The 54,854-nt window shown below is 32.2% G+C and overlaps 4 protein-coding genes and 1 long non-coding RNA gene across 9 annotated transcripts; 2 read left to right on the forward strand and 3 right to left on the reverse strand.

The window, feature by feature from the left end:
* The first annotated feature begins 4,661 nt into the window (after nt 1-4,661).
* Nucleotides 4,662-25,497, forward strand: LOC140439596 (uncharacterized). Of its 3 annotated transcripts, XM_072529613.1 has the most exons (7): nt 4,662-4,964; nt 7,807-7,929; nt 7,990-8,112; nt 8,169-8,291; nt 8,348-8,470; nt 14,340-19,046; nt 23,594-25,497. In XM_072529613.1, exons 2-6 carry the CDS (start codon nt 7,809-7,811, stop codon nt 15,242-15,244), a joined length of 1,395 nt encoding a protein of 464 aa, XP_072385714.1. In that variant the 5' UTR covers nt 4,662-4,964; nt 7,807-7,808; the 3' UTR covers nt 15,245-19,046; nt 23,594-25,497. The 3 variants fall into 3 exon arrangements, with proteins under 3 accessions (XP_072385714.1, XP_072385712.1, XP_072385713.1); XM_072529611.1 differs by lacking the exon at nt 4,662-4,964 and having other exon boundaries at nt 7,732-7,929; XM_072529612.1 differs by lacking the exon at nt 4,662-4,964 and having other exon boundaries at nt 7,732-7,929; nt 14,340-15,337.
* On the reverse strand, nt 25,322-29,455 carry LOC140439598 (uncharacterized). Its single transcript, XR_011950659.1, has 2 exons — nt 28,636-29,455; nt 25,322-26,093 (listed from the first exon to the last, which is right to left on the reverse strand). It is a non-coding gene; the product is annotated as an uncharacterized lncRNA (long non-coding RNA).
* A 7,856-nt stretch (nt 29,456-37,311) lies between these two features.
* On the reverse strand, nt 37,312-42,822 carry LOC140439599 (uncharacterized). 3 transcript variants are annotated; one of them, XM_072529616.1, is made up of 4 exons: nt 42,209-42,822; nt 42,033-42,110; nt 41,857-41,976; nt 37,312-40,780 (listed from the first exon to the last, which is right to left on the reverse strand). In XM_072529616.1, exons 1-4 carry the CDS (start codon nt 42,321-42,323, stop codon nt 39,447-39,449), a joined length of 1,647 nt encoding a protein of 548 aa, XP_072385717.1. In that variant the 5' UTR covers nt 42,324-42,822; the 3' UTR covers nt 37,312-39,446. The 3 variants fall into 3 exon arrangements, with proteins under 3 accessions (XP_072385717.1, XP_072385716.1, XP_072385715.1); XM_072529615.1 differs by having other exon boundaries at nt 41,857-41,970; nt 42,033-42,152; XM_072529614.1 differs by having other exon boundaries at nt 42,033-42,152.
* Nucleotides 42,823-44,407: 1,585 nt separating this feature from the next.
* LOC140439600 (uncharacterized) lies at nt 44,408-48,078 on the reverse strand. Its single transcript, XM_072529617.1, has 5 exons — nt 47,501-48,078; nt 47,015-47,443; nt 46,308-46,544; nt 45,923-46,241; nt 44,408-45,863 (listed from the first exon to the last, which is right to left on the reverse strand). Exons 1-5 carry the CDS (start codon nt 47,595-47,597, stop codon nt 44,993-44,995), a joined length of 1,953 nt encoding a protein of 650 aa, XP_072385718.1. The 5' UTR covers nt 47,598-48,078; the 3' UTR covers nt 44,408-44,992.
* A 126-nt stretch (nt 48,079-48,204) lies between these two features.
* LOC140439601 (uncharacterized) lies at nt 48,205-54,496 on the forward strand. Its single transcript, XM_072529618.1, has 3 exons — nt 48,205-48,344; nt 48,405-48,578; nt 48,773-54,496. The coding sequence occupies exons 1-3, from the start codon at nt 48,301-48,303 to the stop codon at nt 50,163-50,165; spliced, it is 1,611 nt and encodes a 536-aa protein (XP_072385719.1). The 5' UTR covers nt 48,205-48,300; the 3' UTR covers nt 50,166-54,496.
* Nucleotides 54,497-54,854: the final 358 nt, after the last annotated feature.

Below are 54,854 nucleotides of genomic sequence, written 5' to 3' on the forward strand. Positions count from 1 at the left end.
TACTTCGAAATACAGTACATACTGTGCAAAAGAAACGGGTACACTACTATATTTTACAAACAAAATGGTTTATCAAAAGCGTGTCTAAATTCATCGAATTTTTAACTAAGAGTGAACATAAGACATAATAACCCATCTATAAACATAACCATAGGAACAATATTATAACAGAAACTTTACAACGATTTGCCTAAATTCTTGTAAAGTATTTACGTGTGAAATCCCAAATAACTGAAGTCCGAAAGCCGCCAGCCGCTTTGAATTAAAAAGTATTCCCAAAACTGCTTTATGACTGTACCTGCAAAAAGCCGGCAGTTCATACAATAAATAATATTTTCTGACATTTTTTTTAGATTGGGATGAAAAAAGAAGTATACATGATAAATGAAACGCATTTGAGTATTATCACGTACTGAATAATTATTATTGTTTGGAATATTAGAGTTCACAGAATTATCTGAATCATTACTATTTAATTATTTGAATTTATTTTCGTTTTAAAAAAGTATTATCATCAGTGGACTGCTTTTGGCCGCCCCTATTGTTGACCGCCCTTGTGCGATGCACACTTGGCACACATGGTAGCGGCGGCCCTGTACGTATCTTCAGTACGTACTATAATAGGTATGTAATGTAAACTCGGTTCGCTATTCCCAGTCCAAACTGTCTAGTGAATTTAGTAATTATTTTCTTGCGAAGTTAGTTACTTTTGACAGACTAAAAGTAGCTGGAAATTACTATACAACCAAGCACACGTACTCATAGCCAATATTAATAGTAAACAAACTCAATAGTAAATAAAATAGAACTTTGAGAATTACCGACAATAAATATTTATTTATCTGCACCATATAATAAATATTTATGTTAAATTATAACAACTAAAATATATTTTTTAAATATATACTACCCAAAATTTTATGTGTTTAGTATACACTTCCACTATTTAGAATAATTCTTCTTTTTTTTTTAAGAAAGAAGTCTGCAATAGTAGGATACTTGAGCTATTAATACTGAGAAGTAGGAATTGTTGTGTTGTAGGTTTCCGACAATGAATCTGTCAAAATATGCCCGAGCTAAGCGAATGGAGTTTACCATAAATTGGAAAATGTACGTCTTATGTACGTATTAAGTACGTACTTCGTACAGCAAAGTACATACATTGTACATACTTTATGACCCATCAGTACGTACTTAGTTTGTCTTATGTACGTACTTGTGCTTACTTTGCAGTACTTCCTGATCAACACGATCAAACAGCTCCTTGAAAATTTACAATTACAGCGATGCTGATGCTTTTCCTCCCCTCTTTCAAATGTATTTAAATCATAGTTTAATGATATGTAATGAATATTGTTCTGTGTTTCCTTCTAAAACATGGCGATCGCGTGCTGAAAAACTTCAAAGGCGGCATCTGAGAGTGGCATCGAGTCTAACTCGATGGAGAGTGGGCATTCTGATTGTTTATTATTCTGTGATTAGGGGATAGATTTGGCAAACGTCAAATCAGCAGTTGCCAGATTACAACAGGTGTTTGCAATTAATCTCGAAAGAGACAAATATTTACTCATTATTGCTTCATATAAATTAAAAATTGCAGAATTCATAAAAGAGTATAATCAAAATGTACTTTTTAAAATCGTTATCTCTATATTTTTGAAGCATACAACATATGCATTATAAAAACATGCCAACAGTGCCAAACCGAAATATTTTGACATTTGTAGCTATATTCAGCTTGTACTTTCGTACCTTTAATAAACTCTAGTATTAACAAAGAATATACAGCATTTTTCATATAAAAATGCTTGCACGTCATTCAAGATTTACGACGTCAGAACCCCACAGCATTGCCAAAGCATCAGAATAGTTAGTAAGTGAGGAATTTTTAAAATGTCAACTATTTGTCAAACTATTATATTAACAGTAAATACACTTAGTTTTAAGACTACTGCAACACACTAAAATCCATTAGAAAACATTTTAATACAAAATTATATAGTCTAAATTTTAAACTTACCTCTTTTAGGGCTGTAATAGTAAAAACGTCCCGTCATGATTTCTTGTTCAAAATAATATATCTTATATGAAAGCTTATCATCTTTCTACAGACTATTTATTTGTTTTGGCATAGCACAATCACAATACACAACAATCATTAGTTTTTAAAGCTATTAATCTAAATTTAATATGTATTTATAAATACAATTTATTAATATATATTATATCATAATCAAATTGTGCAAGAAATCAAAACATAAACAAAATTCTTACTTTAAAAAAGCGGCAACACTGTATACACTTTTGCCACACGCTGAACTGTCAATAAAATTTGAAGGATTCCTGTATCAGTTACGTAAAATTGTCTAATCTATTTAATTAAAATTATTATTTTGTGGAATATTAGACTTAAAGATTTATTTCATAAAATTTATATTATTAATAATAACAAATGTTTTTGGTTATTTAATCAATATAATTCTAAAATTTCCAATATAACGATGATTTTATTTTTCTGATTATTACACTATGTTGACGCCTATGAAAGATCGAGCAGTTCCGAATGGGTTTCGTATTATTAGCTGTGTTAGAAAAATTTGAACTCTAAGGTTGACTTTCTGGAAATTTTAAATATAAGTGACGTCACTTAATATAAATTGTGACGTGACGCTTTTTTATATGAAAAATACTATATAGTTCGTCCCAAACCCTTCTTTCAGTGCGTCATAGTTGATCGAATTCTCTCTAACACATTAAGCTAGACGTGACAGAAAAAAACGTAAGTCTGTGATTATTATGCATAGAACTTAGTTATCGTAAAGCTAATTCTACTTACGGATGTATTAATTGGTTAGAGTTTAGAATACGCTAAATAGATATCCAATCAATGACGCGCATAAATATAATTTGACGCAGATTGTCTAGATAGTGACAGTACTTTGACAATGTCAACTGATAAAATGATAATTGTCATTCCAGGTTAGTATTATCAGACATTTTACAGTAAAAATTTAATTTTGTACCTATTTATTGTCATAAAAATATTTTAAACTTGCCGAGATATATCGAGAAAGAACAAAGACTAATATTAAAATTATTAAATTATTTTCAATTAGAAAAAGAGAGATTACGATTCTGCAACTGTCAAATTTAACTAAAATGTCATGCAATAATTCTCGACATTCTTAAAATCCTATATGACGTCAAAATTAGTGACGCACTGAAAGAAGGGTTTGGGACAGACTGTAGACGCATATGCGTCTACAGTCCATCTAATTTAGATAACGATTTACGTCATTATATACGTCAGAGATTGAAGTTGGCATAGTTGCCAAAGTATAAAAAAATCCTGAATCCATTTTAAATCAAATAGGTCACATATTTATTAATATACTCTTTACAACGACTATTTAAATTCTTACATGACATTTTTGAAATAAAACACACTAATTTTGTTCTAAAAAGAACAGATTTTATTAAATAGTTAAAAATATAAAACAAGAGGTATTCACTTTAAGATTTAAAATAATAAAGTACAAAGAGTGTCAACACCGCAACTGTCAAATAGGTGTTACCAATTTATGCCAAAATTTTACCTTCGTTCAATTACAGTTACAGTGTGTTCCGAACAAATGTTCTTGATAAAAACGCTTTATAATGCATTTATACAAATTAAATGAAACATATTATTGTGTATTTCTTTAAGTTAACATTAATAGAAACTTTTAAATATTAGTTCTACGCGTATATAATAAAATATGTCTAGTGGCTGTAATGCCAGCGTACTCGGTAAAGTGATTCTAAAAAAAAACACACCTACACCCTAAATATTTCGTGTTGGTATCATGTGACGTCACACGCTATGACGCCGATGACGTACATCGTTAACTAAATTAGATGAAGTGTATATTCTTTGGTGTTAATATGGGGATATTCGATTGTCAGACATTTTTCACATTTAGGCCCAGTGAAGATAGCCTCAAGTTACCAGTCAATTTAATTTCACAGAACAAAATATTGCGTTGTCAGTGTTGCCATGTCCTTATAATGTATGTTATATGCTTCAAATACAAAGAGATAAAGCTTTTAAAATGTACATTTTTATTATATGATTTTATGGATTCTGCAATTTTATACATGAAATAAAACATGAATAAATTAATATTAGTTTCGTTTGATTAATTGCAATTAATTATTAGAAAATTTTTTTGTCCTTTGATAGGTTAGCGGATAGATTTGGCAATAGAGTCATAACCCATAACCCTCAAACCACCAATTGCCAGGCAATAGATGTCTTTTTAAGTTTATTATTTATACTCGTGATTTATACTGATATTTTACTATTTACTTTTAAAAACTGGGGCAATACTTTTTTTACTAATTTACTTTTTCTTTTTTTGGTAATTGTTAAGTATTAGTTTTTAAATTCCTTATTGCTTTTGATTGCGTTTGTTTCATTTGTAAGGTAAATTAGTAAATTTCAACACTGCCAAACACCAACATTTCATTTTTCATTTTGTCAGACCAAAGAATATAGAATAGACGCTTCTAGCGTCTATATTCTTTGGTCAGACCACCGAACTTCAGACGGTCAGACGTCAGACTCAGACCCATTTGACGGCTTGACGCTATCTTCACTCAACTGGGCCTAAATGTGAAAAATGTCCCGATCGATTGTCTATCTATTCGAGCAAGTTGAGAATATCCCCTTAAATTAGCTGGTCAAATTATACCCTGGGATATTACCCAATAAAGGAAGAAGAAGAAAAATTTCTTTGTTTCACAACTCACAGTCACAACAAATAATTTGATTCTTAGCCCTAAACAAAAATGTACTCTTTTGTTATCAGCTATGAAAGTAAAAACTGACTGAAAGTTTGTGGCAGGTCACCTAAAATATATATAGTCAGTTATCCTTATCCACAAATCTTGAAAATTTTAAGAATGAACCGGAAAATAAACAGGTAGTACAAGAAGTAAGATTAATGCTAAACAATGTGATCTAATTTGGGGCATTTCGCATTTTAAGGCACTCTAACCTAGCCAAGCTTTTATATGACAGTTAAAATACTCTTAAATGGTGTCAGAGTTGCCAAGTCTCCAGTTTTTTCATACTCTCACATAATATTAAAGAAATGCATATAAAAATTAATAGGAAATGCATTGAAATTATATAAAAATTCATAGATTTTAGTTAAATTAAAGATAATCAAATGCATATACAATAAAATTGATTACAATGATATAAAAAATTAATAGTATTAATTAAATTACCGTGTATAATAGAAATGCATTGAAATTATATAAAAATTCATAGATTTTAGTTAAATTAAAAATAATCAAATGCATATACAATAAAATTGAGTACAATGATATAAAAAATTAATAGTATTAATTAAATTACCGTATATAATATTTGTTTTATACTTATTTAAAACTTGTAGCTTCTCATAACACAAATTATAATTTCGTAAAAGTAACTTATATTTTAAACCTTCGTATACATTTTACAAAAAAAATATGGCAAGTTTTATACTTATTTAAAATTTGTAGCTTCTCATAACACAAATTATTATTTCGTAAAAGTAACTTTATATTTGTAACATTCATATACATATTTTACTAAAATAAATACGGCAACACTGTGACGCGGTGCCTTGAGGAAATATATTTGGTTAGGTTAGAGCATGGTACAATGAATACACAAGGTATGATATTGCGCATGACATTTGACAGCTGACCCAGGAGTGTGACGTAGTTAAGATCGCCTGAACCACCTCGAACCCATTATTACAGCTTAACGTACACATTAATTTTGAAATTATGGTTAAAAAGTGATCTAATTTTTTTTTATGTTTTGTTTTGGTTATAACTGAATAAAAAATATATTTTCAGTAGCGTAAAACCTTTACTTTTCCTAGAGATTCAGGCAAAATATTTATTTTTGTTTTCATACATATACTAATAATATAAGTACTCTTTTTGTATGCAAATCCCTTGAAATTTAAAAAGTTTCTGCAGAGGAAATACTGTGAATAGGTAAATAGTAGTAGATTTGCTTATTCTGATTCACTGTCACTCACTTCCAAGCAGTTTTACTGAAATAAAAACAAAATAGAGTACAATAGAGAAAAATCTGTTTTACAATTCAATATGGTATTTTAGATGACTTATAATGAAATTTAGTAAAATAAAAAATATACACATTACTATAACCTACCGATTATTATATGCAAAATTTACTTATCAAACAATATAATAATATGAAAATAAGACACAAATTAGTTCAAACGCAAAACACAATAAATATCGACTTCAGACGACTTTACACCGGCAAGACAGAAAGCTTGTATAAAAATAAAAGTTCAACAATAATATCGGTTATCAATGGTGACTATTGCAAATTGCAACTTATGAGATAATAAATATATTTTAAAGTATCTCAATACTGACTGAGTCATCTATTTTATAATAGAAAAATAATTTAGATATATGCTTATATATGTGTCTTTATACAAATGGTGTTTAGTTACTATTTATTTATACTGTATAGTATTTTTTTGTAAAACTGAAAGTTTTTATTTGCCATTGTATATCTGGTTTTGTACCTTTTTCAAAGTACGCTGTGCAATTGCTTGTTGCAATAGTGACAATGAAGATAAAATCTTTAGGTTTCATACATTTCCTAAAGATAGCGTGACCAGAAAACTGTGGATTATATCTTGTAGTAGATAGGATAATTTTAATTGTAATACTGCAAGAATTTGTTATACACATTTTAAAACTGAAGATTACCAAAGAAATCTACAACAGGAACTTTTAAATTACGTTTCTAGAAAGGGTCTAAAACTCAAACCTGACGCAGTACCTAGTCTTTATTTGCCTAAATCAACATCGGCTACCCTTTTAACCAACCAAAAGAAACGCGTACAAGGAGGCGAACACAGAGAGTCCAAAAATTATGTTGAGCAGCTTCTTACTACTTCTAGGTCAACAACGTAAGTCTAAATCTTTATTTTTATTAATTATTAGTCATGAAACCTTAATGGTTTTTTCATATCGATTTGTTAAGTAAGAAATTAGCCTCAGCCTGCTATGAAATTGGCAATAAGAACTGTTTCGGAAGAAATCAATTTAGCATCTTCCAAAATAATATATTTTTCTTTGTTAAATCATGTTATCATTATTAAAATATACAATGTTATTATTATTATAAACAATACCAAGATAATTTTATGTGTGAATATGACAAAAATGTCATTTTAAATGTTGTGCAATATTGTGTGCCCTCACTACACTCATATTCGATGGCCAGCTAGCTCATTCGATATAAATAAAGTTGACTTTGTCATTATTTATTTTGATTTTGTGTTTAGTTCAGTAGGTATATATACGTACAAATTTTGTGTACCTCCATTACCACTTTTCTGTATCTTTTTAAACATCTGAAATATCGAACTCTGGAGTATAAGTTAATTAACCTGTACCTACGTGTAATAAAAGATAATTAAAACTTGTCTTATAAAGGATATCTATGTTTTATAAAGGATAAATATTATAATAACATAATTTTATCATCTCTTTATAATTACTATAATTAAATTAGCCAAATTATATAAAAAAACTTAAAATTAAAAGTCTTTCCTATACAACTACATTCAAATGTTGCGGGAATAAGCGATCTTGACTACGTCATGCGCGAAAGCGAACCGATTTTGGAACATTATGTATCATACCTTGTGTATTCATTGTACCATGGGTTAGAGTGCCTTAAAATGCGAAATGCCCCTAATTTGTATTTATTAGCTATGAAAATAGAAGCTGAAATTAAGGAAGGGTTTGTTGAAGGCTATTTAGGATATATAGAGAGCCAGCTATCCTCATCCACAAATCTTGGAGATTTGAAGATTGAACCAGGAGACAATTCAGGTAATAAAAGTCCTTAAATTAGTACTAAACAATGTGATCTAATTTGTATTTATTACTTAGCTATGGAAATAAAAGCTGAAAGTAAGGAATGGTTTGTTGAAGGCGATTTAAGATATATAGAGAGTCAGTTATCCTCATCCACACATCTTGAAGATTTGAAGAATGACCCAGAAGACAATTCAGGTAATACAAGTAATAAAATTAGTGCTAAACAATGTGATCTAATTTCTATTTATTAGCTATGGAAATAAAAGCTGAAAGTAAGGAATGGTTTGTTGAAGGCAATTTAAGATATATAGAGCGTCAGTTATCCTCATCCACAAATCTTGAAGATTTGAAGAATGACCCAGAAGACAATTCAGGTAATACAAGTAATAAAATTAGTGCTAAACAATGTGATCTAATTTGTATTTATTAGCTATGGAAATAAAAACTGAAAGTAAGGAACAATTTGTTGAAGATGATCCAAGATATATTAAGAGTCAGTTATCCACATCCACATATCTTGAGGATCTGAAGAATGAATCAGAAAATAACTCTGGTAAGACAAGGAATTATTCTGTTATATGTTTTGTTGTTATATCAATATTATCTGATTGGTTGATTACCAATGTTTTATCTGAAGAGGAGCATCATTTAAAATTTACTGGATGGTCAAAGCTGTCTTACTTAAACATATTGTCTCTTTTTTGTGAGCCAGTTTATTGAAGATAACAAGTACAAATGTTCTTATGTCTAAGGGTATGATGGCAATAACAGACTAAATATGTTTTATAAGAAACTTTATAAGTTTATTAGAAGTTTTATCAAACAGGTGTTTTGAAAATGTATTTCAGATATTATAATCACACCAATAAGTTGTGTTTTCTAAGTTTTGTCAGTAGTATAGGATTCAGCCTTAGTGGTTAATCTGTGAGCATAATATAGTCCAAATATGGCTTGTAAGAATGATTGTTTTCAAGTGTAGTATTTTTTCATTTTGCCTAATCGGTCATGTATTCAGTTACACTAAATATCTGCTAGATACAAGCTAGTGGGTGCAACTATGGTTATACTGTTTTTAATATAATCAAGTTTATCTATAGAGCGTTCCACGTTAAGAAAATAACATTATGCATATGCAGATCAGTGTTGCCAAAACTCTCAGGCAAGTGTTGCTATTAGATTAGATTGTCCATATATGATTCATTCTAATCAGAGCTCTATTCAGCACTGTGTAGTTGTAGTTAATAAATTTCACTAATAAAAGGATATGTATAGTTGAATACAAAATAATGCATTATAAATACTTGTTTCTTTAATTGAAGGATATAGGTATGTAATTATTATAGGACTAATAAAAATAGTTAAATTTTACTATTGTTTAACATTACATATTTATAAACGCTTTAGATAAGATGTAACTAAAAAACGCAAGTGCAGCTTTAATTTTATTTTCATGTAAGTAATAACAACAATTACATACATAAAAATTTTTCCTTGTATACAAGGTGAATCATCACTAACGGAACAGAAGATTACAGCGAAAGAGTAAAAAAATTTTAAAAATTTTAAATTATTAGTTTGTAAGTTGATAAAAGCTATATTTTAAAGTTATTTTGAATTATATGTATATATATATATATATATATATATATATATATATATATATATATATATGCATTATATGTATACATTATATGTATATATATATATATATACAGGGTGTTTCAAAAAAAGGTAACCGCGTCTCTAGGGTAGGTAAAAAACTGAAAAATAATTGGGGTTTGCTTAGTAAAAAATTTTTGTAAAGCCATCCGTTTTCAAGATAAAGGGCATTGAAGAAAAAAAAAATTTACGAATTTGTACGATTTTGCCGAAACTACTGGCAACATTGTAATGAAATTTTATACGAATATGTTTTGGAAGCTGATACATCCCATAAATTTGTTTTTATATCTGATTCTCATAGAGGGCGCTAGTTACACGGATCGTACTAAGTATTAGTCAATATAACTTTTTTAAGAGTATAATTATTAATCAAAATTTCAAGTAAACTTAAACATCATTCAATTTTACACGAAAAAGGTAGTCTTGGTAAAACTCGATACTGTCTACCGTTTTCGGAATATTTTGATTTGAAAATTATGAAGTAATAATTGATGGTGGTAGTAATGAAGTTCTAATAGGTATACCTCTATTTTCTCCAAGTGTGCCATGGAAATCTGACATTTATTGATTGTTATGACGATAAATCAACAATAATTAGAGTTTTGAAACCTTGTTATTTGTAAAATAAAATCAAAATGTGCTCAAATGTTGAATACACTGACATGTTATTAACCTTAGGCGAATGTTTAGGATGTTCTAGTGCAGCTGTGGCACGTTATGCAGAAAAGTTTCCTAGAAGAAACTTACCAAGTAAAAAAACATTTAGAGCCGTTGAACGATGTTCTCGAGAAACTGGGAATGTGAGACCAAATAAAATAAATTCTGGTAGACCAAGAACAACAAGAACAATTAATAAAGAAAATAATATTTTAAATTTACTTGATCAAGATCCAACAGTTAGCGTAAGGAATATAGCAAGACAAACAAATACTTCTTCTTCAAGTACTCGGTGGATACTGAAAGAACAGCAATTACATCCTTATCATTACAGACAAGTCCAAGAGCTCTTGCCAGATGATCTACCGGTTAGAGTGGATTTTTGTGAAACATTGCAACAAAGGACAGCCCACAATCCAAATTTTTTAAAATGCATTCTTTTTACGGACGAGACCACCTTTACGCGACAAGGTATGTTTAACTCCCATAATGCACACTACTGGTGTGATGAGAATCCACGAGTCAAAAGGGTATTACATTACCAACACCCATTTAAAGTTAATGTTTGGGCAGCAACTTGAGGTAACAAATTAATAGGTTATCATATTCTACCTGGAAATTTAAATGGTGATATGTATCTTGATTTTTTAAACAATTCCTTATTCGAGATATTAGAAGATTTAACGCTAAACGTGCGAAGATCTTTATTTTTTATGCACGATGGAGCTCCACCACACTTTGATAGAAGGTGTCGTAATTGGTTTAGTAATCATTTTCCGAATCGATGGATTGGTAGAGGTGCAGAAGCTCCGATTCATTGGCCTCCTCGGTCATGCGATTTTAACCCTTTGGACTACGCAGTTTGGTCGTATATTAAGGGAAAAGTCTATGCTACAGAGGTAAATTTACGCCAAGAATTGGAAGAAAGAATTCAACGTCAATTTAATGACATCATAGCTGATCCCCTACCGTTTAGAAGGCTAATGGAATCTTTAGATAAAAGAATAGACTTGTGTATTCGCGAAAACGGAGGGCATTTTGAACACTTACTGTAATTGAATTTTATTTTATGTTCTTAGTCATTAATTTAATTTTCTTCTTGTGAGTTTTGTTTAATTACTAACTATTTTATACCAGCATCAATTATTACTTCATAATTTTCAAATCAAAATATTCCGAAAACGGTACACAGTATCGAGTTTTACCAAGAGTACCTTTTTCGTGTAAAATTGAATAATGTGTAAGTTTACTTGAAATTTTGATTAATAATTATACTCTTAAAAAAATTATATTAACTAATACTTAGTGCGATCCGTGTAACTAGCGCCCTCTATGAGAATCAGATATAAAAACAAATTCATGGGATGTATCAGCTTCCAAAACATATTCGTATAAAATTTCATTACAATGTTGCCAGTAGTTTCGGCAAAATCGTAAAAAATGCGTAAAATTTTTTTTCTTCAACGCCCTGTATCTTGAAAACGGATGGCGTTACAAAAATTTTTTACTAAGCAAACCCCAATTATTTTTCAGTTTTTTACCTACCCTAGAGACGGGGTTACCTTTTTTTGAAACACCCTGTATATGTTCAATGTCAGAGTTATATTATATGAAATTCTTCTCACTATTACCTAATTTTCACGGACTATTATTTACAGACTTTTCGGATTTGGCACTTTGTGTCCGTCGATTTGCACACTATCACATAATTTACTCACTGCATATTAACATCATTCTCATCTTCTCTATCATCGCTATCACTTTCATTACTGTCACTGTCATCTGTCACATTTATTACCACAGGATCAATATCGGCCATCAACCCGTCAATAATCCAAAATGTTTGCTCTTCCTTAATAGAAAGTTTACAATAGTTTGCATTTCTTATTAATTGTTCCATAGCGGCGGTCTTAAACTCTATGTTGTGTGAGGCAATATGTATTTTTCTTTGTGTGTGTTTACAACTTCCATGAACTCTGATTTTAAATAATCTTTTTCAAAAAAGATATCTTTCTCTAGCAACCATGTCTTAATTTGATCTTTATTGAAGGCTTGTGTCGGAATCATTTTTTCTCTCCTCGCATGGTACGAAGCGTTGTCCATCACTACAACAGTTTTCTCTGGAAGATTAGGAAGCAGCTTTTCCTTAAACCATTGTTCAAATATATGACCATCCATCTCATCATGCTAGTGCGCTGAGTTTTTTTAGCTAAAAACCAAAAAGCAGCACCTTCTACAAAGCCCAATTCGCTACCCGCATGCACTATAACAAATCGGCATTGTGTCGGCTGTTTTAGGCTTGTTGACAACCCCTTAACAAACGCATCCCTGATTGAAGACACTGAGAGGTCCTTCCATTCTTTGGAAACACTATGTCCAACATGCACTCAAGTTTCGTCTAAATAAACAACGGTGTATCCTTGAGAACGAAATTTTTTTATCTCAAGCAAATACTGATGCCTCCATTTTAGAATATCGGCCGTTCAATCATGCTTGACTTTACTCCTCGTTTTCAAAAAACAAAGTTCATTTTATGGAGTATTCTCCACATTGTTGTGCGTGACATGTTTGCTAAATCTTATGTCTTTTTTAACCAGTGCAAAAACTTTGTTCAATCTCGGCGGTAAATTTTTAAAGAAAAAACTGCACGATGGCACGTAGCTGCGTACGAACTACTGCATCGGTGAACTGTCTGCTGTTCACTCTACTTTTGGTACGTTTTCTATGGGCCTTAGTCCTCCTTCCGCAGTTTCTTTGCGTATTTTAGAAATAGTACTAAAACTTAATCCCGTCACAGCACTTAATTTATCGGTTAAACTTCTAACACTTTCACCACTTCTTAAATTTAGATGATAATTAAATACATTTAAAACAATTTGTTTTGCATGGATGTTCAAGATATTCCCTTGGCTTAATTTTTGAATTTCCATTTTCAATTAACATTTAATTGTAAAGTCACAATAACTACTAAAGAACCGAAAATTCTATTATCATTATGTAGTCAGAGAACGACATAAAATAGCTGACATACGCACACTGTATTATTTTAAGTTGCAATTAGTAATTAGATATATGCAAAGCGGTCCGTTTAATTGCTTATCTTTCAATGCAAAATGCATGATTTAGCTAAGAAATATTTTCTACTGATTTCCATGATTAATGGCATATGGTATTCTCACCAAAAAATAAATAAACTGTCGTTACTATAATTAAAATAATATAAAATAAAATTATCTTTTGTAAATACTATTTATTTAATTAAAATCATTTTCACTACTTTTCATCTCTTTTTTCGAATGGGCATTTTTGGTTAATTACGTTAAAAAACATTAATTTTAATTCATGTCTCCGGAAACCAAAATACAAATAATACAACCCTGAATCGGGCTTGTGTTCATCCTGGCATCGCTGCGCTTCTATCATCCATAAGAAATACATGGTCCTATCTCCGCAATGTTATTTTCTTAACGTGGAACACTCTATATCTTCCATCTTGTTTATTGTGGTATTTATTTTTTTTTTTTCCTTTTTTTCTCTAGAAACTATCCATTCTGGTTAAGGTCTAGTGTTACGATTTTCAGATCACACAAAAGCTCCTAATGTGACTAAACAACCACAGTTGACTGCTTTACACACCTAACATGTTCTTAAATTATAAATTGAAAATTCTATGGTGTTAATGCAGGGCCTTCTAGCTTGGCAGGCCAGTATTATAGCCACTGAGCTATAGTCATCACTGTTAAACATAAACATTTTACCTGTAAAATTTCTATAATGATAGTAAAATCTTTCTAAATTGTTAAATATGCCTAAAATAATTTCCAACGAGTAATTCTTTAAGAATACATAGGAATATGTCTTAAGAAAAAAACCATTCACATGTAAAATGATTTCTCAAATTTTCATTTCAATTGATATTTTGGAAATCATTACATATAATGTGGTAAATAACATAAATTGTGTCTATTGGCACTATGTTGTTGTGCCAATATACATGGGTAATTACTATTTAAATGGGAATAACATGCCATAAGAAAATAGCTTCAGACATGGGTTTTTAAAATTTTCTTTTGTGTTCTATTAAATCTTTTCTTTTATTTTAGGCTCTCTCTGTGAAGAGAACACATTGGAAAAACACTTACAAGTGCATTCTGGAAAAAAGTTTTACAAGTGTGACATTTGTTTTAAGCAATTTAGACAAGCAGGAGATTTGAAAAGACACTTAAGAGTGCATTCTGGAGAAAAGCCTTACAAGTGTGAAATTTGTTTTAAGCAATTTAGTACTGCAAGCAGTTTGAAAAAACACTTAAGAGTGCACACTGGAGAAAAGCTTTACAAGTGTGAAATTTGTTTTACGCAATTTAGTGAAGCAGGCAGTTTGAAAACACACTTAAGAATGCACACTGGTGAAAAACCTTACAAGTGTGAAATGTGTTTTAAGCAATTTAGTGTAGCAGGCACTTTGAAAAATCACTTAAGAATGCACATTGGAGAAAAGCCTTACAAGTGTGAAATTTGTTTAAAGCAGTTTATTACTACAAGTTCTTTGAAAGTCCATTTGAGAGTGCACACTGGAGAAAAACCTTACAAGTGTGAAATTTGTTTTAAGGAATTTAGTGAAGCTGGCAATTTCAAAAGACACTTAAGAATACACAATGGAGAAAACCCTTATAAGTGTGAAATGTGTTTTAAGCAATTTGGACAAGTAGAAGATTTGGATAAACACTTAAGAATGCATTCTGGAGAAAAGCCTGACAAGTGTGAAATTTGTTTAAAGCAATTTATTACTACAAATTATTTGAAAGTCCATTTGAGAGTGCACACTGGAGAAAAACCTTACAAGTGTGAAATTTGTTTTAAGGAATTTAGTGAAGCTGGCAGTTTGAAAAGACACTTAAGAATACACAATGGAGAAAAGCCTTACAAGTGTGAAATTTGTTTTAAGCGATTTAGTATATCAGGCAATTTGAAACAACATTTACGAACGCACACTGCAAAAAAGCCTTAAAAGTGTGAAATTTGTTTTAAGCAATTTAGTGAAGCAAGCGATTTGATTGTTGTGAATTGACTTAAGAATCCACACTGGAGAAAAGCGATACAGGTGTGAAATTTGTTTTTAAACAGTTTTCTAAAATCTATAATTTAAAATGAATTTGAGATTGCACACTGGAGAAAAACCGTATAAGTGTGAAAGGACCTGTAATAACACTTTACTTAAATAAAAATCGTTTCAGTTAAATTGGCTGAAGTTTGCAGAGATTTAGCTTTGGTCATGCTGATCAAAAGTTATCATTGCGCCAAGATGCAGAAATCAATTGTTATTAGTGATAGAGCGTCAAAATGTCGGTTATTAGTGTATTTTTCAAAATAATGAATTTGGAACTGGAATTAGGTTGATAAAATGCGTTAGGCTTTCACGACCATCGTCTAACTTGTTAAACTGTTTGTTCGAGCTGTTAGGACCTTTAGTAATCCTTGTCCTAGTAATGTCCTAAATAACTTTCCTAACGTAATAAGATTAGTAAATCGAAAGGAAGGTTACTTAAGACATAAAGGGTATCGAAAACCTACACACACGGACAGATACCTAAACAGGAACTAAGAACATCCAGGCCAAAAACAAAGTGTCATCAAAAGTCTGGCGGAGAGGGCGAAGAGAATTTGTGAACCACATCATCTGCAAAGTGAACTTCTTAATATTGAAAAAGTGCTCACCTCTAATGGTTATACCAGAAGAGAAATATGTACATAAAGCGATTAACAACGTTTCTAGAAGAAAGGACGAAGAAACGGCATGTATAGGCAAAGCGTTCTAGCCCTATATATCGGGAGTAACAGACAGAATTGGTCGAATATTTAAAAAAGCCAATGTAAAGACCATTTTCAAGCCAACAAAGAAAATCAAGGACTGTTTAAGATCGGTGAAGGACAAACGCGACCCGTTAGCAACGGCCGGAGTATACCGAATACCAAGCACATGTGAAATGGTATATGTGGGAACCACAAAAAGATACGGGTAATTCCAGCAATAATCGACACAAGTCGGTGGGGGTCACCCTCTCCGATTTGGCTGAAATTTTACACACATGTTGTACTAGACAAAAAAACATGATTGTCAAATTTTCAGACCTTAATATTCAAAATGGCGGCCGTGGTGCGCTATTGAAGTTTCACGCTTTTTATCAATTTTTTTTTTCGTGTTTCGCCGATTTTTTTAGTACAGCGAGCTAAATATGCTTAAACAAATATCCACTATCTGTTTTCCAATGTAAAATTTCCCGCTGAATACGATCCCGGTGTCAGACTTGCCATACGACGTCATGTAAAGCCACAAAATGCGAAACAAAGCGCTTTTTTTGAAAAATTCATATCTCAAAAACTCCCTCTTTAATTTTTTTCAAATTTTCACAAAAGACGCCTTAATACAAGTACTTTCGAATAAAAGTTGTCTCAGAAATCCTTTTTGTATGTTTGAAGCCGGTGCGCCCTATATGAGTCCAAAAAACGCGATTTTCCCGCCTTTTTTAGCGCTTTTCCTTCGTTTTTCAGCTTCCAAATAACTTTTAGATGTTTTTCGACAACGAATTCGAATTTACGGAAAATTTTACACAAAAAATGACTATTTTGAATTTATTTACCACCGATTTTACCGTTTTATAGAGGGCGACACAATATTAAACGCAGAATTGCGCGCTGTAATCAATATATTTTTTGCGCTAGGATTTTATTATTATACATATTATAATATTTGTTCGTCTATATACACAAGGGTGTGTGTGTGTAATATACGTATATATACGAATTCGAATTCGTTGTCAGAAAACCTCTAAAAGTTATTTGGAAGCTGAAAAGCGCTAAAAAAGGCGGGAAAATCGCGTTTTTTTGGACTCTTATAGGACAGCATCTTCAAACATATAAAAAGGATTTTTGAGACAACTTTTATTCGAAAGTACTTGTATTAGGCGTCTTTTGTGAAAATTCGAAAAAAAATAAAGAGGGTGTTTTTGAGATATGATTTTTTCAAAAAAAGCGCTTTGTTTCGCATTTTGTGGCTTTACATGACGTCATATGGCAATTCTGACACCGGGATCGTATTCAGCGGGAAATTTTACATTGGAAAACATATAGTGTATATTTGTTTAAGCATATTTAGCTTGCTGTACTAAAAAAATCGGCGAAACACGAAAAAAAATTGATAAAAAGCGTGAAACTTCAATAGCGCACCACGGCCGCCATTTTGTATATTAAGGTCTGAAAATTTGACAATCATGAAATTTTGTCTAGTACAACATGTGTGTAAAATTTCAGCCAAATCGGAGAGGGTGACCCCACCGACTTGTGTCGATTATTGCTGGAATCACCCACACATAAACACAAGGATAGACGAACATAAAAGTCATTGTCGTTTAGGACATATCGACAAATCTGCCGTTGCCGAACGCGCCTTGGGAAGCGGAGAACATCGGATACTGTTTGAAGAAACGCAGATACTGGATAAAACATTACAGTACTACCCACAGTTATATCGGGCAGCGGTGGAAATGCATCCAAATAATTTTAATCGGATAGAAGAATGACTAAGAATTAACAAAACATGGATACCGATATTAAAATCCACAAACACCCTTCCCGCAAATTACGAAAAAAGAAAAGCTACAAACAACGACACGCCCCTTCACGCCGAAACCAGTGGAGGGGAGGCGAGTTGAAAATATAAATATGACATCCGTACTACAACGCGGCATCAGTTTCAGCTTACAACATTCTTCATAAGATGTTACTGAACCCCTAGTGTTGGCCAAACCTCGAGAACTAATCTCAGAAGACTACGGCCTAACAGACCGAACAAACAGTTTAACAAGTTGGAATTGGGTTATTCTACCCAGGACATCCCACTTTGTTTTTGACAGGGAAACATTAAGAAATGTCATTCCGATACCATATTGGTGTTTATTGAGATTCAGATGCTGTATATTGTATGTGTGGCTCGGTATATTTCCAAATTCATGATTTTGAAAAATGGACTAAAAACTGATATTTTGAAGCTCTAGAACTCAGAAACAATGGATTTCTGAGTATTGGAGCACATACATTTTTTTATCAGCATGACCAAAACTACCTTTCTGCAAAATTTCAGTCAATTTAACTAAAATACTTTTACATAAGTAAATAAGAAAACAACAGGAATATTTGCATGAATATGAAAACCACAGTCCACACTGCGTGCCTCTTTTGCGTACGCTTAGACACATGTCGCACCGCATACGTTGTCACCGAAACGGATGCACTATGGCATGCCTGTTTACATTCCTGGACCCGGTTTTTCATAGCGCAGCGCACGTAGTTCCACCGTAGTTAGATTTCTTTGCGTTTCAATATGCCTTTTATATTTAGTATTATTCATTTTGGTGTATTGTGATAAGATGAATAATGAACAAACCCTCGAATTCACCGAAGACTAACAGTCTTATGAGTGCTTATGGGATATAACTAGCCGGTCTTACACAAATAAAACAAAAGGAACGATGCATACCTAGATTTAGCTAAAATATATGGAATTAATGAGAAGGCTGTTAGATATAAGATCAAAAGTTTGATTTTATTTTTCAAAAGAACACCAAAAGGTAACAGAGAAGAAAAGTGGTGTAGGAAGTGAATGTAAATACGACCTTACCTGGTTTGCATATAACCAGATGATGTTCACAGTTGACTCTGTGACGCCAAGGCAGACAAAAGACTCTCTCATAGTGGATACATCCAGCAGTGCAGTCATCAATGAAGATAACTTGGAATCATCTCAGATTATTGAGGTAACTATGACTTGTCTTATGGTAGTAGAAATGAAAATAGTCTATACATTGTACACATTTATTCAACGCATTTACGCTTACAAAATACAAACTTACAAAATGAACTAAGTAGCAAACTTAGCTCCCCATTAGTTTGGCGTGGAATGCTACCTTGTGATGACATAAAGTATTCCATAAAATCTTCTCGAATAGCTGGTGGTGCATCTACTTTTTGGAAGTGTTTCTAAAAACAAAAAGAGAAATCAAACGATTTCTACCTGGCGAAACCGAATTCAAATTTTTCCCACTGTGCTTCCTAAAACTTGCGAAGCAAACAGCTTGATAAATTACTCGGCAAGGGAATCTAAAATTGCATTCCACTTCTTAAATTAGCAATCTGTTTATCGATGTTATCGATATGTTCATAAGTCCTCTTCCTTCTTGATATCTCGGTAATGTTGTTCTCTCTACTGCACTGCGTGGATGGTGTTTTTGCGCCTTTGTGAGAAGTGTTCTTACTTTTCGCTGGAGACTTTCTATATCCATTTTTGACCACTTGATGATACCAAATGAGTAGCTAAGCGCAGAACAGACGTAGGTATTTAATGCCTTAAACAATTTTTTGTTATTAATATATGACCGATTTAGCTGTCTTACTCTTCGCACAAACTCAGAAGTTAGTTCGGTTTTCATTAGTTTATTGTAAATTTTTTGTGCTTGCTGTACTCCGAGATATTTGTACATATCATTTTCACCCATTGCCTCGATGTTTTGGTCATCTTGCATATCAAAACCTCCGGGCCCTTTCTTCTGACTATATTTAGTATACTGCACTTGTCTAGTCCAAAGTACATACTAATATCATTTGAGAAAGTATTACAGTTTTTGGCATCTGATCTAGGTGGTTTCGAGTGGAAGCCATTAATTTCACATCATCCATATACAACAGATGATTAAGCTTCGCCACAAAAGTGTTATTTTTTATGGTAAAACCTGAGTCAGTGAAGTTCAGCAGCTGAGATAGTGGGTTCATCGCTAAACAGAACCAAAGTGAACTCAACGAGTCTCCCTGGAAAATGCCCCGGTTGATTGGGATATCTTCAGTTTCGATATTATTTTCACCAGGTATTTGAAGGTGAGTTTTAATCTCCCACTCCGTCATTATATGTTTTAAAAAGGTCACAATATTATTATCGATTTTATATATTTTCAATATATCTATAAGCCATTCATGCGGCACTGAATCTACGTCCTTCTTGTAGTCAATGAAGGCAGCAAAAAGGTTCTTTTTTTGTGTATGCCTGGTTAGAAATGACTGAGTGGATAATTAGTTCTTCTTTGGAACCCTTAGCGCATCCTTTCTGTTGAGGCTCTATGACATTTTTTAGAGTACAGTGTTGGTGGATACGCTGGGCTACACAGGATGTGACCAATTTGTACAAAGTTGGAAGACAAGTAATTGGGCGGTATTTGGCTGGATCTTGGGTGTTATTTTGATCCTTTAGTATTAGATAAGTGGTTCCCTGTGTAAGAAATGATGGTATTTCCTGTGGATTAGAGATAACATGATTAATTAACGTTGACAAACACTCATGAAAACTCCAAAACTTTTTTAGCCAGAAATTTTGAACTCCGTCTGGTCCAGGAGATTTCCAGTTATGAAGCTCTTTGATAGTATTTGAGACTTCTTCAGTGGTAAAGGGTTCGTAAGTAATATTATTGTAATGCTGACAGTTGTTCGTTGTGTCTTCAATCCATCCAGCATCGGTGTTATGAGTAGCTAGCGTTGAAAGTTGATTTCCCCAAAACTCGTGTTTTCTTCTTGGCTTGGATATGATTTATTTTTATTTTCCACAGTGGAATTAAGTTTCCTATAAAACGCCTTCTCTGATTGCTCAAAAAGTATATTGTCGCATTTCCGGTTGTTGCTAACTTTGTATCTCCTCACGCGGCCTGAATAAACAGATAGTTTTTGTTTTAATATGTCCAGGCATCGTTGAGGTGTGTTGTTTTCTGGATCATGTCGTGAGTGTCTTAGAGTGTTAAACAATATTTAAGCAACATTTCTTCAGCTCTCTTGATGATTTTTCTACTTCTTACTCCTCTTATGTATTCTGTGATTTGTCCAATATCACTACGCAGTAATTCAATCTAGCTTAGCTGTTTTTCAAATCCTTTGACAATGTTTGCAGGGATAAATACTTTTGCAAATGCCTTGCCTACGAGTTCAGCTACGTCATACAAGCTTATAGGACGTCCAAGATGGGTCATCATCCACTCATTAGCTATGGTGTTGTAGTAGGTTTTGTATGGTCCAAAAGCAGTCCTGTCAAGAGGTTGAGTTCTGTACGAGTGTGTGGCGGTAACGTTAATAGCACAATATTATTTTCCTTCGCCAAATCAATCCCGGAAACTGCAATATGGGACTCGTGATTATCCAGTATTAGTAGCACTTTTTCTTGCTCTCTCGGCTTAACGTGGGCTATAAAATGCTGCAAGTATTGTAAAAAAAGCTTCTCGTTTGACCATCCTGATGGATTTGCGCCTCCAGTTGAATCCGGTGGTGAACCATGTAACATGTGGTCATTGAAAGACGAGCGAATATCAACATGGGCGGCACATGGTTACCGATGTCATTAACCGCAGCAATCAAAGTTACATTGGTCCCTCTTTCTCCGGATGTCATACTACCCAGTTGCTTTATACCTTTTAAGGCTATTATCTTAGGTGGGGCATGGACTGAAGAATTCCCGGTTTCATCTAAATTATAGATATTGACAGGGGAAAACTTATAGCGTGACATTACTGTTTTAAGATTGTTGAAAAAAAGCTTGGATATTTTCTTTGTTAAAACTGGTTGACCTTGCCAGGCTTGTAGCCTCGGGTTTCCTTAGCGACAATGATGGATGCCGATTCATAAAGTGTCTTAGCCATTCTTTGCCTGCAGTTGCATTTGAAGTCCAATTGTCTGGTGTTTTTATCTTGTTTTCACGTGCGTATTGAAATGCTAAGATTCTTGCATCTTTTTTTGTGAGTCCATAATGAAGCGACGCTGTCTGTGTCAAGTACTGCTCCAACTGTGACTCTTGTTGAAAACACTTTTTTAACATCGTTGTTCGCGTTGTATTCGAATGTAGGACGTTCGGAGTTTACATGAATTCGAATATGATTAGATAAGGTTGATCGACAAATATCATATTTTTTGGCAGCTTGTCGAACCGGAATCTTATTTTCGAGGACGTCTTCGACAGCTTTCTGCAAAGCACCTACATCCACTTTGTCACTTTTTATTCCACTTTTGCTTAGTGGAATTTTTTCTGTAAAGAAGTTTGGTGTCAGTTTACTTGTTATTTAAGTAAAAAAGCATTAAAGTTGAATTTTGTAGAGTTTATTAGCCGAGTGCAGTGAGGTTAATAAATCACATAAGTGATAAAAAATTATTTATTGCCTATTCATTAAAACACACGTCAGTGCCGATTTCGCCTTACTTTAGTGTCTACTTCCAGTGAAATTACAGATAAATTAGAAAAAGTAAAATGTTTCGTCTTGTACCTTTCGCCATTTCCAGTTGTACCTCTGGCCAGGCCAAAGGTACAACAAACGTAATGTCCCAAGGTACAACAATGTTTACGACTACCAAAACAAATAAATTTTTTAAGGTTATGTAAACTTTATGTATTGGTGAACACAAGTTTTAAATAGCAAACATAGTATATTTCTTACCTGGGAAGTTAAAGATGAAACCAGCCACAACTTTGTAACACACCGACTCTTTATGCTCTCGCTAATTATTTACTTTCAACACGAAAAATTCACAGGCCTGACTAAATTCCAAAGTCTTTATATTTATGAAGCGAAACTATTGTACCGACCTCAAGTGGTCAATAGCAAAACGTTAAATTCTTTCTATCACGGAGAAAACAACAATTTTAACGACAGTGTCCAGAGTTACAAGCGCCCAAAGGTACAACACTCTCCCCTATCACATAATATATTCTATATATTCTAAATTAAGCTTTATAAAAAAAGTATAGGTATATCATTATTCGGGTTGCTCATTTTTCTTATAATATATTTCATCAAAGTGGTTGATGGTGATTCAATGGTTTCAGAATGAGATACTTTCGCTCTTCTCGATTTGTGTGCTGATGGACTTCGGCTTAAATATTTTAGCACGGTTTTCAGGTTGTGAAAGCTGGGAACTTTCTCCAGTCTCTAATTGAGTACTTGACTACTGTTCCCTGCTCGATTCTTCTTCATTTTGATTCTCCTCTACAACTGTTAACTCGGCAGATTCATTTTATGATGCAACATTGGATATTGTGTCTCGTTCTTGAAAGTATGGTATTAAAAAATTTAGCTCATCTTCGTATTTCCATTTTTTGTTCGCTGCTGCTTGACCAGAGACAGTCCTCTTAGTTCCCAGAGCTCTACGAATTTCTCTTAGGCTGAACCATTTTTGTTTACAATCGTTCGCTAAAAAACTTTTATTAATAACCTATATTAACAATTACTTATTAAATATACTTAATAAGAATTCTACAAATTCAAAGGTCATTTTTTTTCAGGTTTTTAGCTACAGCGGATACAATGCGGTCATTAGCTTTTAGTTATAGATTGGGACATTCAACAGTTTGGTCTATAATCAAAGAAGTTTGCAATGCTGTAAATAGTAAAATGTTGAAGGAAAAAATGACACTAAATAATGAAAATGATTGGAAAAAAGTTGGTGACGACTTTTGGAGAATATGGAATTTTCCCAATTGCCTTGGTGCCCTAGACGGTAAACACGTCCAGATAGAAGCTCCCGCTAATAGCGGATCCCAGTATTTCAATTTCAATTTGCTTTGAAATGAAATGACATCAAAAGTGACAATCTCCCACCTAAAATAATCTGAGCAAATTTATAATATAAATACGATTTAGTCATAAAAATCGGAAATTTTTAAATATTTATTTCTACAGGTACATTGTTGTTACATTCATAACTAAACTATAAAGAATAAATAACTTGTACTCTCAGTAATAAAAAAGAAAATCACATTAATCTAGTGGATATTGACGACTTTGACATGAACCATTGAAGATTGTTTATTTTGTTGTAGTAGCATATGGAGATTGTTAACTTTGCACCAGATAATTTAAAATATTTAACGTATAATAAATTCTCTACTTTCAATTTAATAAATTAGCAAAGTATTCATGCACCAGTTAAAATCATTTTATATTATTACTACTACTACTTCTCTTGCTCCTATATCAAAGACAGTTTCATTTTCTACATTTACTAATGCCATTGCTGCTTTCCCTTCTTCATGTAGTATGGGTGAAGGGTCATTAAAAAGTGTTGCAATATTGTGTGACACTGATGTTGCAATTACAATCTCTTCTATGCGTTCTAACTTTACCCGTATCCTAAAAACCAATACAGGAAACTACTGTTACCATATTATTCCAAGTGTCCTTTCTATTGATTCCTAATTCTAATTTTTGCCTAAAATAAATTTTCAGCTGGTGATTGAGGATTGCCTAAGAGTGTTTTCAGATATTTCTTGACTCCGTAACCACTATCACCAACCGAAAGATACTAATCTAGTTCTTCACATGCTCTTCTCATAGATAACTGTTTATAGCTATGGTATCAAAATCACCCAAAAACGTTAATATTTGTCTTATTCTAGGGAAGTGGGTAGGGCATTTAAATAATTCATAATGTAAATTTGTTTGTATAACTATTAGATAAAGTGATATATGTATTATAATTATTGTAAAAATATAATTAATTTTAGATATTTATTAATAAATTATATACATTTAATTTAATAAATTTGAAAAGTATTCATGCACAAGTTGAAATGTTGTTATATTATTGTCTATGTATCTTACTCCTCTATCAAAGACAGTTTCATTTTCTACATTTGTTAATGCCATTGCTGCTTCCTCTGCATGTAGTACGGGTAAAGGGCCATTAAAAAGAATTGCAATATTGTGTGACACTGATATTTCAATTACAATTCCTACTTTACGTTCTAACTTTACCTGTATCCAAAAAACCAGTTCTGGAAACTACTGTTTCCATATTCCAAGTGTCCTTTCTACTGAATTCTCATTAAATAAATTTTCAGCTGATTATTGAAGATTACCTAAGGCTGTTATCAGATATTTCTTGACTCCATAACCACTATCACTAACCAAAATATACTAATCTAGTTCTTCACATGCTCTTCTCATAAATAACTTTTTATAGCTATGGTATCAAAATCACCCAAAAATGTTAATATTTGTCTTATTCTATATTCTAGGGAAGTGGGTAGGGCAATTAGATAATTTATAATGTAAATTGGTTTGTATAATTATGTTTGTAAGTGATATATGTAAAAGTATTGTAAAAATATAAATAATTTTAGATTTGTTAATAAATTATGTACATTTAATTTAATAAATTTTTAAAGTATTCATTCACAAGTTGAAATCTTGTTATATTATTATCTACTTCTCTTGCTTCTATCTATCAAAGACAGCTTCATTGTCTACATTTCCTAAGGCCATTGCTGCTTCCTCTTCTTCATAGAAGCTCCCGCTAAGAGAGGATCCCAGTATTTCAATTATAAAAAAATATTTTCTATTGTTCTTATGGCACTTGTGGATGCAGAATATAAATTTATTGCTGTTGATATAGGAGCTTATGGAAAGAAAAGTGATAAGGGTATTTTTGCAAAATTCAAGTTTAGGTCACCGATTTCACAATAATACAATGAATATTCCCCACCAGGGGGACCTCTTCCAAAGACCAATACTGAGATGCCATTTGTAATGGTCGGCGACGAGGCCTCCCCATTGAAAACCTATTATCCAGGATCGCAAATTAAAGGAGACGAAGCAAAAACAAATTTCAATTGCCGTCTATCTCGAGCTCGAAGAGTCGTTGAGACTGCTTTCGGTATATTAGCTCAACGGTTTCAGGTATATTGTAGAATACTAAAGTCAAAACCTAAATATGCTGATAAAATCATTTTAACCACTTGTATTTTACATAATTACATAAGTGACGGTGTTATGTGAACCTACCTTAATATTTGTAAACCTACCTTAACATGAGTGACAGGTGAAGATGATGGACAACACTAGATGATACCATTAGATTTAGAGAGTTCTAAGCTATGCACATTTTAATACACCCTTTGGAAGGTTTAGATTTACAAGATTACCTTACGGTATAAGCTGCGCTCCTGAGATTTTTCATAAAGTAATGAATGAAATAGTAGGAGACATAGAAGGAGTTTGTTTATATATAGATGATATTTTAATTTATAGTGAAACTTTGGAAGGTCACAATAAAATACTAGAACTAGTACTAGAAAGGGCAAAACAATTCAATTCAAAATTCAATATGGACAAATGCAAATTTCTATTATCAGATATAAAATATTTGGGTCATATTTTTAGTGCAGAAGGCATATGTCCAGATTCTAGTAAAGTAAGTGCAATTTGTCAAATGTCTATTCCTAACAGTGTAGCTGATATTAGAAGATTTTTGGGAATGAATAATTATTTAGGTGAGTACATAAATAATTTAGCAGAGCGTACAAAAAATTTAAGGTTGTTATTGAAAAAAAAAAATATTAGTTTTCATTGGACAGAAGAGCATGGAAGAGAATTTGAGTCGCTTAAAGAAATGATTAGTCAAACGCCAGTACTAGCATATTTTGATAACAATTTACCTTTAACATTATCAGTTGATAGTTCACAATTTGCAGTTGGTGCAGTGATTTTACAAAACAAAAAACCTATAGCATATGCATCTAAATCTTTGTCACAGGCTCAGTCAAATTATGCACAAATAGAGAAAGAGTTATATGCAATCCAGTTCGGATATACTAAATTTAAACAATACATTTATGCTAGAAAAGTTCAAGTTGAAACAGATCATAAACCATTAGTCAGTCTTTTTAAAAAACCATTATCTGAGGTTCCAGCACGTTTGCAAAGGATGATGCTAAACTTACAGCTTTATGATTTAGAAGTTAGCTATACTCCAGGAAAATTTCTTTTCATCGCAGATACATTAAGTAGAGCACCAGTAGAAGGTCCAGATAATACTGATAGTGGAGATGAAGAGTTACGTATACATGGAAGTTTATTAGTTAACAATTTAGCTGTGTCTTCAAAGAAATTAATGGAAATACAGGCAGCAACCAAAACTGATAGAGTTTTACAGTCAATAATAAGATATTATAATGAAGGTTGGCCAAGTTCGAAATATAAATTGGAAACGGAGGTTAAACCGTATTACAATTTCAATTATGAAATAAATGTTGTGGATGGATTAGTCTTTAGAGGAAATCAAATAATAATTCCTGAGTCATTGCGTCAAGTTATATTAGAAATAATTCATGAAGGTCATTTAGGATATGAAAAATGTATTCGACAAGCACGTACAGTAGTTTTTTGGTCAGGCATGACAGTAGATATAAAGAATAAAGTTGAACAGTGTCCAGTATGTATTAAATATCATAGATCAAATAGTCCAGAACAACTATTACTACATGAAATACCAACTTTGTCTTGGCAGAAAATTGGTGTTGATTTTTTTTATTATAGTAAAGTCACATATATATTATTAGTAGATTATTATTCTAAATACTTTGAAATAGCGCCTTTAAATAAGACTTCAGCAAAAGAGGTAATTAGTACAATGAAGTCTATATTTGCGAGACATGGAATACCATTCATCTTAATGTCTCATAATGGTCCCCCATTCTCATCAAAAGAGTTTCAGTCATTTTTAGTAGATTGGGACATTACTTATCAAAGTTCTAGTCCTTATTATAAAAAAGTAATGGTTTGGTAGAGAGGACAGTTCAAACTGTAAAGAATATTTTTAATAAGTGTATAGAGTCAGGCTCTGATCCATATCAGGGAATGTTGCAGTACAGAAATACAACGTTAGAATGTGGTTATTCTCCAGCTCAGTTACTAATGTCACGTAATTTAAGAATGAAATTACCTGTTAGTGAAAAAATACTCATACCAAAAACAATTGATAGGGACGAATATAACAAATTTATTAAGGAAAAAGAAAGGAAAGTAAAAGAATATCATGATAGGTCAGCTAGTAACTTACCGAATCTGTTTGTTGGAGAAAATTTATTTTATAAAAAGGTTCCATCATCACCGTGGTTACCAGCTACTGTGATAGAAATAGGTCCTTTTCCAAGATCATATGTCATCAGAATACCTGAAGGGGTACATTATCGTAGGAACAGACAACACATATTAAAGCCTGCCAGTACAATTAGTAGACAAAATAGTGAGGTGATAGTTAAGCATGAAAATAGTACAGCAGCTAGTTCCAATTTGTATGAGGCTCCAAATATGAACAACGATACATCAATTTCAAATCAAAGTTATGACAATTTAAATGTTAGCTTAAATAGGTCACATAGACTAAATGTAAGTAATCAATTTTGTACCAGGAGTGGTCGAATTGTAAATAGACCAAAAAGGTTTTCATTTTCAGAAGAGTAATGCGGCAGTGTAGTGTTGCGGGTAGATTTAGGTTGTTGGGATAGTTTTTTTTTTTTTAAGGGGCATGTCATGTTATGTGAACCTTAATATTTGTAAACCTACCTTAACATGAGTGACAGGTGAAGATGATGGACAGCGGACAAGGAGAAAAAAGATGGCTCGTTAGGTATAATCATGTATTAAGTTTAGTTGGTCTTTAATAAAAGATATTAAAAAGAAACTGGTCGTCAATATTATTAAAAGCCCACAGAGACAACGTAACACTCTAGGGCTGATGTATTAAATCAAACTCAATTTAGAGATATTCCTCTGCAGGGAGGTAGTGCTCAAAGAACAGCTTACGAAATACGAGAAACATTTCAAACTTTTTTCTCCTCCCCACAAGGGGCGCTACCTTGGGAAGTATGATGCATCACAGTATGATCAGTCACACTATTTTAAAAAAATATTGCCAGCGATTAAATTAAAATAATGAATAATGTAGTTTCATTTAAAAGTTTGTAGTAAAATTTATGTAGGTAAATACTTAGTAATATAATTTGTAGTTAAATTACTTTTAAAATTAATAAATTTGAAATGAGTAGTACAATCTTACAAGACTACCTTGAATTCCTCGCCAAATGTTTTCCATATTTTCCCCTTAATATTGCTATCACTGTAATCTTTATGGCTTAAATTAAACCAGCATTCATAAGTTTGCACTAGAATAATGCTTGCTTTTCACAGACGAACTGCATAAGTGCATAATATTTTCACTATCCTCAAGGCACGTTACCAATCAAGGCACCGACAAGTCAAAACATTATTTCCTACAATGCCGGCAGGCGGGGGCTAGCCGCGACATAGACGGACAATGTAAATACGCAACGCTTTTGGAATCTAATAATGTTTTGATGGTCATCTGATGGACGGTTGCCTGTCACCGACTAGGACTAGATGGATAATGAGAATCTTATTCTTCTGAACGACTTGCTGAGTGTTGTTGACGCCAAACGTGTTTGGAAAGCGATCGCCATTTTTGCAAGCATAAAATATTTACTCTGAACTTACTAAACGTGTTGACTATTCGAAAAAATATGGCGGGAACAGTGGCGATTCCTTCATAAGTGCACATGTGCACGTGCACTCCCACAATAATTATTTTCATACAAACATTTATATAAATATTTAAAATTTATTATTCTATAAATAATATTTTTAATCAACTAATTAACCGTAACTGAAATCAGAAATTACAGATCCGCAGCTTATGAGTAATAGGTAACATTTAGTTATTTTTATTCTATTTAGACATGCGGAAACTTCACGGGTTCGAGACATGAGACACAATCTCCAGAGCACTGCTCAGCTAAAAATTAATTTTCATTGGCCCAATACCACCGACCGCACTTCTCACTTCCCCGCAATAGCCACGCGTTGTAGCTGGCCTGGTGTCATCGAGCAAAAAGACAAAAGAGGGAATGTAAAGGTAGTGGGGGCAAAAATATTGTTAGACAGGTAGTGCCATCTTGAGAGGCCAAATTAAACAAGGAAAAAGAGTCTTTCCTTGTTTAAGAAATCAAATTTAGTTGGGTTATGTTATTATGTGTCCCAACTGTCACATGAAATCTTATTTATATTGAAGTTTTTTAACAATTGTTTCACATTTTAGACTGTTATCGTTAATATTTAATTAAAATTTTCTCGTCTAAGACACATTCTGAAAACTATTGTATAGCTATTGTTAATAAGTGTCGGAAAATTTAAATTTGGCGCATTCGCATTTCCGGATATGTCCGCCATCAGAGGCCACTTTTTTGGTCTCCTTTTCATAACGATTAGATTCCCTCTTTTGTCTTTTTGCTCGATGCCTGGTGTGCACAAATCGATTGTGATCGGTGATCCTAAATCCTATTGTCATTGTAACTTGTACGGACGGCAAATACACATTTAAATTTTGCGGTGTTAGTAATGCTTATCAAGTTTCAAACAATTTAAGAATGGAGAGCGTGAATGTTAGCGTGGATTATTTAAAATCAATTAAATTTTCTTCACTATCTTTAGAAGAAAAATTAAAAATTAAAAGTGCCGGTCGTCCTAAACCAAATTTGTTAATTTCGAAGGTAACAAAATGCAAAAGTCGGGATTATAAACGATCATTTAAAATTGAGATTTATGAAAAAACTGACTGGTTGTGTGGGTGTGCTACTACCAATACTCTTTACCGTTTTCCGTGTTTACTATTTGGAGATAAGAAATCAGAATGGACAAAATATGGCATTAAAGACTTAGTTCATTTATCCGAAAAAATTAAAAAGCATCAACATTCAAAGTCACACATATCTGCTAAATTAGGTTTCAATTTATTAGGTAAACAAGATATTCGGCAACAACTAAATAGTGCATACCGATTAAATATTGCAAAACATAATGAACAAATAAAAAATAATAGTACGTCTTATCAAAAATTATAAACTGTGTCAAATTTTGTGGTGCTTTTGAACTTGCTCTCCGCGGCCATGATGAAAGAAAGGATTCAATAAACCCTGGTATATTTAGAGGTCTCATAAATTTTTCCGCCGAATTGGATTTAGCTCTCAAAGACCATTTGCAGCAAGCTACTGTGTTTAAAGGAACGTCAAAAGACATTCAAAATGATTTACTCGATTGTATGCTTTCAGTGTGTCAGGAACATATCAAAAAAGAAATTGCTGCTTCAAAATTTGTTTCCATTGTGAGTGATGAAACGAGTGACATTTCAAATATTTTTCAAATGGTTATAGTTTATCGTTACACTTTACAAAACGGGACCCCTGTTGAAAGATTTTGGACTTTTTTAAAACCAAATAACCACGATGCTGTTTCCTTAGCTGGCTGCATAGAAGAATGTTTAAGTTGTGTTTTATCAAGTTCCGATAAGTTAATTTCTCAAAGCTATGACGGAGCGGCGTATTGTTATGAGTGGCGTTCATGGGGGTGTGCAAAAATTCATTCAGGATAAATTTAGATATGCCAATTATATACATTGTTATGCGCATCAGTTAAATTTGTTAATGTCTCAGGCAACAAGCATAAATACTAATGTACGCATATTTTTTGCTGGTTTGACCGACATTACTAATTTTTTTTTCAAATTCACCTCAGAGAGTTGCCATATTAGATGAAGTTGTGGGAAATAGGGTTCCATCAGCATCTGCTACAAGATGGAATTTCAAAATTAGAACGGTGAACATGGTGTATGAAAATAGAGAAGCCCTAATAGAGTGCATGGAAAGAATACAATCCACATCCAGGCAATCTGGTACCATAACAAAAGCAGGTGCACTTTTAAGGTTATTGAATGATAATAAATTTGTATTTTGGTTGAAAGTTTTTCATCGTGTTATGCCCCACGTTGACATACTATATTCACAAATACAAAAAACTGCTACTGATTCCGTAATCGGAAAACGATGCCTGACTACATTTGAAGAAAATATACAAAAAGAAAGAGACAATATTCACACTATAAGAGAAACCGAGTTAACAGACATTGACGATAGTCACTCCAGGAAGAGACGGAAGAAAGATGACAGAAATTCTTATGTCTCCACAATTATTCAAGCTAAGGAAGTTTGCGATACTATACTATCTGAAATTAAAAGAAGGTTTTTGTTTACAGGACATTTGGAAATAGCAAAATTATTTTCAGTGGACAATTTTGAAATATACAGCTCAAATTTTCCTACATTGACATTGGAATCAGCAATTAACAATTATCCCTTTTTAAATAAAAACAAATTAAGGACTGAATTGGAAATTGTTTATAGAAGATCCGATTTTAAAGAACTTTCCGGAGCAGTTCACTTACCTAAATTTTTGATTGAAAATAATTTGCAAGAAGATTTTTCTGAAATTAATTTAATTCTTCAAGTACTTGTTACGATGCCAATGTCAACAGCAGAAGCAGAACGATGTTTCTCTACATTGAAACGTATCAAAACTTTCCTTAGAAGTACTATGGGCCAGGATCGACTAACTGCACTCGCCATGTTATCAATTGAAAAAAAAATGATTCAAGAAATTCCAAATTTTAATGAATTGGTTATTGAAGAATCTATTTCAAAAAAAGACAGGCGACTTGATTTTCAATACAAAACTTGCTTATAACATTTAAAAACTAAATTATAATTTTAAGTTTAATAAAATACATTATTTATTGTAGTTTCTTAATAAGATCCTTTGATTTTTACAATTTGGCGACACTCAAAAAACTTTTGTTTACGGAAATAGGGCTGAAGCGGAGGCCTATGGTGTTATCTATTTTTATATGGTATTTATAATATGTGTGCACCCCCAATACTTTACACCAGGCGCCGCCACTGGGCGGGAATGGAAATTGTACATTCTAGAATATATTTTTAATGGTTTTGTATATAAAATAACGGCTACCGAACACATTGTGTTGTTATAACCTTACAAATATTTTTATTGTAGATACGGAGTTCTTCCTAAATTATATTCAAGAATGTGCTAATTTATTGGAAATTAAGCCACTTGAAGGAATTCAGAGACCACAAAATTGTTGATCACCGAATATGGTAAACATATTTCTGAATTTTGTAATCCGAAAATGAAAAAAATGACATGGGGTAAAATAAAAAAAGTTTTTCGTAAAATGATTTTATACGGTATGTGAGGAAGACCTTGACAGAAAAATACGAAATTTAAAACACCACTATAAGACGATCAAGGATAATAATAAAATGTCCAACACTGGTAGAGGACGCATCACCTGGGAATATTTTAATGCTTGAAGAAATATTTACAAAAGATAAAACTATAAATCACGGGAAAATCTACTCTTCACTTAATCGTTTAGATTTTGTAGATACAAACCCATCGACAGTTACACCCCATGTATTATTAGATTCTCCTATATTCGTATATATGATACATATAGATATTAACAGTTGCACCCTTCAAACTATTAGATAGTCCTAGCTCTACAACTGGAACACATAAAAAACCAGTAAAAGTTGCACCCCATATAACAGATTATCCTAGTACCAGTACAACACCTAAATCAACTGCTACTCCCAAACAAGCAGTTAAATTGAGAAAGCTCCAGAAAGGAAGAGGCCTCTATAGATTTAGAAAAGAATATTTAGCATTAGAAAATGGAAGAGTTGTTGCATTAGAAAAATTGGTGGAAGAACTTGCAGAGAATAAAAGAATCCAAAAGGCGAATATGTTGAGAGAAAAAAACACATAGCGGCATTGCTAAGAGGGCATTACATCATATTTCCTTTGTTATTGGTCCGATTGGAGCGTGTGATACGTTAAATGAAAGGGTAATATCACGAATATATTAAGATAGAAAAAAAAACAAACAAAGCGACAACCAAAAGGGCACTACGCAGTGTCTTCATTATTAATGAATGTATAGTTACATACGAGATGTCATAGGGCACTATCGATAAAAATAGTTTAACTAAAAGACAAATTTTGATTTATTGACTTGAAGAAGGCCTCTGGCTGAGTACAAAATAAACAACTGAACGTATCCTAACATAGCAAATGAAAGGGGAGGAAATAACGAATATATTAAGTAAGAATAGTCTAATCGATGCAGTCGTTCTCGAGTTGCTATAAAAAAATTATAATAAGTGTATATGTATTATATTACGGTATACCGCAAGGTTACTACACCCGTCTTGATTTTTCGAGTCACGCTAAATAGGATTTCGAGCCCGTGCAAAACATCATACCGAGCGAGAAGAAGTACTCACTTCAAAAAGAATGAGAACAAATTCAACTTTAAGAAATATTTATTTAGTGTGAAATAGTTTTTTTCGCCCTACTATATGAATATATTTGAATACAGCAGTCGCAGTGCTTACGAATGTTCTAATTCGATTTAGTTATTTGGTAATTTGATAATGGCTCGAGCTACCAGCAAATTATCAAATAAGGCGAGCTCTGCTTGTAGCTGTAGAACTTGAACTAGGCTGGTCAGCATGGCTTTTTTTGGAGTAATATTCTTACCTGACCAATTGCCCATCTTTCTTTAGAGCCTGTGCCGATCTAGGATTGAGTGAGAGCATCAGTTCTATTGTACTTCTTTTGTGGACTCTGGCTAGAGTTCTCCATATCGGAGTTCTTAGTATCCAGTTTATTATGTACCTGTAAGAATGGCTCTTTGAGAAATCACTAATAGGGTTGGTAGGAATGTTACTACTGTAATGCGATCTTGGAATACTTGGACGGAAGAACACATACACCAACGTCGTAGAGGTCCCGGATCAGTTCTCAAAATCAGTGTGCGTGACTGAAATGAATGCACAGGAATACATTCATAAAGTCTTGGAACCGTTACAGTGCCCTATCTGCGAGAACCAAATAACCCTATTTTCCAAGATAATATCAGGTCCAACACTACAGCTTTTAATTTAATGTTTCTCTGTCAAGCTAACGTCAGATCTAACTTTGCCCTATTGAAAATAATGCGTATTTTTCATTCCTGATCCGATCTAATACAATGTGATTAAACCAGAACAATAACAGAAAGTACCATTAACTCGTTCACTGCTCATGACTCGGATCCGAGTCAGCTGTGTTTATCTCTGTATGCTCGTGACTCGGATCCGAGTCATCGGGAGTCCCAAATTAAAACGCGTCAGTATTCTTTTAGCGCTTGAATAAGAACGTTGTATTCGGACGAGCGTGTTTGTATACCCTTTTATAATTGAAAAGTGCTTTTCGTTTTTGAATCGTAGTATAAAGTGTGCCAATATGGATGAACAACAACCGGGCCCTTCGGGAATTAAAAAACCTAAATTACAAAGTGCAAAATTCACACAAGACGAATTATTTAAAATTCTAAATTAATCAGTTAGTGATCACGACATAGAGATTAGCGACAAAGAGTCTGAGCCTTCTGAAAATGACTATTCTGATAAGCTATGAGTTAGCGATTACACGAAATCAACTTTAACTTAAGAATATCCGTCAGAATTTAATTTCAAACCTAAATTGTGGCTTTATTCCAAAATAAAATAGTAAATTATTTTATTGTTGTACATATGATGAAATATATACTGAAATGTAGGATATCAAAGTATGGCTGATATAGGAGAAGAAAACACTGCTGAAGTTTGGACAGATGGGGTTTCGGAAATGCAGAGATTTCCTTTTATCAGAAATAACGGACTTTTGATAGATCCTCCAAAAAACTCTAAACCAAGACTATCTTCGAATGATATTCGATGATGAGTTTTTGAATATGGTGGTAGATGAAACCAATTATTATGCTGAACAAACATTCTTGTCCTAAGTTGGTGCTCTGGAACATAGCCGGATTTCTAGATCTAAACCACTTTCCATACCAGAATTTTTGGTGTTTATTGGATTAATTTTCCATTCTGGTAACATACGCATGTCAAAATTGGAAGATTACTGGAAAACAGATCCAATATTTAACCTAAAATATGTTTTCAAAACATGAGCAGATATCGTTTTCTGCTAATCTTGAGATGCTTACACTTCGCTCACAATCCGATAACACTAAATGATGTGCCTGGAGATCGGCTGTATAAAAGTAAAACCAGTCATTAATTTTTTTAATAATATAATGGCTGCTCTATATTATCCAGCTAGGGACTTATCTTTAGACGAATCCATGGCACTATGGAAGGGCAGACTTAGTTTCAAGTAGTATATTAAGCAGAAAAAGAATAAATTCGGCATCAAACTGTATATTATAACAGAACCTTTTTGGTATTATCCAAAACATCGTACTCTACATAGGCGCCTCGGATCCGGCGATAGGAGGAAAATGACATTCCACCAAGGTATTATTGGAAGTAGCGAAAAGATTTCTCTACTCGGGACATGCCATCTACATGGATAACTTTTATAATAGTTATTTATTGGCCAAACATTTATTGACACGGCACACTTATTGCACTGGTACATTGTAGGTCGAATTAGAAACCCCTCAGAAGTAACCAATGCTAAACTATCCAAAGAAGAAACCACAGTACAATATTGTAATGGAGTAATGATTGGTAAATGGCATGACAAAAGATGTGGTTATATATATCTTCTGAATTTCCCAATACTTTGACTGAACATGCAACCAGGAGAGGATGGAATGTTGTCAGACTATTACCAATATTGAAATATAACCAGTACATGGCAGGTATAAATAAACAAGATCAAATGTTGTACTACCCATGTTCCAGAAAAACGTTACAGTGGTACAAACAACTTGGGCTCCACTTTTTCCAGTTAATGTTGCTTGACGCCTTTTTTCTATATAACAGATATTCTGGAACAAAACTCCCCCTCTCAGATTTTCGCTTATAAGTCATTTGCGAATTACTCTATAAAACATATAAAAGTAAAGAACGTAATCTTGCTCACAAACATTTGCCTAAAGTAATTGCTAGTAAATCTAAAAAGGGAGAAACAAAAATGAAATAAGGTAGAATATCTTCCATCGATAAAATTAGAAAAAACACAATTTACGAGTGTGCAGATTGTGACGAATACCTGGCCTATGCATAGATTGTTTTCGCAAATACCATTTAAACAACAGATAGATTGCTTTCAGTATATTAGTTTAGACAAAATTTTCATTTTCTAAAGACCTTTTAATTGTTACCTGATTTCTAGTATGAAAATATAAATATCTAGAAAACTTTCACAAGTGTTATGGGTAATAAATTGAAATCCCTCAATAAAAGACTACAATAGATAGGTACCTTATACTTTGAATAAGTTTGTATTGCCGATATTGACTTTCCAATTACTAATTTGCATAACAGTCAGATATTGTACCTGGTTACAATGTTGTTGAATATTAGAATTTTCATTTCGCTTGTTGAAACTCCATACAATATTTACAAAATTGCCTGTACTCTCGTTCCAGATCGTATTTTGTTTTCGAGATACATTTAAATTTGGGAATTTTTTATTATTTTTTGACTTTTTTTATGTTCTTTTTTAATTTAATTTAAGTGTATAAAATCCAATACAATATGAGCATCACGAAAAAGTACCATTGAATTATATTTGGAAGTTTTCATCTTAAGTGTTCATAAACAATTTGCTAGGAAATGAAAATTTGTTTTTTTCCTTAGTTCTCGATTTGTTACATTTCTCATTTGATTTAATAAAAAATTATTGTAAATAATTTTTTTTTAATTATATCAACGACTCACATCCGAGTCGCTTAGCACAAATAAAGAAAATATAAGCAATATGCTCACGACTCGGATCCGAGTCTTTTCTTCTTTTCGCATAAAATATTACAAATTTATTTAAAATACCCTTTATTTAATATTTACTTTATTTATTCATAAATATTTTTTAAAAAATACTAGTCAGCACGGCGGTTGATTTCCATGAAAATGCGCTGAGCAGTGATAGTGTTTATAATTTAACATAAGCGCACAGCTACAAAAAATGTTCAAAATTCCCTCAATGAAATGTGACACAAGATGCAACTCTTAGCCTCATTGGTTGTCATATTCATGCAAATATTCCTGTTGTTTTCTTATTTACTTATGTAAAAGTGTTTCAGTTAAATTGGCCGAAGCTTTGCAGATAGGTAGTTTTGGTCATGATAATCAAAAGATTTCAGTGCTCCAAGACTCAGAAATAAATTGTTTCTCAGAAATTGTTTAAAGCTAGAGCTTCAAAATATCAGTTTTTAGTCAATTCAAAATATTAATTTTTCAAAATCAGGAATTTGGAAATGTACCGACCCACACATACAATATACATCATCTGAATCTCAATAAACATCAATATGGTATATTAATGACATTTCTAATTTTTTTCAGTAAAAAACAAAGTGGGATGTCCTGGGTAGGATATCCTGGTACCTAATTCCGGTTCCAAATTCATTATTTTGAAAAGTTGACTAAAAACTGACATTATGACTCTCTATCACTCAAAACAATTGATTTCTGCGTCTTGGCGCAATGATAACTTTTGATCCGTATAACCAAAGCTGAATCTCTGTAAAGTTTCAGTCAATTTAACTGAAACGACTTTTATATAAGAAAAGTGCCAGTCCTTTCACCCTTTTTTTTTAAGGTTTTTCTCCAGTGTGCAATCTCAAGATCATTTTAAATTATAAATTTTAGAAAACTGCTTAAAACAAATTTCACATTTGTATCGCTTTTCTCCAGTGTGTATTCTAAGTGTTTTTTTAAACTGCTTGCTTCACTAAATTGTATGTTTGTGTTCAGAAAGATGGCATTGGGTAACCTTTTAAATGCTTAAAAAAGATATCAGAGTTGTAAGGCTTTTCTCCAGTATGGATTCTTAAATCAATTCACAACAATCAAATCGCTTGTTAAGTGTCATTTGCTTCACTAAATTGCTTAAAACAAATTTCACACTTGTAAGGCTTCTTAAGTTTTTTTCAAACTGCTTGCAGTAATAAATTGCTTAAAACAAATTTCACACAAGCTTTTCTCCAGTCTACATTCTTAAGTGTCTTTTGCTTCACTAAATTGCTTAAAACAAATTTCACACATTTAAGACTTTTTTGCAGTGTGCACTCTTAAGTGTTTTTTCAAATTGCCTGATTCACTGAATTGCTTAAAACAAATTTCACACTTGTAAGGCTTCTTAAGTGTTTTTTCAAATTGCTTGCAGTACTAAATTGCTTAAAACAAATTTCACAAAGGCTTTTCTCCAGTGTGCATTCTTAAGGGTCTTTTCAAACTGCCAGCTTCACTAAATTCCTTAAAACACACTTGTAAGGATTTTCTCCAGTGTGCACTCTCAAATGGACTTTCAAATAACTTTTAGTAAAAAACTGCTTTAAACAAATTTCACACTTGTAGAACTTTTCTCCAGTGTGCATTCTTAAGTGTCTTTTGCTTCACTAAATTGTTTAAAACAAATTTCACACATTTAAGACTTTTTTGCAGTGTGCACTCTTAAGTGTTTTTTCAAATTGCCTGATTCACTAAATTGCTTAAAACAAATTTCACACTTGTAAGGCTTTTCTCCAGTGTGCATTCTTAAGTGTTTTTTCAAATCTCCTGCTTGACTAAATTGCTTAAAACAAATTTCACACTTGTAAGGCTTTTGTCCAGTGTGCACTCTTAAGTGTTTTTTCAAACTGTCTGTTGCACTAAATTGCTTAAAACAAATTTCACACTTGTAAGGCTTTTCTCCAGTGTGAGTTCTGATATGAGATTTCAAATTACATACTTTAGTAAACTGCTTAAAACACATTTCACAGTTGTAAGGCTTTTCTCCAGTGTGCATTCTTAAGTGTTTTTTCAAATATCCTGCTTGTCCAAATTGCTTAAAACAAATTTCACACCTATAAGGCTTTTCTCCAGTGTGCATTCTTAAATGATTTTTCACACTGCTTGCAGCACTAAATTGCTTAAAACAAATTTCACACTTATAAGGCTTTTCTCCAGTGTGCATTCTTAAGTGATTTTTCAAACTGCTTGCAGTACTAAATTGCTTAAAACAAATTTCACACTTATAAGGCTTTTCTCCAGTGTGTATTCTTAAGTGTGTTTTTAAATCTCCTGCTTGACTAAATTGCTTAAAACAAATTTCACAGTTATAAGGCTTTTCTCCAGTGTGTATTCTTAAGTGTTTTTTCAAATCTTCCGATTGACAAAATTGCTTAAAACAAATTTCACACTTACAAGGCTTTTCTCCACTGTGTATTCTTAAGTGTCTTTTCAAATTGCTTGCATTACTAAATTGCGTAAAACAAATTTCACACTTGTATGGCTTTTCTCCAGTGTGCACTCTTAAGTGTTTTTTCAAACTGTCTGTTTCACTAAATTGCTTAAAACAAATTTCACACTTGTAAGGCTTTTCTCCAGTGTGAGTTCTGAGATGATGTTTCAAATGACATACTTTAGTAAACCGCTTAAAACAAATCTCACACTTGTAAGGCTTTTCTCCAGAATGCACTCTTAAGTGTTTTTTCAAATTTCCTCTTTGTCCAAATTGCTTAAAACAAATTTCACATTTGTAAAGCTTTTCTCCAGTGTTAGTTATGATATGATGTTTCAAGTTACATACTTCAGTAAAATCAATGTGCCTTTTTCCAGTGCGCATTTTTATATGTTTGTTTAAATAACTTTTATGGCCAAGCTGCTTAATACAAGTTTCACATTCTTTTTCTTCATCTGGTTGAACAACAGATTCTTTTTTATATGTATGTTGGGATATTGTTTCCATAAACTCCAATGTGTTCTCCTCACAGAGAGAGCCTAAAATAAAAGAAAATATTTAATAGAATACAAGAGAAAATTTTAAAAACCCATGTCTATTGGCACAACATAGTGCACTATGTTGTGCCAATAGACACGGATTATGTTATGTAACACATTAAATGTTATGATTTCCAAAATATCAATTGAAACAATTTTACATGTAAATGTTTTTTATCTTAGGCACATTCCTGTGTATTCTTAAAACTTTCCTTATTGAAAATTATTCGAGGCATATTTAACAATTGCGAAGGATTTTACTATCATTATAGCAATTTTACAGGTAAAAAGTTTCTATTTTATAGTGATGACCGTAGCTCAGTGGCTGTAATACTAGCTTGCCAAGCCAGAGGACACTGCATTAACAGTATAAATTTCTAATTTAAGTGCATGTTAGTTTTGTAAAGCAGTTAACTGTGGTTGTTAATCACATTAAGAGCTTTTGTGTGACCTGAAAATTCTAACAATAGACCTTAGCCAGAATGGACAGTTTCTAGAGGAAATAAATAAATAAATACCACAATAAACAAGATGGAAGATAAATAAACCTAATTATACTAAAAACAGTAGAACAACAGTTGTACCCAGCAGATATTTGATATAACGGAACATATGACTCATTACTTAAAATGAAAAACTACTATACACAAAAACAATCATTCTTACATGCTATATTTGGACCATATTATGCTCACAGATTAACCACTACCACATAATAGACTGAATCTTATACTAGTGACAAAACTTAGCAAACAAAACTTATTGGTCTGATTATAATATCTGAAATACATTTTCAAAATACCTGTTTGACAAAACTTCTAATAAAATTATAAAGCTTTTTAGAAAATATATATTAATATTGCCATCATACTCTTAGACATAAGAACATTTGTATTTGTGATATTGAATAAATTACAAAATTGGCTCACAAAAAAAGAGACAATAGGTTTAAGTAAGTCAGTTTTTACTATCTACTAAATTTTAAAGAATTCTCCTCTTTAGATAAAACACCTGTAATCAACCAGATAGTATTGATATGGCAACTAAACATATAACACAATAATTCCTTGTCTTACCAGAGTTATCTTCTGACTCATTCTTCAGATCCTCAAGATATGTGGATGTGGATAACTGACTCTCAATATATTTTGAATCGGCTTCAAAAAATCCTTCCTTAATTGCATCAATTTCTATAGCTAATAAATACAAATTAGATCACATTGTTTAGCACTAATTTTATTACCTGCATTACCTGAATTGTCTCCTAGTTTATTCTTCCAATCTCCAAGATTTGTGGATGAGGATAGCTGACTCTCATATCTTGGATTTCCTTCAAAAAAGCTTTCCTTAATTTCAGCTTCCATTTCCATAGCTAATAAATACAAATTATGTCACATTGTTTAACATTAATCTTACTTCTTGTAATACCTGAATTTTTTTCTGGTTCACTCTTCAAATTTTCAAGATTTGTGGTTAAGAATAAATGACTCTTTTTTAGGTGACCTTCCACAAACTCTTCCTTAATTTCAGTTTTTACTTCCATAGCTGATAACAACAAATTAGAGCAGATTTTTGTTAGGGCTAAGAATCAAAGTATTTGTTGTTTGTTAAAGTAGTTCATTGGGTTAACTTGAATTTGGGTGCAATGAACATAACCTTGGCATCGAACTATATGATATCACAGTATAGATAACTCTATACTGTGATGATATGCAGAGAATAACCAACCGAACACATTTTCCGGTTATTTATTGCAAACTTAAAACGCATTTATCTCAAAACTCAAAACAGTGTTTTAGGACTTAACTCTCTTCACGCACAGAATTGTCGTTTGCCTGGCCGGACGAGTGTCACGAAAAAAAGCTTATTTTCCTGGGCTATTAAAGCAAAGAATAGACACATGCAACTATATTTTTTGGCATAAGTAAATGAATCTGTATTCTAAATAAATCTCATATTTTGATATTGCCCATTTGTTTCTTTTCTTTCATAATTTATGTATTTATTTCGATACGGAGTTTACTGGTTGTCTATATAGTAGTGATTGAATTTCTCTGAGTAAATAGAATTGGTGATGGTAGACTACACTATAATATACAGCCTAGGTTTGGCGTGATTGGTTGGTGGGTGGGTCCCAATTTAAAAATTGGCGGGTTTCATGCTTTTTAAAATGACAATTGAGGTATTGTGACACAGTATATCGCTAAAAAATTTATTAGCAGAGTAGCAATCTACTGTGGTATTGGTACAAAGCGGATGATATTCACATTTTAGGATTAAGCTGGCTATTATAGTTTTATTAGAAATGTAATTATTTTTTCTTTTGAGATTATGTAGGTAAAATTAATTTCTGACTTGTGTTTTTTTATTTTGATATGCTAGTGATGCTTTTTTATTAGATATATAGATATTGTTTTAATTTTTTTTGATTAGGTAATTTTTTTATTAAGATTTAGAGGTTCTTCTTATTATTTTTATTTCTAGAACATTCATTAACATTATTATTCTCGTTAGCTTTCTCTATGTGGGATCGGCTTCTCTAATTATTTTCCTGTAAACTTTTCTGTTCTCTTCCAGGGACTAAGTACCTCTCCGCTTTTTCTCTGAGATTATGGTTTTTCAAAAACATGCAATTTCTGTTCATCCCCTTTTTTACTGCCCTACATTCAGTACCATACATCATAGCTGGTCTAAAAGCAGTCCTATACAATTACCTTTTAGTTTTCTTCGTACCTTTTTTATCACACATCATTCAATTTGCCTCTTTCCTTTATCTTTAATTGAAGTATGATAAATAAAACGGTAATACCGATCCTAAAAGCCGAAAATTATCATCTTTTTTGAGTTCTTGTCTATTCAAGCCAACTACTCTATCTGGAATTGAAATATCATATTTAAAAGAATATTCTAAATATTTTGTTTGTATCCAACTTAATTTTAATCATTTTTCATTAAGGACTTGTCTCCGCTACTCTATACCAAGCAGGTTCAGTTGTTATCTAATCCAGCACAAATGAGAATAAATATGGGCGAAACCCGGATGAAGCCCTATTTTCACACAAAATTGGCCAGTTTCACCTACAATTGTATAGTTCTAACACTATAATAGTTATTCTAACTATATATAGTAGTTCTAACACTATTATAGTTGTTACTTGCTCATACTCCACTCACACATTCAGCTGGCACTCCTTTCCTACTAAATCTCTGCCACAGTAGGTTTCTGATAACTTCATCATGTGCTTTCTCAAGATTAATAATACTATTCGCAAGTCTATCTCTTTCACTCTAAATTGTTAAATTAGCTGTTTTATAATAAAAATTGCTGATGTAGACCTGCCTCCTTGCATAAATCCAAATTGACATTTATCCATTTTCATTTTTTTAGAACACTGAATTATATTAGATTTCACCACAAATGTAGGATAATAAAAAGATATATATTGTGAATCGAGTACTATGAAAAATTGTCATTGTTAACAAAATGAAGCAGAGGTTTACTGGAAATAACTATTGCAAACCAAATAAAACACTAAACAGTTATGTTTAAAATGTCTTTATTCTTTATTAAAAATCTGGGAAATCAAAGGAGGGGGGGCCGTTATTGATGCAATGGCGAAGGAAATCCCCTCTAAACCTCGCCTAGGGCCCAGTACATCCCGATTTAAAAATGCAATTCTAATATAAAAGCATACAAATATAACATCATTATAACATCATTACTTAACACAGCTTTAAAATTCAGGCCTAAACTAAGCATTTATACATATATTTTATGAAATTTTACTACATATATTACTAATTGTCGCTGGATTTGACCCTCGGGAATGAGGGAAGGTGGTCCAGTCGCACTATCCATAGCTATGTTGGACCGGAGCATATAGGGATCACGGTCCGTGGACATAAAGGTTATATATGAACCCTAGCTAGCGGGAAAAATACCTTTATTAAAATACAATAAAATGTTTATTACAAGTAAGAATCTGCAATAAAAGTTGATTAGTATTATAACTAAGAATCTGCAAAGAAAGGGGTTAGATATCTTAATACTAAGAATCTGAAAATAAAGTGTTAATTAGTCTTAGAACTAAGAATCTGTAAAAGAAGGTCGTTAGTTATGACATCTAAGACTAATTAATGCAAAAGGCAATTTGCAATAGGTAAATAAGCCTATAAAGTGAGCTACAAGAATGGTTCAAATTTAATTTTTAATCAGTTTCTTTTTTTATTGGAAGGAAAATATTCCTGGTTTTCCATTTTTCGCTTCTTTGTAATATCCTTAGGGGTTTCCTGAAATTCTTTCTTCACTTTGCGCTTTGTTCCTTGAATGTCCCTCACAATTTTGTCATGTAATCTTGCAAAACTTTCATCATCTAAGTCTTCCATTAAATTTACCAAGTTTTCTATTTGAAGACTTCGTTTGGTTTTTTCCTGGATGACATTTGTCTGTTCTACCTTCCCTCTGACAAACTCATTAATTTCCTCCTGATGCCTTGATTTGATAATTGAAGTTACTGCCAAACACCTTGCAGCATCATCTAAAACAGAGTTAGTTCCCTCGCGCTCCTCGTGCATTCTTACCAAGTGCACATGCTTACACAAGATATTCCTCACCACATATTCAGCACACTCACACTGATAGCGATGAATACAAATTTTACATACTCTACAATACAATGTCTTACATTCATTTTCACATACTTGCCTTATATTTACATTATATAATTTATTAGGATCTCTAAATGACTTTACCTGAAATTGACCATATACCTTCTCATTTTTCTTAACCTCCACTTTGTTTTTCATCGTTTCTGCCATTTTGTGTGCTTTTGCTATAACCGTATCTTGATAATTGTTCGCATTTGGTCTTTCGATGTCTATAATCCTCTTCCACATTTTAATGTCAACTAGATCATCTATTGTGTCCAATAACTTTTCAATTGTTACCCCAGCACTTCTCCTAAGGTGGTTGGTCTTCAATAGGTTGTTGAAAGATTCTATCGCCATGTTTGTATTGATTCCTGAATTTTTTCTGTAACAATGAGCCCACATTTTGATTCTCTCTTCATTCTGAAAGTAATTCCTACAAAAAAAATAGACTTAAGGATGACTTAAAATGTATGATTTCATATACTTATTTACCGTGCCAGATAATTAAAAAAATCTATCTCATTTGCCTCTTGTAATTTGATTATATATCTATTGCATAACTCCATAAATCTATCTTCATCCGTTTCATTAATAATTCTTTTCATCTCAGTTTTCATCTGTTTCTTCAAAATTGGATCTTTTATTTTCTTCTTCCCTTGAATGTTCCAATTTTTCACAACGTGCCATGTACATAAAAGCCTCTTTGGTTGGTTGCCCATAATCTTCACCCATGCATTATAATATTTTTTATCGTCATCACTCATAAAATGTTCTGCATGAATTCCAGTTTGCATTCTATTCTTGAGAGCACCTAAAAGTTTTTAAAAATTATTTTTACTTACCAGTCATAAATTGTCACTACTCATATAATACATACCTAAAAAAACTTCTTGAACTACTTGGTCCAATCGGTTTGACAGTAAGAATGCAACTGGAAATCCTGTATTCCTGTCATCTTTAATAATCACCACTGTTAAATCCATTCCCCTCTTGTTCGTGCCATGTGTACCATCCATACAAATTATGCTATGGAATTCTCTTAATTTATCTTCCATAACAGAGTTCATGAATCCTAAGGCAAAATCTTCTTTTTTAAGTACATCATGTTGTTCTCCTAATAAAAATAAAAAATTTATAGTTTAGAGATAATTAAAGATAATAAATTAATGGTAAGAGACTGAAATTTTATTGTATTTTTTAACAGGTAATCATTAGTCCTATTTTTTTTTTGTGTTGACTTCTTATTTAACATATCATATTTATCAAAAACTGGAAGAGCAAAGTGTGAAATAGATCAGAATGGAGAAGTATTCTTTAACAGACTAAGACCCAAAAATGGTTGTCTAGTAAAATAAAAAACTAGTAAGTTTGCCCAATAAATCAGCACCTCCATTACAAAATTAGTTTTAATGTAAAAAACCAATGACTACAATCTTACGAGATATATTATTTAAAAATGTATATTGTTGATTCTGCTAAGAGTAAGGTTTGTTACATGAGTCAAGTGATAACAATTCACACAAGTCAAATTGGAATAGGATTAATTATAATTGTAGTAGGCATAAAAAAATGATAGGTCTTTACCTTCCTTCTTGAATAAGAAAGCATAATTCTTGTTGTTAGCATTCCATTCCTGAACCTTTAAAGCCGTTGCTACCATATCATTTTGATCTCGTTTCTTATATGTATTATACTTCCTGGACAAATTTGAGAGGTCTTTACTTGTTAATAGGGCAAGTCTTTCTAGTTTTGATGTTTCCAATTTTCTTGAATCTTCTAAAATTCTGCTGGATGGCACCCCAGATATTAACTTCTCTACAATCATTTTTTCTTCTGCTTTTGCCAGATGCATGGTTCTTAATTCCTCTTTATGTCCAGCATGTGTTTTCCAATAACTGACTGAAACTTGTCCTTGATCTCTCAGTTTGCAAATCAGCCTGGAGGGACACACTCCTTTAATTTTAATTGATCCACCAGATTTCTCTGTTCTAATTTTATAGTTGGGCTTATATCCTAAATATAGATTAGTATAAGTTTTAAATATTACAAGTAACAAAGTATTGTACCTACCTTTAGTGTTACTTCTGTTACACTCATAGTATAATGTCTTCTGTTCATTTCTATTAACAATTCTATTCATTGTATAACTTGTCTCAAATTTCTGCATGTCTTTCCATGTCTCATATTCTTATAAACTAGAAAATTCAAAAGTTATTAATTCAATACTCACCTGGTGGTTCCCTTTAAGATGTTTTCGTAAGTTCTCATGGCTTTTGAAATTAGTTTCTTGTTCACATAAGGGACAAATAATGTGATTAATTTTCTTAATCGACATATCTATGTTATGTATTCCTTTGATATGACGATTTCGTAATTCCACATTTTTAAATATTTTGCTGCAAAGATGGCAGGCTCCTGAGTTAATTTCACAGCTTGTTGAAGTGGATGGATAGACAGAATCCATAATTGCTTGCTAAAACAAAGTCTTAGGTAATTAAATATGGTGTTCTAACGAACAGATTTTTAAAACAATTTAACAGATTTTTAAAAATAAATGAGAAAAATTTAAATTGAAATGTTCTGTGTGGTTGCTTATTGGCAAATTGGTATAAAACCGCCTAATCACAGATGTTTACGCGCCAAACAGAGAGATACATAACCTGAAAAATTCAAAATCCGATGAAGATGCTGACCAATCCACAGCTCTTATGCTGTGACCAATCACGCCAAACTTAGGCCAAACTTAGGCTGTATATTATAGTGTAGTCTGGTGATGGTGAGCTGTCACAACAATAATAATTTCATATTTCTTGGAATTAAGGTTAAAAATTTGTATTTTATAGATGTTTATAGATTAAATAGTAAGAAAAATGTTGGAAAACGAAGATGATTACGACTTTATCCCCTCAGATAGGTAACTTTATCTTAGACAAATAAAAATTAATTTTATACAATTTTATTTTTTTCGTTGTAGTTCTAAACTTTCATCCTTATTTGGTTCACTTACAATGGACAACGAGGAAACTAATAATAGCTTAATGTATACTGCTCCAAAACAACCAAATCATTCGAAAATCCAACAAAATACTGAAAAACAGTCTAAGTCATCAAAAGTCTTGTTAATAAAAATTGTTTCTTTATGGAAATCGTAGGTATTATTTTCTAATGTATTAACAAAGAATATAGACGCTATAAGCGTCTATATTCTTTGGTATTAATGTAAATAGATAATATATAAGTATTGTCCTTAAGTAGAAATTAGTTGTATCTTCGAGGGATACTGTCTGCTTGTTTAGTTTTTATATTCAATATAATTCTCAAATATACATTTATTTCTTTTAGAGAGGATAACACTTTCAAACCTGTGGGCAAACATGGATTGGCAATTATTGGATCAGATGAGTTAAAAGTATATGAAATAATAGCCTATAAACATAAAACACATACAATTTTAAGGGCCAAAGTAAGTGACCAGTTTTATTTTCAACAACGAAAAGATAATTTATCATCATTTATTGACAATAATCAACAGAATTGGCTTGTCAAATTTGAAACACAAGAGCAGCAATTGGAATTCACAGATCTTCTCAAATTTTATGGTGCCCAAATTTTGCTAGAACCTTTAAATAACAGCAAAGATGAGAAAAAGGTCAATACACCAGTAATCACAACTAAACCTGAAACATCTTCCAATTACCCAGATTCTGATAGCTCAGATTCTACTAGAAAAGCCAATATTTTGTCTAGAATAACCAAAATGGGACAACAAGTGGTGCCCAAACCAGTGCCAACATTAGAATCAGATATTTCAGATGAAAATGAAAGTCATGAAAGCAAAACTAGAAAATTTCGAAAGGTGAAAAAGACAGAACGAGAAGAAATCCAGTATTTGCCTGAAACTGTAAGCACTGAACTTATCCAAAAACCTTTACTATCAGTGCCACAAGTTTACTATTCACAACCAGCATATGGAGATCTTAACTCAGTACTTCTAGCTCAAAATTCAGAATTAAGGTGTAGCTTAAATCAAATTTCCCAGAAGTTAGATAATCTAAGCAGTCAGAATATAGGGAGCACAAGTAATTTAAGTTCTAAGGTAAAAGTGTTAGAACTTAGAACAGAAAATCTACAAACAGAATTGCAAAGGTATAAACAAAAATGTTATGATCTAGAAATGAAAAATACTGCTCATCATTCAAAACAGGATGAAAAGTCACTAGAAATTTCTCATTTAAAAGAAACCATTGCAGAATTGAGTACAAAACTTTTAGAAGCTAATAGCAAAAGCAGTAATCTAGAAGACTTTAAACATGAGTTGGAAGAAAACAAGTTAATAATTTTAGAGCTGGAAAATGTCATAGAGACCCAAAAACATTCCTTGGAAGAATTGGATCTCTTATACCAGCAATCCAAAACAACAAATATGGAGGCTAATTTGTTGATTAAAAATTTAAACCACAAAATAAAAGAACATGAAATGCATGTTCAAAACAGTGATTTAGAAAAAATAGACTTGCATCAAGGAAATTTACAGCACATCAACATTTTGTCTGATTTAGTGAAAACATCTATGAATGGTATGTACCAATCAATACTAAATTCACTTGATCAAGACGGTGCTGATAGTTTTAATGATGTACAGAGTGTCTTGGCAAAGAATCTCAAAGACACTTCATTCAGAATAATAAATGGCATTAAAGCTGAATTGAAAAGCGAAGATGATAAAAATGTTTAGAGATTAAAATTTAGAGTTTACTGCAAAGTGCTCAAACAGAAATATATTTTGCAATAAATGGTAACAATAAAACTTATTGTTTATTTATTGTTTTTGCAATAAAGTGCATTCCGAAGTATTTATAGTGGTGGACCAAATTATTATAGCTCTCAGGTAAAAAGTAACTTTTGTTTAAAAATGTAAACTATAAAATATGTGAATATATTTGTTTATATTTTATAAAATTCTCACATTGTATCAAGTGTAAAAATTGTTGAATAGAACTGGTTATTCATATGAAAACATTTAAAATTATGTTCAATACTTAGTAGCATCAACTTCCATTTAACTATCTGATGTTTCTTTTCCAGGATTTTTACACATTTCCAGCATTGTTGTAATTGTTTCATTCTGTGGGAAACTTATATTAAGTAGTAATTCGTCATATACTTGTTGGTAATAATTTTGCTTCGAATATTTCATTTTTCATAATCATACAAATATGTTCGATCAGGTTAATAGACCAGAGAAATTAGCAAATAAAAAGCCTTTTTCGTGACCTTCTTTGGTACAGGTACAATAATAACTAACAACTTCTTTTGATAAATTTGGTGATAACATAATGTAAACAAAAGATGCAAATGAATAAATGTAATTTTTTACTTATCATCCCATTAACGGTCAATCAATGAAAAACAATAATTTTTCCGAATTTTTTTATTGAAACTAGTTAACAATGCCTTAACTAAGATATTTTTATGATTGGTTAACAAAAAATTTACAATAACATCTAAAAAATTAAGTGTGCTTCCTGGCCAATATTGTTATATATAAAACATAATTATTGTATTAAACGATTTGAAACATTCGGGATGGAGATGAATTTTACATTTTTTGCATAAATATATAGTATGACTTTTGCATAACCTACATTTCTTTCGCGACTTTTAATCAAATGACCAATATTGTCAAATATTATTACATCGCCAGGCAAACTATCTTTGGAGAGACGTCCACAACTTTATTGAGCAGCCACTTCTGTGTTCACTATTTTTGCACAACGTTAAATTTCGTGAGTGATACTGCTAGAAGTGGTCGAAATTGTATTTGTGACATTTTACCATCATTTGCAATATTGTAAATCTTCCAGCTATTTACGACTGTGCTATCAATAAGATTCATAAATAGAGGCCACCACCATTTCTTCCCTCTTATTCTGATTCGGTAATTAGCAACGCAAATATAGTTCAAATCCGCACCATCCATAAACATATTGTATTCGGCTAGTACATTAGGCTGAGATACGAGAATACTTTTGTGTTCTTTCCGACTGTATCGTTCTGTTTGAAGAAGAGATAGTAATGTGCAGGTATTTGTTATTACCATAACAGCAGAATTCACCTCACGAGTAAAACTTTAGACACAGTATCAAATGCAGACTCGAATGTTCTCCGTGCCGTCTTTTTGAACGTTTTGCAATTCTATAATGGACACTTTGCAGTGCGGTTTTCTCTTATAGTACCTGTGGCAAAGAAGCCTAGATCCTGCAATGCCGCAAAAAGAGCATAAGATGAAAAGAAATTGTCGAAAAAAACTCGATGCTCTTGGGGTTTGTAAACTACAGAAAGTACCTCCATATGGTATGAATTTGTATAAATAACCTGTATGTGAACAAAGACAACATAATTTAAATCCAAATCTTACAGGCTTTCCCCGTATGAATATCTTGCATGAATGACGTCCAAAATATGGTACCATTTCTTCGTCTATTGAAAGGTTATGTTTGAATATACCAAATTGTAAAAAATTTATAGGTATTCATTATATGAAAGATAGAGTAAGTTTAGCAAATTAATTACCTTTGTCTAATTGAGTATTATCAGACAAATGAATATTTTGTTTGATTGATCGAAATTTATTTCTAGACATGGTTTCCCTCACAATGGCTACTTCCTTATTTTCATCTTTCGACCAATAAATGTCACATTGTGGCAAAGTATGATAACCTGATAATATGCAGATACTGATAAAGCGTTTCAGTTCAGCTTCATTCATATCGAATTTGTGACAATTGTTTTATGCTGAATAAGTATTTGAAAAATGTATAATTTGGCTTGTGACTTCATCATCGAAAAATAATGAAAATATTTCGATGGGCGACTTTCCTCAATGACTGGCTTTGCTGTTCTCTAATAAACGATTGTTATTACTTTCAGAAGTAGTCGAGAATTCTGGAGTGGTGTTTGTTTCCCATTTTGGTAAAATTTTCGATTTACTTATTTTGATTAGGTTTTCACATTTTATTGCGAATTTTACTGAGTGGGATATCATCTTCAGAATCACTTGCTGTCGGAACTTAAATTTCATATGTTCCAGCAATTTCTGCATCAATATTATCTTCTTGAATGAGGTTATCATCTAGGTCTTCGTCATCAGTAATTCCATCAACATTAGGGGGGATATATGTAACTTCTACTTCATCTGCATTCTTTATATCTGTATCTTCTTCAAGACATGCAATTAATTCCTTAGTAGTCAAAGGTCGTGTTTGATCATACATCTTCTGTGCAGTCAAAGGTCCAAATGGTCGCTTCTGGCTCAACGACATTTCAGAAGTACACACCTTTAGATCACTTTGAATATTCCCTTATGTGCAACAAACAAATATTTTTAGTTCTTATTTATGTATTATAAACCACCCCACAGTTACGAAAAGCTATTACACGTGCTTACAATTGCAGTACAGATGTAACAGACAAACTGAAAGACGGTTGATGTCGCGATGGCCATCAATCGTCACTGATGCCGTTATGCGCCCATTGTGCGTACGCGCACCCTCAATATTTAAATCAAAATTGAAAAATTCCAAGCCAAGTTTCAATCAAGTATGCTATTTACAATAAAGCGTAATAGTATTTTGAAGCTATATTATCATAACATACTCATATCTTCGTTGGGTCAAAAAGTCGATAAAAAATTATTATCTTCATGATGTTGTCAAACAGTTGAAAAATCGTGTTAGTTTCACAAATCGTAAAACAGTTTTTTATCTAAAATCAAGTACATATGGTTATAAAGATAAAACAAACATGCTAGAATATTTGTGAATACTTGTAAGAGTACTAAATATTTTAGCAGTATGTAAAAAAGAATAAAAATGAAAAGGATGCGTATACGCACCTTTGCCTGTTAATGGGTTAATAGTTATTGCAAAATTGAAATTGTTTATCGAAAAAAACTTTTATCTACAACATTCAACAACAAGGCTTATGTTGTATCTGTATCTGACCGAATGTGTGCGTCATCGTCATTCGGATGATCCTAACTAGTTTGGAATTCACTTAATATTATGTATAGATGTGTCCTGTTTATTGAGTCATATACTTATTTAAAGTCGACAAAAATATAGTCATCCATTCCATGTTCCAAGGCTTTGCTTAAACCCTGCTTAACAGTGAATCGTTGGTTGATTATTGATCTTCCTTGCCTAAATCCTGCCTGATCTTCTCTGTGAGGGGTTGTGGTCTATGGTTAAGTATACTGGTAAATATTTTATATCCACAACACAGCAAGGAGATTCCTCTATAGCTTTGACACAGGAGTTTATCGCCCTTGTTATGGGTTGGACAGATGATGCTCTCATTCCATTCTTTTGGTATTTTCTCCTGTCTCCATATTCTGTGTACGATCTCATAAATACTTTTTATTATGTCCTTTCCTCTCAACTTGAACAATTCTGCAGATATTTCTATCACATCCAGGGGCCTTGTTCTTTTTTGTAGTTTGATTGCCCTTTCAACCTCTTCTAACGTTGGCGGTTTTGTTATCTTATTGTCTTTATTTTCAGCTTCTTCCAATCGTTCATGTTCTGTGTGTTCTACATCGTCATTGTAAGAGTTTTCGGTCAGCAGTTTTTCAAAATATGTTTTCCAAGTGTTTTTAATTTTTTTAGTGTTGCTGGTTATTTCGCCCTTTTTATTCCTGCATAGATTAGTTTTTGGTTTATACCCTTGTTTTATTTGTTTGATATACTTATGTGTATTTCTTGTTTTGCCTTCTCTATGTGTTTTCTCTTTTTTGTCTACACAGTTTGTCACTTATTCGTCTTTTGTTTTCAAATGCCATTTTTCTTTCTCTAGTTCGTCTAGTCAAATATATTCTATGTGCTTCATTTCGTTCTTATATTGCCGACTTTGGTCATCTTTCCTTTCTTTAGTTCATAGCGTCGATTCTGCAGCAGTTAATTTGGTTCTACTTTTAAATATAAAAATTATTTATAAGATCGAGAGCTATTAACCACAAAATAAAGTATGTATGCAGAAAAAAGAAAGTTTATAAAATTAGAGTATTTGCGTTATTGACTTTCAGAATCTGATCTACTGCTGTAATCATTAATGTTAATAATAAGAGGCTCAATTTGGGCTTCAATTAAATTGTATAACTCTCACATTTTGGGATCTACTTCTTCGTTTACATGTCTGACTCAGTTTTTCAATTTTTCCATGGTTACAGCAGATATAGCTTCATGGAATAAATTTTTAATGTCAGCAAATTTAAATGTTGTATTATTGGCAGCAACATAATTCTTGACTTGCGCTCATACAAGCTCTATTGGATTGAGCTCGCAGTGGTACAGTGGCAACCTTCACACTGTTGTATTTGTGCTTTTTACCAGTTCATATACTATGTAGTTATTATATTCGCCTTTAT

This window comes from Diabrotica undecimpunctata, chromosome 4 (genome assembly GCF_040954645.1).
Source record: "Diabrotica undecimpunctata isolate CICGRU chromosome 4, icDiaUnde3, whole genome shotgun sequence".
In the NCBI taxonomy this organism is placed as follows: Eukaryota; Metazoa; Arthropoda; class Insecta; order Coleoptera; family Chrysomelidae; genus Diabrotica; species Diabrotica undecimpunctata.

Coding starts and splice junctions, on each gene's coding strand:
- LOC140439596 (XM_072529611.1), top strand. CDS start 7,776: ATGCGAAATGCCCCTAATTTGTATTTATTAGCTATGAAAATAGAAGCT. Junction 7,930..7,989: donor TGAACCAGGAGACAATTCAG/GTAATAAAAGTC, acceptor TTTATTACTTAG/CTATGGAAATAAAAGCTGAA. Junction 8,292..8,347: donor TGACCCAGAAGACAATTCAG/GTAATACAAGTA, acceptor TGTATTTATTAG/CTATGGAAATAAAAACTGAA.
- LOC140439600 (XM_072529617.1), bottom strand. CDS start 47,597: ATGCAGAAATTTGAGACAAGTTATACAATGAATAGAATTGTTAATAGA. Junction 46,545..47,014: donor TTTCTTATTCAAGAAGGAAG/GTAAAGACCTAT, acceptor TATTTTTATTAG/GAGAACAACATGATGTACTT. Junction 45,864..45,922: donor TTTTTTAATTATCTGGCACG/GTAAATAAGTAT, acceptor TTTTTTTTGTAG/GAATTACTTTCAGAATGAAG.
- LOC140439601 (XM_072529618.1), top strand. CDS start 48,301: ATGTTGGAAAACGAAGATGATTACGACTTTATCCCCTCAGATAG. Junction 48,345..48,404: donor GACTTTATCCCCTCAGATAG/GTAACTTTATCT, acceptor TTTTCGTTGTAG/TTCTAAACTTTCATCCTTAT. Junction 48,579..48,772: donor ATTGTTTCTTTATGGAAATC/GTAGGTATTATT, acceptor TATTTCTTTTAG/AGAGGATAACACTTTCAAAC.
- LOC140439599 (XM_072529614.1), bottom strand. CDS start 42,323: ATGGAAGTAAAAACTGAAATTAAGGAAGAGTTTGTGGAAGGTCACCTA. Junction 41,977..42,032: donor TAAACTAGGAGACAATTCAG/GTAATGCAGGTA, acceptor TGTATTTATTAG/CTATAGAAATTGATGCAATT. Junction 40,781..41,856: donor TGAGTCAGAAGATAACTCTG/GTAAGACAAGGA, acceptor CTTTTATTTTAG/GCTCTCTCTGTGAGGAGAAC.